This window comes from Taurulus bubalis (assembly GCF_910589615.1).
Source record: "Taurulus bubalis genome assembly, chromosome: 16".
In the NCBI taxonomy this organism is placed as follows: Eukaryota; Metazoa; Chordata; class Actinopteri; order Perciformes; family Cottidae; genus Taurulus; species Taurulus bubalis.
In genome coordinates this window covers 10,871,463-10,943,551 of record NC_136604.1, presented here as the reverse complement: position 1 = coordinate 10,943,551, position 72,089 = coordinate 10,871,463, and the positions used below count along the sequence as shown (strand labels likewise).

Genomic DNA, 72,089 nt, shown 5'->3' with positions numbered 1-72,089 from the left:
AGGAGGTTATTATCGGTCACTGTGCTCCTGAGCAAGTCATTTAACATCTTAAAAAGCTTCCTTCAGGACAAGCCTGGGCCTGTTGGTTTGGGGTTCTGACAGAAGATGTAACATGACTGGGTTCAACCCCAGCGATGTCTCACTAAACTAAACCAACCATCCGGAACTAGGCAGAGTATTTGGCCACTGAGCAAGACTCCTACATCCTGAGTGAGTGCCCACATGTGTAATAAGGTGTGCGTTTAGACGCAAACAACAAGGTGTACAGAAGAACAGGTAAACAGGTCCTGCAACAGAGGTAACTATAGTTCAACAATAGCCGTTCCTGCATGACTGAATGATCTGCACTTTGCCAAACACCACAAACACATGACTAAAACCCACAACACACACACAGCTGCTTCACAAGCAGAAGGTAACAATTTCTCCCACTGAGGCTCCTGTGAAGCTATACTGCTACTGTATCTGCTCCAAATACCAGCTTGGTGTGGCAGTGAAAACTCACTGCATAGCTTGTGTTATGATAACAAGGGGAAACGTTTTGTACAGATTACCCTCCTGCCTTCCTTGGCCTCCACAGCCAGTAGATAGCTTCTCAGAAAACCGTACCAGCATCAGTGTGCTCAGGCGGTGCCGTGCTGCCTCAGCACCTGTCAAAGTCCCTGTATAGGACCATCCAACACTTTAGACATGGGCGAGACTACGGTCCAAAAATTCATCGTGTCACATGGTGTTTGAGGCTAGTTGGTTAGAGCTCAAAAATACTTTTTGAAACGTGTCCTCAGTGGGCATACCATTCGAGACCTAATGAAAACAAGATGCATAAAATAGGTTATTCTTGTACAAATCCCTTTAAGCTTGCACAGACCCGTAACCAAGGTGACGAGATGAGACAGAACAGATAAAAGCTCAAGCACACGGCCATGTAAATAAGGTTGACTGTCTTGAGCCTGACTTGGCCAGACAAGAGTCACAGGAATCTTGTCTCTTGTTGGGACGCGAGGATGCCATGCTTGCATCAGCGGTTTAAAAGCAGCGAACTCCCTCTGTGAGCCTCAGCCCGTTTGAGTCACCATGTCAGTGACTACCACACATTACTATTCAGACACATTTGCACGTGCATTATGACTGGAGTCATCACAGCACTGCCACCTTCTTTAGACCTCTCCAACGCACCAGACAGAGAGTCTCCTGGCCTACTTTTAGTGCATTACAGTGTGTACATCTCATCATTGCCTTGTCCTTCATGGGCAATAACCACACTCAAAGTCTTAAGAGGCCTTCTGGTTTTCAGTCTTCAGACCCCTGTGAATGGCAACAGCATATAGGAAAGTAAACGCTTTTCAAAATCCTATTGTGGGGGAGGGAGAGGTCATGTTGAATGCTGCACCAGTGTTTGAACACCACTGCCTGGCTGCAATAATTAAATTAAAGCAGGCCAGAACCCTGAGACAGAAGATTTGGAAATGGGTCACTGGCTGGCTACAGAGCTGAGCTCGTCCATGTTTTTCAGCAGATTTATGCCCAGTCTTTGACCCATTCAAATTTAGAACACCAAAATATCAGAAAATGCAGCTTTTTAGACAAGAATTTGGGAAATCTTGATACGTCCTCTGGTGCCAGAGAATGGGGAGGAATTTATTAAAGTAACTGGACACTCATTACAAAGTCAACTAAACCCTCTCTCGTCTGTTCCGCCCATCTATAAAACCATTGTCTCATTCTAATGTTTTCTGCCCCAACCCAAGGTCCATTCTCCCACTAGGCAGAATGTCAGCCGCTTCACTTCACAGAAGAACAAAACGTCCCCACAAACTGAAACCCAACACCTCTGCCTGGAGACTGCACCTCATCCAGCCAATCACCAGTGGAGTTTCAGAGCTCATCGGTTGGGCTCTCAACAATGTGGTTTGTAAGCTAGTCAAATGACACGCTGCCAGGGGCTGCGTGCCGTGAGGTTACTAGCAGTCAATGAACTATAGTAAACCCTGCTCTTCTCCCCAAGGTGCAGGTTTAATGGAAAGTCAGACTGAAACACTTGTTGAAGTTTTAACCAGAAAGTTGCAAAACAGTCATTTCAAGCACTAAATGTAAAACACATGGGCCTTCGCTCATGCCGAGTTGAACAGAAAGTTGCACAGCAGTAAAACAAAGAAGCGGTTTGTATGCTAAATGCCTTGTGCTCTGTACTGGATATTAAAACACTGATTAAAGCTCAGCATCAATCCTAAATTCAGGCGCCAAAGAAATAAAACAATTCCGTGATTCTTGGACAAGGGCTAATGTTGTGGCTTCAAACGATACAGAGCAGGGCTAGGTTACTTGAGTGCACAACAAACGAAGGAGGAAAGAAACTCTGAGCTAAAAGCTACCGACGATGGAGCGTGCTGATAAATAATTTGGGTGATGCTTTTGAACACTTGAAGACCCACAGGCATCTTGTGTGATCTTTGGCTTAATCGTGTCCGTAGCCTCCCACAGTGAGCTAAAACATTGCAACATCGGTGTGACCGGAATAAATTACCTCAAATTGTTCTTGACAGAGCATTCAGTTGAACATGCAGAGTAGAGACATAATGCCCTTGTCTCAGTTTTCATGGGTGAACTAATGTATGCTAAAACTGCAATTTAATGTTGTAAAACAAAGCTCAATCATGCAGAATATTAAGTGGAGTCAAGTCCAGCTGCACAAGGATTGCAGGGCTTCTGCGATTTATCAATGATGCTTAATGTAAATGTTGGTAAAGCCATGCAAAGTCATGCCTTTTATTGTAAAATGTTTCTCAGTTGATCCATTCTGAAAAACGCTAAATAGAGTTGGAACCTATGCTACCATGCACTGGGGGAAAGGCGAGGGAACACCCGGCGCAGATCAATCGTCTGTCGCAAGGTTAACGCACACATTCACCTCTGTAGATTGAGTCTCCTGTTCCCCTGACCAGAATGTCTTTGAACTGCATGGGATTATGCAAGCAGGGAGGCACACAGTACGGTGAGCGCAATGACCGCAATTGAGCACAGACCTTAAAGTTGGATTTAAATATGAAATATTTTGTTTTAAGTTAAACTTAACACCCGGGGCGGTAAACGTGTTTAGCAATCAGGACCTCTGATAAAGCGTGTACTAATAGCTGTGCCCTTTCAGGATATCCAATGTTTGCCTGATCAGAATGCTAAATACGAGCACTAATGAAGGGAAAACATTCACACATCAGAAGCACCCCCAAGCAAGTAGTGCTTAATGATGCAGATAACGCAGGCTGCTGTTGAGGCCCTTGGGTCAGTGTCCCTTAACCAATGAAAAGTGTCATGTCCTTCTGTTGATGCATCATGGGAATGCAGATTAAGTTGAACCTGATTTTTTTTAAGCATCTATAATTTTAGAGAACTGTTTTTGTTTTCCACTGGCATGGAATAAAAATGATTACGGCAGGAAAATGTTTCAGTGCAACTCCATCTCAAACCACTGGAAGATTTGCATGGCCCAGTTTTCAGTCTTTATTCAGCCGTCCAAAATAGAAGCTAAAGGCCAATTTTACACATTTACAAAAAGTGTCTTATTAGCAAAGCCAGCAGGAAAATAAGATTTAGAAAGTTTGCTCGTGCACCTCTTTTGTAGCTAGGTGCTCCTCACGAGCGCTCTGAGCTTTTTAGAGATGGCGGTCATAAATAATTCACTGCTAAAAGTATTTTTAACGTGTCTGATGATTTTACAAAGACAGCCAATTAGTTGTAAATGCTTTAGAACACAGGAGGTCTTAAAAAAACAACAAAAAAAAACATACATAAGTATATATTTTGCCAGCCAAATTCAATAGTTTACAATAATACGAGATCCCCCATTGGCATGGTGGAGGTTGGTTTATGGAGTTTGTTATCTTCTTGCTTCTTCACAGTACATTTTTTTGTACGGCCTCCAGCACGTCGGAGAATACTGCATGAGGAACACAATAAGCATAATGCCTATGTGCATGCTCGCAACTCACACTCACACCACGTGCGGGTATGAACAGCGCTTAAGCCTTGCAACTAAAATAGATAGCCTGCACTTGTTGTTGCTCAGTAGTAGTACCTAAAGGTTATATAGGGATTACAGATTTTAGGAAATTGGTTTAGATACTATAAAAATAAATTGGGTTTGATTCTGTATAGTACTTTTCTAGCAGTGGTGGACTCTCCAAAAAGAGCCTGAATTACCACAGAGAATCCAAATAGTTAGCTGCATGTGAGCAAGAACATGCGAGTGAGCTGCTTGGCTTTTACATGGCAGCAGAGTACACAGCAGCTTATGTAACCAGCTCTGCGCAGTCAGTCCAGTGAAGGTTACGTAATAAGGCCTATAAGAATGGCGTTGAAAAAGAGGCCCACCCCTCAGCTCAACTGAGTTGTGTCACCAAACAGTCCCTTTTGCTTTGTCCATAAGCTGCTGAGAACATTTACTCCGGCTCACATACACTCGTGGAACTAGTGAAACGTGCTGTGTGGTTACAAAGTGGGTGTGTCCACAGTCTCATGTTTGGTTGCCGCTTCTGAAACTTGTTCACGGACTGACAGTCCGTGAACAAGTTTCCCTGCAAGTTCCCTGCAAGTTGAGCAAGACATTTTAAATGCAAGTTTAGAAAATTAATAATTCACAGAAATGCCACGTATTATTGTATGACCCTTTTAAAATGGTGCATAGCAGTTTCCCCAGACCCGTGTTATTGCCCAAAATGCCACTGCTGTGCACTGTCAACATCTCGCCCTCATCTCTAAAATTCATGCCAGTGTTTGCTTAACTACCACTTAAAAAATATCACACGAGCAGATGGTTGGCATGAAGGCTGCGCCAAAATTTAACACATAGCTTGACAGCATGTTGGCATGTGAACGTAACCATTAGCAGCAACTCCACATATCCTTGCCTGCCATCTCACATCTTAATCTCACCTTTTTTTTTTTTTTTTTTTTAACAACCCATAACCCCCACCGACGCCAGCCATCTGTTGATAACCCCTGCTAATCTAGTGGAGGTCAGAGCGCAGGCAGCCAAGTGTCTTTCAAGCTCACTCTCCCCCACCCCGCTGCCTTTCACTTTTTGTTTCAAACAGTTGCCAAATATGGGACAAAGTGTGGGTTTGGCGCGTAGAATGAACAGGGAGGAGGGCATGCGAGTGGGGACAGATTATATTCGATAGCGATAGAAATATGGCAAAATAATAAAGTTGATATCTTTATGTTTGATAGCGTGCTGTGAATGAAGGTAAAAGGAGTGGGGAAACGCCAGAAGACGGGGGCAGAGGGTGAACTGGGGAGCAACTGAGAGCGGACTGGAATGTCAACCAAATCCTAGCCAAGGCAGATAAATGTCAGTTTAATTAACAGTTCTAGTGGCATGCTGTGTTTGAGAGCGAGAGAGAGGACAAGAGCAGCGTGGCGGAGTTTAAAAAGAGCACCAAACAGTCTGCCCTCCCTCCACATCATGGGTCCAACTCTGCAGTATGAAAACACCCGTGGCACCGCCGGAGGTGAATAGAACATCCATGGCATCACACAGTGTGTAAAACAAGTCTTTTGGACAGGTTCTGAGGACTGTGAATGCAAATGCTATTTATAACTTCAAACGAAACTGGGGCTGGGGAATACCGAATCAAGCCTGGACACGATTTGTTACTTTGTTCTGAATAATGCATTTTTTTGTTCATTCATCAAACTGACCTGGTACTGAGGAGATATGCAATTCCAATGCGTTATCTGCTTTAGCACGTTTTATGCAGGCTATTAAGTTTCTCAAATAAAAAAAGGGAACTGTAGCTTTCAAAAACGATTATAAATATCACTATGAAAACCGGCTGCACACAATGACACATTTCTATGAGAACAAAACCGCCGGAGAAAAACAACCTACACACAGTCACAGTTTCCAAACAGCATATGCACAAAACCCAAATATAGGAGCGTGCTTTTGTTCAGACAAAAATGGCCACAAAAAAAAAAGCACAACAAAAGTTATTTCGAGTTGAATGGGGGCAGTGACAGAGGTCCTGGCTGTCGCTCAGAGCGTCCCTCGGGGCAGGCAGAGAGCGACACATAGCCCCAGGGCTGCTGGATCACATTTCCTGCCTGGATTTCCACCAAGTCAACCTTTAGTAACCCCGGGAGGGCTCGGGGAAGAGGTTACTAGAGGGCATTCTACTGTATTGTGCACAACATGATCAGATTATGAGCTGGCAACTCACTAATGATGGCTTGTTTTTTTCCCACCATGACAGTCAGTCATAATTATATTGTGTCAAAGAACAACACAGCCCAGATTCAATTCTTACTCGGCTCTGTCAGAGGAAGCGATGAGCTAATTTGCAGGTGCTTGGCCACAAAGGAAATGGCTACTCATGCATTTATATACCCATAGACAATTGTGATGAGTTTCAAGAGGCACATTTGCAAACAATGTCTACGCAAGCATATGAGTTGGTAAACATACCTTGTCTGTTCCTGCAGAATGAGATGGGGCTCCACAAAGAACTTGACTCGCAGCCTCAGTCGACAGGGTGTCACATTGTCCATCTGCTGGCAGATGCGGTTCCTCAGATTCAGCCACAGGTTCTCTCCTTTGCTGCCGGTAAACTGCAGCCCAAAGTAGTCTACTTCAATTATGCCCAACTTTCTGCAAACCTGGAAAGCGATGAAAGATATGGGTCACAAAAGGTGGATTTGGAACAAAGAAATTCAAATAGGATCCAGTAACTGTGAGGGAAGGAGCATAATGGGACAGCATTTTCACAGCAAGATTGTACCACAAGGAGACAGGAGTTTTGAGTTGTGACAGCCTGCTGAATGTCCTTGAACAAGACAAGAATCTATAGTGGCTCTGGTCTGCCAGGGGAGAGTTCAAGAATCAACTCCCCAAAAGGAATCAATAAAGTGTCCAAGATTTAAGAGGATAGAATATAAGGGTGCTTTTATCACTTCCTCCATTTGGATTTCTGCTACCCCATTATCACTACACAGATAAAAACCCATCAATAGTGGACGTAAAGTTGGAGGCTCTCCCGGGGTAAAGGGGCTCATCAAACCCACAATCCCACGCCCTCTGAAGCGGCGGCGGCCATGGGGTTATTACATAACTGCTGCTGAACGTCTGCAGGGAGCCCGGAGGCTGAGGTGAAACTCATTCATACCCACGGAAAGCTGGGGATACACCGTGCATTTAAAGTAGCGTTACACTTCATTAGCGGACAAAAACAACACAACTGGAGGCGGCCGATGAACAGGGTAGCATAAGATGAGTCTTCTCTCATGTCCACTTTGGAGGGGAAAGAGATGAATACCCGAACAACTTAGTTCACACTGAAGTTTCAGTGTGAGTGGAGCGAGAACGTTGAGTGGCTGCAAAAGCAGAATGAACTCAAGTAACCTCGAGAAAACCACCCGCCTCCGACTAAGTCATGCAGGTAGAGGCGACCAGTTTCACGCCGACGTGTAAACTGTGTAAACGGCGTAAACACGCCGCTGTGAAAACTTTGCTACAGTTGTATTAAGCCATAAGTCTACATTTAAAAAAAAGTTTTCATTGTAACAAACAGATGTTTTTTTCTGCGCGTTGCGCGCAGCAGAACATTTTGTTTCCGCAGTCTCCATGTGCAACCACAAAGCAGATGCATCGACAGTGCTGTTAACAGAATAGTAACGTGACACAGTGGATGTTAAGTCAAGCAGCGATTGCATATTAAGCATATCCCTCTTTATGCAGAAGCTGGAGTCGCAAATAAGCGAACGTGCTGAAGTTTAGGAAAATGGGAAATCTAAAGTTTCGGAAGATGAGTAAGAGCACTGCTGCACTGCCCGACCATGACAAGGCGTTTAAAAAAAAGGTATAATGACAAAACGTGAGGTGTATCCCAGCACAGCCTACCTTATTCAGACAGTCTTCACCGTTTGCCTTCGCATCAACTTCCACTTCCATCACCACCGAATCCGGCCGAGTAACGTGGCAAAGCATTTTGGCTGTGTATTGTATGAATCTTTGGTGTGCCACCCTTCAAAATAATAAAACACTTCTCGAGCCTTCTTGAAAACCCCCACAACATCAAGCCCTCGTCACTTTCATAGCCCTTCCAGTCCTTGTGGCGAATCTATAGCCACCAGCTGTAGGCTATATCAATGAAATGCCAAGCACGGCTCCGCCCACTCACAGCCGGCCAATGGTGGCCCGTTTGAGAAAAACCGGCCGGAGAAGTCCAACCAATCAGAAGTCGCGTTACATCCGCATGCTGCTCTGGCTTCCAGCTCGCCTCCTCGTGCCTGGAAGTGTGACGAGTCCGCTGCGCCCTCCTCTGGCTCGCCTGTTGCATGCCGCCAAATCCGCTTTTCAACTCACCTGCTCTTAAAATGAATTAGACATTTTCGCGAACTTCAGCATACCTTGGGGTGAGTTTAATGGCTTGTATACGGGATATGAATAATGTATGGGAATGCAGTCCAGAAATAGCTGTAATAACGGGGGGGGAAATGCCCTGCCTTGCTAGTCTGCAGCTGTCCAAAGCAATGATTAATATTTCATAGTTTGGTAAAGTTGCAAAGATATTCATAATGGTGCTGGTCCACCTTTCCCACAGTATCCCTGCTTGTGTAACACCCGCTTTGTGTCCTTGAATCGATGAAAATGACTTTTTAATTGGAGTTATAGGCTACAACGTGGGCCTGTTTTATCAAGGTGACGAACAAAGGTCTGAGAGAACGATTTACTGATACTGAACTCATAATAAGATTGCGGTGAAAGCGGTTTGGCCTCGCGCCACGTGTGTCGAACCTCTGACCTGATATAACATACTTTTTGGTTTCCTTGCCTTGGTGACTCCTTCAATGGTTTATAGAGATCTATTCAGTAGTTCAATGTTTATTCAGCCTCATCTCTTACACAATACCCACTCTTTGCTGATATATTATTCATAAACACAGCTTTTTTCCCTGTGGGAGAGACAGTGTCGGCCAAGAGACACTACAGAAAACTGCAGCCCCATGCTTATATACACTAGGGAGGTATGTGGTGTGGAGCCAAACCCTGAGTCTGTCTGCCAGGGGACATTTTAGGGTATGGGCAGTGTGCCTCTCCATATCTTTGTGTTCTCCCACCATTGCATTTCTGACGTACCATCAGGGACATGGACAGGAGGGACCCAGAAGGAGCTCCTAAAAAAGTCACTTCAAAGAAAACAGAGTGCTGATAATGATGGCAGGCAGTCTTGTTTTTATGTGTAATAGGTTGTATTAGCCTCTTAAATGCTACTCAGGTTTGAGAGTCTAAGCAAATTAGATTGGTCGAAGGGTGGAGGAGGAGGAAGAGGAGGAGAAAATTAATAGCAAATGTTTGCGTCAAGATTTCAGGGCATGCAATCCATAGCATAAGTGTTTATTAGGGTTAAGGAAAATCATGCCACAGTGGTTTGCATCTGATATTGTTGATCACCCTAAATGTTAGTATGCGAAATGTACCTAAACAGTAACCAGTGTAACTGTCAAGGTGTTCTGAGACAGACTCACTCTCTGTGTCAAAGATAAGCCTCCCCCTTCTACACACACATTCACTGGCCAGATTTATCAGCTGTAACATGTGTGTCTTTCTGTGTGCGATAAGGTCAGCCAGTCTGGTGTCCTTTTGCCCCGAGGTGATGCAAGAAGGTGTACGTACGCTGAGCAAATAGGACGTGCAGTCTGAACAGCCGTCCTATCACCATAAATGGAGAAGCAAGGAAGATAGCGGTTGACCTAACATCCACTGTCGACGTGTGACGGGAGGTATTTTCTGAGCAGGGAACAGACACACATACTCACATACCCTATTACTACTACTGCACATCGAGCACCTTCAGGGACACAGACCCATGTGTAACTGCAAGTGACTGAGATCTTGGTCCCGCAGCCCTCTAAAATACAACAGACATGCATGACAAAGTTAATTGATAAATGCATTTATAAATTAATTGTTATCTGTGGTGCCATTGAACACATCTGTTGTGAATAACAATTTTAGTGGTTGCTATATTTAGTTTATCCTTTATATTTATATCTCTGTTGGTGAACACTAACAGATTATAGAAAAGATAGATACTCTCAACCAGATCTTACACATTAATATTTACTATAATAATAACTACATTATTTACTAGATTATTTGGAAAAGGATACTAATACAACAATAGCTGTAGAAGAAGTAGAGTAAGATGAATATTCGAGGGGGAATCAACATTTATTTATCAAGATTCCCCTTTTGCACATCTAGGTCAATTTTGGGGGTAGGGCATTTTTTATACCATCTGGGCTCTGGCACAGAAACAGACCGGAGCTGACTCCTGGTTTGCGGCTAGGTATGACATCATGCAATGTGACATCACTTCCCTCTGAGGCAAGTCACCTCTCACTCGACTGGAGCGTGAACACATAGCCATGCATGGGTTTCTGTGTGTGTGCATGTGAGCACATGACACCACAGCGTCATCACTGCCCATCTCCAAAGCCAAAGCTGTGCCTCTTGAAGCAGAGATTATGTCAGAAAGTGCCATGCTAGCAGAGCTGCTGCGGCTGTTGTTGTTGTTATTGTGGTAACCTTGATTACAATCCTTTTCAATTCATCTCCTGTAAGCCTAAAGAAAAGCAGCAAAAGGCAGCTGACATTAGGCAAAAAAGGAAGGACCTGTTTGCTCAATTATGAGGAAAGGCCAGAGGACACGCAGCTCCTCTGAGTCAGAAGAGAATCAACAGCCACGGTCAACGGATCATAAAGATCAGTCGTCAACACGTGGACGCTCACCAGATAAAGACTCGTCGTCAGATTCCGATGTGGAGGCAGAAAGTGCGATGAAGAGGAGCCAGAGGTTCAGCAGCTCCTTCAGCTTTGGAGAAGATCATCAGCTACAGCCAACGAAAGAGGGCAGAGAAGAAGAAGTGTCGCCAAAGAACTCTGACGGAGTAACAAAGCTGGTGGAGGCAGAATTATCAGCAGAATGCATGCAGGATGCTTTTTGTGACACAAGTCAACCTCCGAGGTCAGGTGTTTTCAGGCCTCAGGCATTATGGCTGGCCATGACGAGATGTCTCTCCCTTCGATGGCCTCCTTGTCTGTCCATCAACAGGCAAAGTAACAGGAAATTAGCCTACCAAGTGGACCTTGACCAATCGGAGGACACGCAGTCTTCTGTCAGCGCCGAATCAACCAATGAGAGCTCTTCAAGTACGTCTACCTCGGATGATAGAGACATGACATTGGTGAAACACAAGGAAGAGGAAATTCGAAGCAGAGGGGTCAAAAGTGGTCCACCCCCTTGTCGCGGGATTTCTCGTTCCTCCCCCACTCTGCCAAGAGCCAGACAAGCTACAGACTCTGCGCTAGCTTCATTGATCTTGGAGAAAGAAATGTTCCTGAGGATTGAGCTGGTAGATTCAGGCGCTGAGAGAGATGATTTACGCTACCGGGCAGAGTGGAAGCTGTCGGAGAGAACAAAGAAACTGGCAGAGGGAGTCTGGCTCTCTAGAAGTCAACAAAACGACAGGATGACCTATTAAGTTAGATGTTTGGTTGCCTTGATGGGGTCATCTTTATATTATTCATTTACATTGGTTATTGCAACCATCAGTACATTGGTTATTACAATCTTCTAATCTTAGTTGATCTGACTGCTGATGAGAAGTGGCCCAGATTTCAATGAATAATCAGTAAGATTGGTTTGGCATGATGGCCGTGTAAACTGCTGTGTGCTGATACAAATGCTGTGACTGTAGCTAACTAATTAGAAATGCTATTTTCAGAAACACAGCATGGTTGGTGTTAATGTTTATTTTTCCGCCTTTCTGGGTCTCTCAGAGAACATTTTACACATGGCTGGCTCCATGCGTTGGGGGAGAGAGAGCTTTAATAGAAATATGTCATGTATTTATAAATAAAAGCCTTTTTGTGATATGGGTTTTACTTTTTTAACGAGAATTTCTATCGAAGTTTATAGTGGTGTTGGATGGGGCATCCTCATTGCCGGATCTTGCTAAAATTTTCCACAAAAATCATTGTATGTGAGGAAAATTTGGTGCATTGTTATTGTTTCTCATAGTGTGTCTGCATGCTTAGGACAATTTCATGAACATTTTTGAATTTTCCAGTAAATTATGATTTATAGTCTTTGTGCATTGGAACAATAACCGAAAAGCAATGTGTTTTCAATACACACAGCACACATATTCGATACAGATTAGAGTCCAAACCCAAATTAAAGTGTCATGGTCAGTGTGTGCCAGCAGTCTTTAGCAAATCCCACCAACTTTTCTATTTATTCATCTCAGATGGCATGTTTAATGCCTTGAGGGTTGTGTGAGTAAGAACATGATTGGAATTATTTAAATGTATTTCATGTCTGTCAGAGTAACTACATTTCCAAAGTGTTTCAACAGTCTCTCAGCTGAGGAGAATTATAAGTAGGTTTTTCCTTCTTAAAAAAAAAAATCAAAGCTCAAATCTTACAGCCTTTCATTTCCACAGTTTGAGACAAAAATAAATGGAAATATAATACCAGTAAATTACTCAAATTCTGACAGTCAACCTTTTGAAGCAATTACATGCAATAAGACATATGTGGCTGCAGAATTATGATTTTTACACTACTAGTGATATTTTTATTGCAGCCCCTCCATTTTTGTTTACTTGAGCAGTCACACACCGTAGCATTCTCACTATCATATACTTTGCATTTGATGGCTTGCTTGTCACTTTCTCATTTCAAGTTAACCCGCTTCCTGTTTGTGCATGTGCATGCATGGCTGGCGGTAGATCATGCAAATTGTTTCTTGTAACAAAACACATGCAACAAATTGCTCCATCACTGGAATTTTCTTTCTATTTTCTCAGCCATGTGACTGATTATTGTAACTCGATGGAGCATATTTGCACTGAGGTGTCGGCATGAAACGCGTCGGCATAGAGAGTTGCTTGGCTTGACTGCCAGTTACCCTCATCACTGTAATGAGTAGCACTGGGGAAATAGGAAGGAGAGATGGGAGGGAGGGGGGTTTTAGAAATGCATGATGAGTCGTGTATGCATGCTTTTTGTATGCACATTTAAACTGTATATCTGGCACGTATTAACATCCAGAAGATGAAAAAACAGGAGGAGAGAGAGAAGAAGTGTCTGGTAAGGCAATGTGTGCATTTGTAAAAATGATGAGCAAAAGGAACGAAATGAGTCTCATCTGTTGTGAGCCAGGAGTTTCATCCCTAAAGCCACAACACTGGCGACCCATCGTCCCTAATGATTGCCTCATTAGGCAAATGATACATGTACCACAGACGATGACACAGTCTTGTAGCAAGAATTCAATGATTCCTCAATTCCTCTTGGGTAAATTATGATTAAATACTGAATGTATAACTCAGTATGGAAACGAGTAATTAAATGGCAACGAGACGACGAATAAGTAAATATTGCTTTTTAAAACTAGTTTACGAACTTTAGGTGATTTATCCATGGGGTGTATGCTAATATATTTGACGTTCATTCAGGATTCATTGTGACTAGGTAATTTACTTTATATATATATATATATAAAGTAAATTATATTTATATATATATATATACAGTTTAAGTGATACTTTTTCAACCCCTGTGGAGAAATGCAGCTGCTGAATATCTGCATTCCTAAAACGTAGGAAGAAACTGGCTTCGATCCTAGTTTTAGTTTTGTTATGAAACACCAGCAAGCGAGCCAAGCTCCTAAACATTTAACAACTTAAAATAATCTAATCTTCTTGGTGTAGGAAATTGTGTTGGACAGCAACCCTAGATGAAAAAGTTAATGAAATTATATTGTTTATTTAAAGTTCTATTCCTTTATGGTTTGGCAGGGTTGCAAAGGTCAAAGTCGCATGGATACAGTATGTGTATTTTACATTTTTTGGGATCGATTGTTAGTTGTTGCAATATGTTGTGACACTGAAGTATGAAACAAGTGAAATTGATGCACAAAAACAAGACTCAGGAGTTTTTACTGCGTCAAATCTTTTCCTCTGCACTCATGGACTGTTTCTGACCAGTTTTACTTCTGAACATAAAGTCTTTCATGACTTTGTCTTTGGCTGGCTGTTCCAGAAACTATCAACAGCCTGACCTCCTCTGACAGGAAGCACTCACAAGATTGTTCTGACACCATCATACTCTGGCAATCGTCAAGAGTGAAAGAGGGAAAGGGGGAAGTGTTTCTCATTTGTCATCAAGAGCGGGACAAAGCATAGAACGGCATGTTCCTCCTTCCCGGTTTATCCTCAGTCATACAAGTCTGTTTGTAAACTGTGCTGGAAGGAACCGTCCCCAAAGATAGTTACATAACGTGGTTATGGGCTGCAAATCCCAGCAGAGGACACACATTCCAGTTGTCAAAGGACAAATGTGCCTTAGGAGGATCACCAGACTGTAATTGCTTTGTCTACTTGGCCTTTTAGTTATATTCTATTAGATTTTAATGTTAAAAAAACAACTACAAATGCATTTTCCACACCTCATATCCTCTCTTAGATTATATGATGACCAAAGTCTTAAAATATTCAGGAAAATAAGTCTTACCAACTTAATAATAATAACATAATGTCAATATTTGTCTGGCCCTCTGCTAAAATCTTAGGAATGTATTAGAACTGAGGGTCTCTGTTCCTTCTGACAGGCTTTAAATAAATCAGATAGGATTACAGTATATTGATTCTTTACTCACTGCAAATAGGTCCCAAGTTCAATTCCCAGCAAAAGTATTGCCAATCACAGGCAATGTGTGAAAATATTTCCTTCCAAGTGCCTTTATCACATTTATCATATCCACAATGTTAACAGCAAGAAAGATGGAAACAAAACATTAACTTGGTGCTTAATGGAAGGATGTAGAGAAGATATTGTTCAAATGTTTTAATTGGGGAAACCACACACACATATGTATAAAGACATAGCCTATGCTATACGTTTTTTTCTCCCACTTGTGAAGTATAAACCAAGGTATCATATGTGTGTGTATTCTGCAGATTGGTTTGTATACATTTACTTTGGCACATAGTCAGCAGAAATGTCTCTATTTGCATCTTTGTATACATTTTTGTGTGTTTTTGTGGTACATAGCAGGCAGATAGGACTCTTGCAGTTTTGAAGTCTTACTTTTTGAAGTAAAATGATACCACCAAGGGGCAAATGGGGCACTTTGCAAGTTGTGTGTGTGACAAAGAATGTGATGGATGATTCCAGCGGGGCATTTGTGGTGACGGCCAAGATTAGTCAGCCCTGGACGGACGGACGGACGGACGGACGGACGGACGGACGGACGGACACACACACACACACACACACACACACACACACACACACACACACACACACACACACACACACACACACACACACACACACACACACACACACACACACACACAGAGTTTCTCACCAAGAGGTTTGCAGATGGCTAGGAGTACTGTGGTGGCTGTTTGGGATTCTTATGAGATGTGTTCGTCCTTGTGGGTTCACAGTCTGCTGCTTACATGTGCTTGGAATACCAAGGTGGTAATATACAATAGGGCTGGTTGACTGATAGATTACTATCATAAGACTCTTCAATATTCCCGCCTGTAGTCACCTACACACACGCACACACATACACTCTCCTGCGACACGATGCAAGTAGCGTAGAGCGCACAATGGTACGGCTTACAGTGGGTAGAGGTAGAGTTTCCATTTAGTACCTGGAAGTATTGGCTGGTTAAACATTATCGAGCTGCAGTCGTCATAATCTGAACTTCACTCACATTGTCGGAGAAAGCTTCGGCTGGGGATTATGTGCCTCAAAGCCATACGAGGCTAGAGCTGCTGAGGGATGGGCATGCCTGATTCTCACTAATAATTTCCATTAATAATGCCCTTCTTCAATCCTCACCCATAAAATCCAGTAAACCCAAAGCAACTGGATTTGCTGTGTAGCAGAAATTGAATTTCTCCTCATCCTCATCCCCCCCCCCCCACACACACACATCACAACTAACGAGTATGTATGTGGAATATACATGTCAAAGACCCTTTTAATTTTAAAAGGCTTAAATGGAACTTGCCTATAGCCTTTCTCCTTGTCTGGTTGGCCAAATATAGTTATAGGATGCCCAAAATAAACTTTTTCCTTTTTAACTCTGAACAAAAAAGAGTGTTTCAAATTGATTTATGGCATGTTGCTGACATTGTTGGCATCCATCAGAGTAAAACGTTATGTGTTTCAGTGAAACATCTTTAAAAACACATTGTACCCATTATACAGAAAAAAACTGTGATGTAATGGGAACAGTGAGCACAGGAATTTCCTTAGTTGAGGGCAAAAAAATAAATAATCTGAAATCCTATTTTACAGTTGGGTTTGACACGAGTCGAGCCACGAAGATCGATTCTGTTTGGTGGCTCAAAGAAAGCCTTTTTGCAAGATACTGAGTACCATCATGATGTGCTTGGGTGATCGTTTACAGAGGTTTCCAACAGGTTTCCAACAGGTTTCTTAGAAATGCCCTGACAGGGTTTCCACTTTCTCAAGTGGAAAATTAGTCACGTTACACAGTGATGTTACACTGTGATGTTACACATGTTAGAGGGGACACGCATCGCTAGGCACTGCTGAACCGTTTGAAAAATGGTCCAAAATGCATGAAACGCAATAAGCACCTCGTTTTAAAGGTTTAACTAATCTCTGTTTAATTTGTTTGGACATAATTGTAATAACATGAGCAATGGAGAGGTTTTTACAGTGAGAACTACTCAGATATAATTGTGCTGTCAAAGAAACCCTTGAGGTGAGTTTCGGCGTCTGTCATGTTCTTTGATGCAACATCTCACACCGCGTTGAGCTGACAGCAGTCTGTCCTTTGGCATGTGTCTATATTTCTCTCTCAACCCTCCCCACATGTGATCCTTCCATGAAATACTGTCATGTTTTGTCTGGTCAAGACGAGAACATCACATGGTTACAGCATGTCCCAGATAGAATCTATCTCCTTGAATGTCAACAGTGTTTTTGTAATTACTCTCACTGCCAGAAGGGGTAGACACAGATTCACACTGCATGTTTAACCCTGGAGTATCAAAAACTAATAATTTAAATCCTAAACTAGTATTTATACATTTTAACTCTCCTTTGTCTAAAATTGGCAGTGCAAAAAATGATGAATATCTTATCAATTGTCTTCTATTAATTAGAGTTTGCCTTCTTAAGCCCTTAATTGTCTGCTTATATGGAGTTACACAAGTACTCTTTATGCCGCATGGCTAACCGCTCATACTGGAGGCGACAGTAGATTATGTGTGCGAGGAATCACAAGGTCTAGTTCTGAGCTGCAGACCAGGTTCATCTTAACCCAGCCTGTTCTGAAAAAGATGTTCACAGAGGTCCATAGGTTCCCAAATACTCCCTGCATGTCTGTGCTTTCACTTGCCTCTTCGTGCTCATGCTCGCTCGTGTGTGCCTCCATCCCGATTGAATTCAGCTGTGGCTTGTTCAGACACACTCACAGCTGCCCCACTGTACCGTTCCTCACGCCTCGGTGAACAGAGCAGAGTTCAACGTAACTTGCATGCAACTGCCCGAGGGAGATTCTGGCATCCAATCTGAACACTTTCAATACAACCATAAATATATTTGTTCAGCGATATGCACACACTAATGAATGAACGTTCACGTCAATTCACCCAATACCACCTTATGTAAGAATAATTATTCTGCTTACAAGCGTAAAAAAAACACGTTTTATCTGATTACATAAGGAGATGCATGACTGTTACTTTAGAATTTTTCCGTACGAAGTGGATATTATTTCTAGGCAGAGTAGTGTAATGTCTTATCTTTGTCATTAGGACACTGAGAATCAAATAGCAGAGGAGGGCTTCAGTGATGGAGCATGTAAATGTCAGAAGTGAAGAGAGGAAAAAGACCAGATGGGGCCAAATGGCCGAGCAGGACATGGTCGACAGAGTTGTGGTCTTCAGAGAAGCAGACAGGACTAGACGAGTAGGTTTAACTGGCACCTTACAGTACGTCCCACATGAGGCACCAAGAAGACAAACGCAGGCCTTTTGTCTGAAGTTGTGTGATACCAAATGTTTCACTTCAAGCAGCCTGTAAACAATTGACTTAATGACACATTGACATTGTAGCATTGTTTCTTTTGAACAATTTTAAACCCGTTATAAAGTTATCAGACCAAGAAAGTTGGTGAGTTAAGATGCATACCATTTACCAGTAATGGTTGTAGTTATATACAACATATAACTCTATTACAGCTTCACTGAAACTGTAATAGAGTTACAGTTGGTCATCCTGAAATGAATGTACCGGTTCTGTGCATTTTGATCCATTTGAGGAAAGTTTCCCTGTGAACAAGGAGGTCCTGGGCTTTGGTCAAACTGACCTTTTTGCAATTATTTGAGTAAAGAAACTGGATGTTTTGTGTTGCCTTTATATTCTGGGTCAGCATGTAGCAAAAGAGAGACTCATTCAGAAGACTATAGAACCATGAAAACATTCATACACGACACAATTGCTCAACGTATATGTTAATTCTCTGAAAAATACCTGTATGCCACCAGAATAGATGGGCTTTCACCACACCAGGTTGGACCCTGTCAACTAAGCAGCGTTATGTGTAAGGCTGAGAAATGCAGGAGCGAGGCGAATCAATCCATATTTTGTGTTGCAATTGTATTGTCCACGTGCAACACATTTCAAATCTACACATGTACGGTAATAGAAAAACGTTCCTAAAAAAGCAGCCATCTGGTTGTTACAGAAGGTAAGAACTAACTATGAGAACTACAAAGATATATTTAAACATCCAAGCAAAAGCAAGGCACACTTTATGCTGACTTCAAGAAACGCATGGAAAAGCTTTCATGGAACTTATAAGAAAGTGAAATCTCCAACAGATAGCAGTGTGGTTTATCTCCAAAGGCAGCCGCAGTCCAGGCCCGGAGGCTCTGGGAGAAATCCGTCACTATGTGTGTGTATGTGTGTGTCACAAAGTCCTTCTCAGAAGTTTTAGTTCTTTTATCTCTCCCAGTCTGACGTGCTCTTCCTTTCTGCCTCTCTGCCTCTTTCTTCAATCAGACTAATCATTCTCCTTGTTAATTGCTTCTGTACCCCGCGGAGCTGTCACGTCTCAGGCAGACTGTGCGGAGAATTGTGAGTCCTGTGCTACACCTGCTCCAATATACCAATGTGTATCCGGATGTATTGTTCACGTTTAACAGTGATAATCTAGAACAGAGGCTCATATTTTGGTGGGGTCCTTGACATGAAAAAGTATCTTTCAAGTTTAGGTTTATATCAGTTTGGTCACCGGTAAAGTAATCAATGTAAATCCTTTTGTTATGTAACCTGTGTGTGTATAGTCCAAGTGCAGTCACCCTGGATAGATAATAATTTAAGGGCGGCTGTAGCTCAGGGGGATGAGTGGCCGTCCCGCAACCACAAGGTAGCCGGCTTGATCCCCAGTCCCCCCATAGCTCACATGTCGAAGTGTCCCTGAGCAAGACACCCAACCCCCAACTGCCCCCCGGGCGCCCCACAGGGCCGCCCACTGCCCCCCATCCAGGGATGGGCCAAACGCAGAGAAGAATTTCCCCAAGGGGATTAATAAAAGGATACTTTCTTTCTTTCTAATGACACATTTACAGCCTCCATGTCATCACTGATTTATGTAAGAAAATCTGGAGTCCAGCCATCGTCTCTGATATTTGTTAAATCCTGCTAACATGATATGTTAAGGAGCTTGCATGTGCATCTCCATTTCCTGATAATACACATGTGACCTATATACCTAAACTAGCCGCTTGAGCAAGAGACTGCCCATTATCTGGCATGCAATACATAATCATGATGTCGAATGTCTTCCTTCAATGCAGGCAGTTCACCAGCCAACAGTGAAACAATGTTTCCTTTAATAGTTCAGATGATGCATCATTCTCTGTGTTGGTGGCTGTTTTAGCACCAGTATTATCTCTTTCCATCTCCAGACAGAAATCCCTTTTAAACTGCTTTTCAAAAGAGGTTTTTTGATCCAAAAAATCCATAGAAGCACATTAGCTAAAGCAGGGATAGCATGAACCAAATGTGGATTATAGCGACGGGTTGAACAGTTTTAACAAATGTATCACTGCCAAAATAGATCATTGCTAAAATCTAGGGACAACCGCAGTGGCCAACGTTTCAGCTCTGGCTCTGTGTGTGTTAGACATTCCTCCTTTTCACTGCTATCAAGGACAGCCAGCATGTAGCACAATCCATTCAGACCAATGCTGGGACTATAAAAATAAGATGAACATAGACGTTGACAGTTCTGAAAAACAGAGGTGTTGCATTTGTCCATAAATAGTCTATGAGTCGGTTGCTGAAGTACACTTTTGTCAAATCAAGAAACTTTTTAATTTCACATTGATGTTTGTATCCTTGTAGCTGACACTGTGAGTTCAGTCTGAGCAGGTGACAGGTCAGCGTATTGCCCAGGGACCCTGTCATATCACATTAGTGGATGTCGGGTTAAAGGAGACCTCTCAGTCGCAGCTCTCAAACCAAAGCAGAATCAGCACTTGCTTCTCCAGCAGCAGGATCAGGGGGCGGTCACACATCTGCATAAGCACTGCCTTGACAGCGGGTAAGGTGCAAAGTCACATGGTAAAAATCTATGATGTGAACCTCTGCCCTGCAACCAAACAAGACATCACTGCCATATCTCACCCATTTTATCTATCACCCCTCTCTTGCCTCTGTTCGCATGCCCTAAGTACTTCTCAAGTCTGCTGTCAGGCCTTGCTTTGTTGTCTACGCCCTTCTTTTAAAGATCTTTGGTGTGCAGAATCAATTTAGTACAAGAGTTCTGGCTGATGGGCATATAAAAGATGGTCAGACAAGCATAGTTCAAAGCTGACAAGCTGCGTCTGGATACACATTAAAGCTTATTCAGTGCTTTCTACGTCACCTTGCCTTAGGACACAGTGATAAAGAGAGAGAGAGAGAGAGTGAGGGAGAGCTATTCATGACTGGGTGAGCATCAGAGAGAAATAGAGCAGGAATTGGAAATGGGTAATAGAGGCAGTACATAGACTCCACACTCCTGTAAGACATCTTTTTTTAAAATCTATGAATAATAAGCATTAATGTAATTCTGTTACACTTAGACGCCTTCATTTTATGTTTTTCAACCAGGAAACCATATCAATTTGGATCCGCTACTATACATGTACTTTTGGTAGTTATATGTGGTTAAAACAACTATCATATTTTGATTGTAAGCACTGCAAGAAAAGTAAGATTTGAGCTGCAATACTTAGACAACGACTTTACACAGTTAATTCAAGGAAGCATTTTGTATCCACTCCTTTCTGAAAACTGACTAAACAACACAGCTGAGTGTATAATATATATATCTATATCTATATAGATATAGATATAGATATCTATATCTATATATATATCTATATATATATATAGATATATATATCTATATATATGAATGCTTCCTCCATTTTGGACGCTTTGGTTCTAATTGGTCCACGGTGCAAATTTGTGTCAAATGTCACCAAAATTGAACTATCTGCAAAATCACTGTGCAAATTTGCTCACCTCAGCATGACAATCCATTGTAATCTATTGTTTACAGTCCAAATGTGACTGTTGACTCTGCTTCTGAGGAAGTCCATTTCAGATTTTCTTTTTAGAATATACATGTTCAAGGAATCGGGCTGTTTCACTGTGCTAAACACTGTACATTAATAAAACAGATTGACACATAATAATCATAATAACAATCATAATCATGAACAAAAAATGCTGGATAAATACTCATCTTATGAAGTGTGAGTTGACAGCAGTTAAATAACAAAATATCTTATTGTCGACAACAAGGACAACATAAAGCCCAGATCAGTTGCAGCTTTACTAGCTCCCCAGAAGGAGAGACAGCTCCTGATATTACTGATGATGCACTCGCAGCATGCATTATGCTACTGGATAGAGAAACGATGGACTTCAAGAAAGCCCAAAGCCACATATTATTAATGTTACATTGTGTTGAAGTTTACAAAAACTGGCCACTGTTGTTTAGAATATATCAGCTACACATTTTTAGAGGAAAGGCTGTGCTAATTGCTGGATATAAGGCAACTGGTTGATTGACTGACTGATATATTTTTATGTTAGCTAATATTTTAGTAAATGTTTAGATTAAACTAACATTTATGAGCCCTGAAATGAACTGGTGACCTGTATGTATTTGACACCCCCAAGCGAAAGCTGGAATAGGCCTGGTGATCCTGGTTAGTTATAGAAAACTGATGGATGTATAGACCATGGAATATATAATACAAGATCAAGAGTGTGTGATGAAGACAGGAGTGCACTTGCTAACCAGAGTGATAGCTGTTGTATCCTGAAAAGGAATCCTCCTCGCCAGGATATTCCTCGAGTGTTCAAGAATTGACAGAACAGGTTATATTACAGTTAAGGTTATTTATTTAGCAATTACACACATACATGAAATGCATACCTACAAGGCCTTGGACTCAGCTCCCCTGATGGTCTGCTCTGCATACAGTCTGCACACAGCCAGCACACCCCCAGAATGAGAGTGGGCCTCGTTCTCTAAGAACAATGGATATTTATCACATTTCTGTGAGACTCCCCCTTATCTGACTTTCATATTTGTCTCAGTCTTAGTAGCGAAAAAGGGAGCTGAGTCCGTCTGTAATTCAGACATCTAGCTGACATCAGCAGCAAAGACAGTCTGTCTGTATCTAATCTGTTTAGCCAAGGTCAAGAGCGACTGAGAACTTGACCAGTTGCGATTTCTCAGCTTCGCTCAGCTTTCGAGACACATTCTTTAGTATAAGTGGGACATGAAACTTTAGTCAAAGTAAGGCAGTACAACATATAAATCATTAAATTCTCTTCAATCCACAGTATATGCAATTGCAGTTTATTAGTATCAATCTGCTAAACTGCGTCTTATCTGTAAGTTAATGAACTACTCATGCGTCTATCTAATGCTTGGCCACGTTTTTTAGAAATATGGCGTGGAAAGCGTGTTCCCTGCCTGTGATTCTTCTCAAGAGTTACTGGAGCCTGCAGTCTGTCCGGAAATGCTCTGGCACTTCTTCATAGGTCAGAGCAAACAGAAACACAGCTCATTGTAAATTCCCTCTATGAATAATTTCAACAAGTCACCAGGAGTCCATTATATTTTTTTTTTAGTTCACAATATATAGTTGTTTTTATAATAAAATCTATCACCAGTCAATGTCCAGCTTGTTCTTTCATACTTGAGATAATATTTAATTTAGTGTCTCCAGCTGGGAGGGGCAAATTCAGTGTAACAATTATCACAGATTTACAAAGCTTCTTAGTTTTCTCTCAACCTTTTAACATCAAATAATAAATAAATTAGCATCTCAACATCGCTGTTTGGAGAATGGGTGTATCCATTATATCAGTGCATGAAAGTGAATTATGTCTCCTCCTTAATTTTCAAGTAATTATACATAATTACCACCTAACTTGGCAGCAAAGCGACCAGCGGTTGTAAACTTTGTATCCACATTGTTTGCAACATTTATGCCACACAAGTTGAAACCTTTCACATTTTCAGACTGCACTGAACCAACCAAATTAGTCTCATTCTCGCAATGATGCATAACTTAATAGAACAAATATAAATTCTAATCAAACCTCCGTCCATCTTGCTGCGAGTCAACCGTGTTTACCAAACAGTGCTGCCGTGGGAAATTATCATGGCTGACGTGTCGAACCATGACAAGTAATTCATGCATGTGATGTATAACTAGGAAAGTAAATTAAAATTCTACTTGGTGAAGCAGTTACATTTTTTTGACATGAAGAACTTACCAAAAATTAATTAAGAGGCAACTTCTTACATTAACGCTTCACTAAATAAGTAGCCACAACTGGAATTTAGGTCGCTCCATCTCATGATGAATGATTTTAACCGTATAAATTGAATGTATTAAGGGGACACTCTGTCTCACCGTCTCTGTTTCCACGTTCTGAGAGTACGGAGTTCAGACAGCAGACAGAAGCAGCAGTTCAGTTGTTGTCACCATGAAGTCACGTCTACTGGGCCTCTCGACTCGCATCTTCACTATGCAAAAAAGTTTTGCTTTTTAAACGTTAGTCTTTGCAGTAAGTGTAGATGCACCCGCCCCACATTCCCCAGACTGAACACTAAACTAAAAAGTCCTTTCCGAAAGATATGGAGGACACTTCACTTTGGATCTGAGTTCACTGAGTCAGGAGGATATTCCTAGGTCAGTGAAACGGACAAGTATTAGTATACATTTCATATGTACTGTAGATTTCACCCATTTCTCGGAGGCAGAGGGAGTGTGTAATGCTTTATTTAGCCTGGTTGTCTGTTTGCTCATTGGAGCAATCCATGTTACATGTCTTATTCATGACTGAACCAACATGCCAGTGGTAAATGTTTAATTCTACAAATGAGGACTTCTATTTTTAGCCAGGATGAAACAGTCAAACAGAAGAAAGACTGTTCTTCAAAGTTGTATGTAGTAAGAAGAGTATTTTTTGTGGATGTTTTTAAACATTTCAGAATTCAAATACGTATCAGAGTAGTACCTGCAAAGAAAGTGGTTTCGGAAATGTATCTGGGCTAAAGCACTGCACCCATCAGCCTATTGCTATGGACTTCTGTCCGCTGTTAACTAAGCAAAATCTATTCAGAGGCATGGTTATTCAGATTAATTGAGCTGAGTTTATGGTGTGATTAAGAAGTTGAAGCTATTTGGCCCTCATCAGGGATTCTGAGCGAGGACCCGATGCTCTCGTGTGTTTGCAGGTGGCTCTTCAGCCTGCAGACCAGACGGACTGAACGGTATTTAAAAGGTTTGACTGGCTGAGCCTGTTGGACATCTCTGAAGCTCTGCCTGTACTGAGGGGGAGGGGCAATAAGTGGGCATGTTTCTTGAATATCTGATCTATGGAGAGTGAGAGAGTCACCCTCTGCTGGTGCAGTTGTTACCTCAGAGAGGAATATCAAAATTCATGAGGCTTTGCAAAATGCTTTTTTTTTTTTTATTGAACATTTTGACTCCCACCAATTCAATTGGAACTTGTATCCCCAGTTTCAGCAGGTACAGCATTTTCCTTAGCAGTGTCAGTGTACAGTATGTGAATGATACATGTGGCTGCAATTTCATTTGCTGAGAGCATTGTTTCTTGATGCATGTTTATTTGATAGAAGTCTTTACTGGAGCATTGCTGCAGCCCTTGGTGCCGTACCACCATGTGTAGATCAGTGGAATATTGTGGAACCATTGTGTAACATGTAATTGTCAAAATGGAAACACACTCATAATAACATAGCAGCACTGGTTATCATGAACTCACAACATTTAAGCCAACCTTTGATGAATCTGAATAGTTTTGTGCACCAAAAGATAAAACTAAACAAGTGAATGTTTGTACTTGGTAATTAATTTCTAAGAAGGGCAACACAGCAAGCTACAGTAGACCTGCTGCCTGTAAATGTCCTGTAAATTCCTCTGTCTTTAGATTCTGTTGTACCCCTTTTGAATAACTCAATATTTATTGGGTTTTGTCATCCTGTATTTCTTTGTTTATTTTGTTTTACATTTGGATTGTGCCGAGACAGATCAACTGTCTATTTTTCTCTAAATTGTCGTGTATGCATAAAAGACACAGCTTATTTTCTGTATGTTTTAGTGTGACCACATGCAGATAAGATTTATAAGACAAGATTGCTGCTAAAAGCCTACACTGATAAAACCACCTTCTAGTACAGAGACAAACCACTAGATGGAGACATTGATCTATTTAAATTCAGTTAACCAACATCATCTCTTTTGTCAGTATGACCTTTTTTAATTTAAGAGGTAGTTCAGAGAGGGTTTGTCACAAATTATCCCATGTGCTTCCTTGTTTTATTTTCCCTGTCAGCAGTTGAAATACATATAAATTATGTCAAGAATTGTAAAATGTCTGTGTTTCTAAGTTAAATGCAAATCTTCAAACTTAAGCAGAAACAATTAATGCCTCTCTCTTAATCGTGTTTTAAGTTCAGGCAGAGACATTTGAACAACATAGTATACGTTTAATCCTTAGTTTAATAAAGATAAGGAAACTAATGGCTTAATGAAGAACATGAGCGGTGACGGGAATCAAGCCTGACATGAAAGGTTATTAGACCACATCAGAATATGAGAATATAATCAACTTTCTATCATTGTATCCAATAGGGATATTACATTTGGCCAATTAAAATGTCAACATTGAAATATACAGTATCTTTTAGGAGCGATGTCTGAATTATGGATGTTTTAACTCTCTTTCACTGCTGTCAAAATCCCATTTGGTATAATTTGAGACGGGATGTCTAATGCAGAAAAGGTAAATGGGGAAAACGAATGAAAGGAGATCATCATAACTCTGTATGTCCACCCTTCCTCATCTGTACGTCACAGATGTGCTATGTGTGGTTATGACTCCCGCTTCCTTTTATCTTCCCCTCTGGAACATAAACATGCAGGGCTTTTGATTCTGGCTGTGGCGGGCCAGTCTCAGTGGAGATAACTGTGACAGATCCTCTCTGGCTGAAGAAAAGATGGAGTTTCACACAGAAAGCCCTTGGGACACATTTTTTCCACTAACTCCCCTTTCTTTCTCCTGCTTTCTTTTTTGCTTTGTCATATTCCTCACACACTCAGCTGTAGTCTGCTGAATAGCAATGTTCTCTCATCTCCTAATAAGAGAGCATGCACAGAAACGTGTGTGTGTGTGTGTGTGTGTGTGTGTGTGTGTGAAGGCGGACAAAGACACACACTCCTTTATGCTAATCTCGCCTGCTTTGAACGCTGAATTTATCCCGTCTGACTGAGTTGATCTGCACACAATCTATGGAGGGAAAGAGTTGACTTCCAGTAGGAGGAGAGATTGGGGAATATGTTGCCGGTGGGTGAAAAGCTTCAATAATCCAAAGACATGAATACCCAAATCTGATTCTATTCCTCTTACATCTTACATCATTCCTATTTCCCTGCTCCCTTTTTCAGCTTGCTTACGTTTTGATTTTGCTTACTGTGTTCCCATTTATCCAAGAGGAAGTGTGTCTCAGTCAGGTTATATTAACATGCAAGATATTTTCCTAAATTTCCACAGTGAGATTTAACCTGCCAATCTTTGAACGTATTCCAGTAGTTTTCAGGCTAAACCTGTCCGAACTACAACTCTACAGTATAGTCTCAAGGGCTGCTTACTTTAAAAAACAAAACTAAAAAACATTCAGTCGAAAGAGATGTCATTGATATGTCAGGAAAGAGAGAAATGAAACGTTGTTATATTTCATCAGCAGACAGGAATAAAACATGTTTTTATTAATTTTAGAGCCTCTGCAGTCTGGTTTGCTACGATTGAGCTTGTGGAGAATTTTAATTTAGAAATTATTATATATGTATGTTCTTATGTCAGTCAATGTGACATTACCTCTTATATTGATAGACACTATTTTGGCCTGAAATACTACATTTTAGATTTACAACATGATATATATATATATATATATATATATATATATATATATATATATATATATATATATATATATATATATATATATATATATGCATACTATGAATATCGTAGCATATAGGATACAATAGGATACAGAGAAATTGCACCTTACCCTTCATAAATATTGGAGTATTTTTTTATTCCCACAAAAGGTGGCAGGGGATACAGGCAACATGCAGGTTTTTTCTCACTATTTTTTAATTGTATTATGGTTTTATAATCGGCTCCCATGATCGCAAGAACAGATTGAGGCTATCAGCTTCCTTATTAGATGTGTGCTGGAGGTCAGAGTATTGTTTTGGTTGCATCATGTAGAACAAGTGACAAGACTAATCAAGTGAGATAATCCTCACTTTTGTGTTTTTTGTGGAAACCTGGAAATCTTCAGGAGACCTCAAGGCCTCATTTTTGCACAGTGCAGTCAGCTGTGTAATTACCAAATCCCTTTTTTCTCTTTTGCTCATTTTTTCAAGGAGACCTGTGTTAAAGGGCAATTTCTGTGGTACCAAAATCATTGTTTGATGTCCTATTGATTTAATTTGCCTATTCAGGTATAATCAGCAGCCGAGATAAATAATGAAATGGAGCTCATGCATTTTACATTAGCTTTTATATTTTTTCACATTTCATGGAGTCACATTTTTTACTACTTTCTGTATATATAGGGGAACTAAAAAAGGTAATATATTACTTTCAGATGAGGCTCTGGACTCAGTTGCATCTCTGTGTTGAAAGTCACCTTTCTGGACAATTTTGTTAATGATGTGATCAATTGTTTGTCCCTGTTGACCCTATTTGGAATAAAAAAGAATAAGTGTTTTTATTTCTAATTGGTTCTTTTGATATTAATACATTTGTTTATGAAACTTGTAATGTCACACCATGTTGTAAACCTTCAGGGTCATCCAAGCCTTTCCATGATAACTGCGCTGCTTTCACACTGATTTGATAACATTTGTGAATTGTATGTTCGTACAGTAGATACTTCCCCGTGGTGGCAGCACTCTGCCATCCAACATTATGCCCACCAAAATAGAAGAGTATAGTCTAGGGGGAGGAGCCATTAACCATGGCAGCTCCTGGGCCACTTTTAAGGGGAGGCAACATGAGGGGGAGGGAAATCATGTCAATTCTAAAAGGCTGTCTTTTTATGGTCTAATGTAGTCTATCAAAAAAAACTCCCTGTGGCATGAAACGGGGGAAATTCAAAGTGATGAAAAGGATAGTGGCACAGGTCAGTCATTGCCTGTAGCAGAACAGAGAGATGGGAGGTGTACTCTAAAAACATGAGAGGAAGAACTTGGATGCGTAAGATGGAGTTTAGGATGTGGTTTTGCAGGCTTGTGTAGGGAGGTGTTGAGTGGGAGCAACAAGACACTTGCACATATCATGTTCATAGGTCAACAAAACACAACATTTCTTCTACAATTATGTGATCTCTCCATGATCTCCCGGATTCCATAACCGTGAGTGCATGCCAAGTTTTTACCAGAGCTTTTTTCCAGACATACAATGTGAATGTTATTGAATGAGCTCAAATCCATCAATCAATATTTCAGGCAGGTATTGCTTAAACTGAAGGCCAAGACAATAGACCTTTTTATTGTCATTATGTTACTCAGTCCAAGTTTACCTCCTGTCAGCTACTGTATTAACATTGCAAAAGAAATGACAAAGGGGCCCATTTAGAATGTTTATGTTGAAAAGGTCTTTATCAAAGGCAAAGGAAATGATGAATATGCAAGAGTGTCGGATAACCAAATTTCATTTTTATATTCTATTAATATCCGAAAACGTCTAAAAGCCTGCACACGGTCTCTCCTACCGCCCTGTAAATAGCCTTTAAAACGATGCTTTCTTGAACAGATTGTGAATAACAAACTGTCCCTTCTTCCTCGTTGCCCAGTGGCTCATTTTCAGTAGAAATGACGAAGGCTTGTGATTAACATGGGAGCCGTATTGCTTCCTTAATGATTCCTGAGTTTATGTCTCCTTGAATTGGCCAAAGCAAGAACAGATGGCCCCACGGGTGGAATCCAGACACACTCACTGTGCCTGTGACAACTTTGGAAACTGTGTGTGTGTGTGTGTGTGTGTGTGTGTGTGTGTGTGTGTGTGTGTGTGTGTGTGTGTGTGTGTGTGTGTGTGTGTGTGTGTGTGTGTTTGTGTGTGTGTGTAAGAGAGTCAGTGAGTGTATGTCTGAACATTTGTATTTATGTGTGTTAACGGTGTGTGATATATTTATTTTTCAACATTTACTCTAGGCTCTTGCTCTCAATAAGAACATGGTCTGAGTCAGCCATCGTAGTTACATAAGAATAATGAAAACACATTTATTTGTATGCCTGTGTGCCTTGGCACTGTTAAAGCATGTCTGAGTTTACATTGAAGCCTATTGAGGATGTGTTTCCTGTCAGTAGGTTAGCTTTTTTCGCTCCATCTACAGGAAACAGGTACAGGGGTCTCTATCTATACCACTTCCTCTGGTTGTTTGCTTGCAGTCTGCTCGCCAACCTCCTGTGTTTGACAGAACTGTAATTACAAGAAGAGTTACAGGTGTTGTACAATGTGTCTTTCTAGCCGCTCGCTCATACACCCAACCCTGAGATGAAAGACTTGTTGACATGAGAGACGCCAGATAAGATTATGACAGAAGCTAAAATGTTGACATCTGAAGACAGCATATGTTGCCTTTTGCACTTATTTTCAAATATCTGTCAAACACACAAGTATGTGCTGGCATTTATACACACACACACACACACACACACACACACACACACACACACACACACCACACACGTATATGTATGTATCACTCTCACTGGAATATGAAATGAACCAAAGAATTTTAAACAAAATAATTGCCTTGACATGTTTGTTTGAAGTTGAGGCAACTCCTGTAACTCTACAATATATAATTATGTAATCTATATAATTGGAAGAAAAAAAAAACTCATCCAGAAGTGTAGGTACGTTTTTAAATGTAAATTGAAGCCAAAAAGACTAAAAAGTGCAAACCTGAGGTATATCAACAACAGTGTGATAAGAAAATAGATGCAAATATGAATAACGGAGACCTTTCAGACAAGGAGAGAAGACTTGCATTGCTTGGAGAGAAAAAACAGTAGACTTGTGTTATGATAGAATAGGATTAGTGTTAACAAATAGTAGCTAACTGACTCTTTACCCACAAAGTGAAACTCAAGAAAGTTGTTAAAATTAGAAAAATATGACCTTGTTTCACTGTTTTTATCACGTCTTTGGTTTTCTCAGGCAGTACTGTTAAAATGGATTTGTAATATTTTGTAACCCAAATGTGATCTGATTGTTAATGCATAGGTACATTCTCACATATTTTTTATTTGAACACTTTTTAAAAGAGTCTTTAGATTCACTTCTTGACTTTTCCATCTATCGTTCACTCTTCTGTCTCGTCTCTGATCTGCTGTATCCTGAGTCCTTGTCTTCTGTCCCTCGTTCCAATCCTCCAAATGTCCTTTTAACCTTCCAAGCATCTCCCCTGTAGGGCCTCTGTCTTTTTTTAATGTCTGATTTCACAGGCAATAGTATTCTCTGGGATTATGGGTCATCTTAAAACTGCTCTTATTTTGTGGTGATGTCAAAGAAAGTGTGATCCAACAGGGGAAAAAATAAAGAGAAGTGCCGGAGGTGTAGAGTTGCCTGGCAACAACTTCCTGTCTTTGTGTGAGTTGGCCTTCATCAGATTGCAGGATAGACATTTAGAAACATTCCAGCATAACAGTTGGTTTGCACACCACACCGGTGAGACAGGGACAAGAGAAAGAGAGACTGTGTAGGTGATAAGGAACTGCTGAAGAATATCGTGTTTCCATATTGGGTGACGCACTTTGTCAGTTTGATTTGGGCATACAGCACAAAGCTGGCAATCGCCTTTGTGTCTATATCTTCTTGCCATTTTTCATTCATCTGACTGGACCCCAACCTCTGTGGTCTGCCCATCTCTGGAGTTGAGTAGTTTGAACCGATCCAGAACTCAGCTGCACCAGTTCTGACCTGGACAAAAAGATCAGACCGTATAACTCTAGTCCTCCAAAACCATCATTGATTACCTCTTGCTTTCAGTTAAGTGATCTCTGTTTGTTGAACAAATGCATTTTTGGTTATATATCTCAATGCGGAGAGCAATTGTGTACATTCATACATTGTGGTCATTCATCCAAACGTTTAAAGGTATTGCATATATGGGAGATTTTTAATAATGAAAACAAATCACTGGCTGGTACCTACACACTGTCAGCCAACAAGAAGTGTGTGAGTCCAACCATCTGATTTCAAGTCCCATATGCAGGTCAGTGTCCTGGTGGCAACAGATCAAGCTGAGCAGCCTGTGTAGTTTTCCACAGTGACGTCCCTCAGCTCCGTTCTGACATCCTGAGGGGGGCAGGGAGATGTAATCCCTCCGGCTCTGCTCAAGGGGCTCTTCTAGTTTAGTCATGCCAGAAAGGAAGCACCTGGGGAGAGACCGGGTGGTTGAACCGCATCAATCTGCTCCCCTCAGTTTGAAAAAGCAGTGGCTTGACACAAAAGTCCTCCCAGATTGCTTTACATCTCTCTGTGGAAAAACATGAGGACAGCTACTCTGTGGAGGATCAGCATCTTGCATCAGTGGTCTCAAATAATGGCCTCTTACATTCAGTGATCAATGGTACTACATCTGAAGATGCTCTGATGCTGACAGCTGCTGAATGCCAACATTAATGTAACACTGTAATAGTAACAGTGTTTTCTGCCCATCCCCGTGCACTTAACAGTAGAGATGCAGGTAGGGAGCTCATTCGTGGATTATAAAGCTGGATACTGCCATCAGCTGCCATCAAGTAACACATTGTCGTCAATACTCGGCTTGTAACGTTAGTCTAGAATCTGGATTGATATGATTTGATGCAGCATAATCTAGACTCTAGGTTATGCTGCATCAAGTCATATCATTCAGATTGTACTACAAGCAACTGAAGGGAAACAACTGTTCAGAATCAGAATTATCTTTAATCAGCTTTATTGGCCATGTGTGTTTACACATATACATGGAATTTGCCTCTGGTTTCACGTAGCTCTCATTGTACATGTTATATACAATAAACAAGATAAATATAAAAAAGACATTAAAGACAACAGAGTAGTGCAAGTAGTGCAGATGGAGGTGTCTGATGAACTGTCCATCAGAGTGACGGCTTGTTCAGCTCCAGGTTGTTCTGACCACACCAGAGGACCAGCTGTTCAACCTCCCATCTGTACGCAGACTCATCACCGTTCCTGAAGAGGCCGATGATTGTTGTGTCGTCTGCGAACAGGAGTTTAACAGACGAGTCTCCTGAGGTGCAGTCGTTGGTAGAGGGAGAAGAGCAGAGGGGAGAGCACACATCCCTGGGCGGCGCCAGTGCTTATGGTCCGGGTGCTGGATGTGATTTTACCTAGGCTCACCTTTGTGATCCACTGACAAGTGGGGGCTGGCACGGTGAGGTTGAAGAACCTCCGGGATGATAGTGTTGAATGCCGAGCTGAAGTCCACGAACAGAACCCTTGCATATGTCCCTGGGGAGTCAAGGTGTTGCAGCATATGAACGTATTGAACCTGCAATAGAAGACATTCAGGTCGTCAGCCAGTTGGTGATTGTCCTCAGAGATCATCTTCATGTCAGAGATATGAGGAATATTTTACATCTTTAATATCTCCCACTTGGTGAGAAAAAATGTAAATGGCTCAACAGACAGTTGGCGAAAGAACTGCAAAGCCACCATCACTGGCAGTCATTACAAAATATAATTCAATATCAACACTTGATACAAACAATGTGGCTAATATAAAAGAAGCTATTCACTGCTTCTTGTCTTTCCTGACCACAACCAGCTCCAGTTCCCTTTGAGCACGTACTCTCCACTCTGTTAGTACTCATATTCACACACACACACACATTCATGCTGGGTGTCCAGTGTAGTTTCAATTTCTGAGCATATCCACAGGGACAAGTAAAAGTGGTTAGGTAACTTGTTCAAGCGCACCTAAGGGGTGTTGTTCATTCACATTTCCCAGTAATCTAGAAAATCAAAGCAGTGGCTTTCTGGTCATAAACTCACCGTTGGCTTTCAAGCTGCCACGGCTGAGTTACAGTTATTATATTATTTAAAGCCAGGACCTCTAGCTGTGCCATTAGCCGATTGTATTTAGATCATGTTGAGATTGCAGTTCCCGTAATGTGGATCTGGGGCCATATTCACAAAACCTTCTGAGGATAAAAGTTTCTCCTAACTGGCTGAATAAGGAATGTGTCATTTCTAACTTCCAAGTCTTGGGGTTGATAGTAGTTCTCAAGTTCTCAAAGCATTTTGTGAAGTCTGGGAACAGTTTGAGGTAGAGGATTTTTAATTCACTAAGACCTGTTCACAACCAGTCAGTTGCTGTAAGTAATGCACCATGTCACGTTGGCGTATTGTAGAAATAACATTTTAGTGGTGGTAAAACTATCCAGTCAAATCACCAACAGATTTTGACAATCCATTAACACCAGAAATTATGTTTGCACACCTCTACAACATTTGGACGCGGCTACATTTCTGTTTTCAGCACTGATGAACATGAAATGTCTCAGCTTGTCAGAGGTGTTCACCAAACCAAAGCTGTGCCTTTCAGATTATTGGACGGTTTATTAAATGTAAAATAACACCTACAACATTAAATTAATAAATATGGCCATTGCTGAATTAAGATATTCATCCCGCCCCCTATTCTTTTGTATTAGTTTAATTTCACATTCATTGACAAATTAATTAAACGGTTCTGAGTAAGTTCCTTTAAACTTTGTCATTCATAGCAACCTGGGTCCCTGATCTTAGCTTAGTTTTAGCCTGTCTTTGTTCCTTAGTAAAGGGTTTTGTGAAAATGTCTTAAGAGGAAACTCTTCTCACCATTTAGCAGGAATGCATTAGTGAATACGGCCCCTGATCACCAAGGGAAGGTATTGATAGAAAGTGAATCAGCCTTATACCTCTTTCTAACATGAGCGAGCAAACTCCAGCGAATGGGGTGCAAAATGTTTTCCAAATATACTACGAGCGACTACAATCATTGATCAACTGTCATGCATAGTTTCTTTTCAAACTAAGCTTCCTCTTCCACAGGACGCTAGGGTTTAGGCAACAAAACCACTTGGTTAGATTTAGGAATTTTAGAAAGTTGAAAAGTTAAATGGTGGCTGAGAGAATTTGGCATGTCTCCGCTTAGATTACATAAAACTGGATTGCTGTTTCCAAGGCAACTGTAATTTTGTGTTTTTGCTCTCATTCCTATCAGTACACACTGCAGTGTTTTTTTATCAATTGAGTCCTCAGTGTTTTTGTAAACTCAAGTAATAGCTGGTTAAGTGTAGAAAATGTGTTTAGCGAGGTCTGTGATTGCACGTCCGTTATAACCGTCACGCTCTGAATTATAGAGACTATTGTTCCGTGACCTTATACAATGTTTACTGTATGAAATGTTTATTGCTGAAAACTGGTCAATAATGGTTGCTGTTGTACTTTAGCCATGGAGTTAATGATTTAACATTCTGGTACATACATTTGTGGTTAATGTTTTTGCACTTTAAACACAATTTAGAACAAATCCGAGTTTACGATGCAGCGACGTTTACTTTCTCTGAACACTTAGTGTTCACACCACTTAGTGTGCCGTCTAGTTGAAAACATTTAATACAGTTCCCTTAACCTTTCAGATGAAGGTGAAAAAGATGAACGATTGAGAAATGTTTGCACCTAGTAAAGCAACTGAACCTTTTTGATGTGAAAATAACCAAACCATTGTGTATGACCTTTACTGGTAACAACTTTAAATGACTCCTATATAATGTATGAACCCTTCACCTCTGATGATTAGTCTAGTCATATCTTTTATCATTTCTTCTCTGTGATTGAAGTTTGGATTTGGATTACTCAATTAGTGTTTTGAGAAATACAAATGTTTGATAAATAATTGTGTTAGACTGTTCGACTTTAGAAAGTGCTTTAGGGTCCCATCCCATTGCCAATGAAATATACATTTGCCACACATTTTCTCACTGGATGATCGCGGTAATGTACTGGTTAACATTTTCATTCTTGTTTAGCCCAAAGCATTATCATTAGTCAATGGTAAGAAGCGCTGGCTATCAAGGGACTTGAATGTATGCTGCCATCTTCCACATGCCAGTGTCTGTAAAGCGGTAAAAGGAGTGCAATATTTTCTGAGATTCAGACAGCGAATTTGTCATGGTCAGAAGTGGCCTGCTTTGTGTGAGAGATACGTTCCCATGTTTCCATATGTTTGCAACAACAGCTGCTAGTGTTTTTCAAAATCTCTACAAACTTTGCTATTGTCAAGGATCAGGATATTTAGGATTGTCAGAAACTGTTTTAGAACACGTGATGTTTGTGGACTCATGCTTTTCTCAACATTTTCAAGGCTTCAAGTTTCAATACATTTAAATTTTAAATTATAGAATTTCTTCTTGGACAGCAGCTAAACAAAGTAACTGCTGATCAACACAAAACTTGTGGAAGTATTGTTTGATTAGTGCAGTTATTTCTGAATGAACTACTGTTACGTGTTATTTCTAATGAACTGCTTAAGTATTTTTCTCATGTTCTTAATAAGAACTGAGGGCCCATTACCTTTTTAATGATTTGTATTCTTGCACTGCATAATGTCATGTTCCAAGAGTTCATCCTAAAGTCTAGCCAATGTACCCCACCAGCTCATTCAGTGGTGATGTTATAATCACCCCTAGCTATGATATTTCCGTCGGGTTCCCTGCAGAGTGACGTGTGCAGCTGTATCCAAATGCTATTGATTGTGGCTGCTGGTGCTTGCTTCTTATTTTTCTTGCTCAACGGCCCCTCAGACATTGAGGGCTATGATGTGTCATAAAGATGAAGCTGTGTGTGCGTGTGCGTGTGCGTGTGCGTGTGTGTGTGCTTGTGTGTCTGTGTGTGTGCTTAAGCTTGAGGGTTTGATATCTTGTCAGAGTGACTCACTTGCCTTTTTTGACTCTTAAGGCCTATGTTGTTTGATTGTAGATATCCATTATTCAGGCCTATTTGCAGTGGATGTTTCTCAACTGTGCTGGTTCTAACATTTACAACATTGATACATCAACAATGTGTTTTTAGTGGTTGCACTTGACACGTACTGGAAAAGAGCATGGCATCTCTGAGGAGGAAAGAGGGGGGAGTAGTTAGTGAAGGACATGAGAGAAGGAGACGGAGCAAGGTGAAACTCTAATGCTCTTCACAGCATCATGCTAATGAGGAGGATTATTATTTCCCCCCCTCAGGCAGTGGAGGCAGACAGAGTGGGTGTGGGCGCAAGTGTGTTTTACTTTTGATCGTGTGATCTGTGTATGCTTGTGTGCGTGCACATGATAAAGCAGAAAAGAGGAACTTCACCTTTAAGGAATGATTCTGTTTAGTTGCTTTGACATCTTTACTCTGTTCTCACTTTATTAGGTACTCATCCTTATTTATGAGAAACGCTTGCTCCTCCAGCCACTGAGTCATATAAACAAAGAAGGTGCACAAAGCATGCAGACTGGGTTAAGAGACATTAGTGTGTGTTTAAAGGCCAAAGGCTCATGGGTTATAGAAACATGGGCTGCTCACAAACTCCTAATCATGTGCTCCTTATTCCCCCTCCTCCCTAAGAACCTCCCACCCCCCCTTCATCCTCTCTCCTCCGGTTCCCCTCCTCCCTCTCTCAGTAGCAGCCAGTGGTATGCTCCACTTGTCTTTGCTCCTCTCTCTCTCTCTCTCTCTCTCTCTCTCTCTCTCTCTCTCTCTCTCTCTCCACTGCCTCAGCAGTCTCCACACCGGAGCTAGACACTGGTACAGCGTCGATCTGTACGTACATGCACATGTGTGTGGGTTTCGTGGGTTTCGTGGGTGCCGGGTTCTTAACAACGCTCAGCGTTGGAGTGTGCAAGCTGATCTGCAAGAGAATGTGCGTGTGAAACCTTTCTGGAGCATCTTTTGTATGGAGGAGCATGTGTGTGGAGTGAGAGAGACAGCGTGAGGATGTGTGGTGGGAAGGTGTTGTTGTGATCGGTGGAGTTTTCGGTGTACTATCGTCGTGCTGTCTGCCTCCACCTCCCTCCCATTTGGTTATCTTGTGAGGGCAAAACGCATCCTGCTGGGATGTCCACCTCGCCTGGTGCAACAGACGGGAGCCAAAGGAACTCTTGTAAGTGACTTTTTTTCTTGTTTTGTCATTGGGATTGCTGATCTCAGTGTGTGTGTCCCAGTGTGCCAGATGTCTTCGTGGCAATGGTTTTGTTTGATGCCAACCTTTTACATTCAAATAGTGGTCGCTATTTTGAAAGGAGACCTAGCCAAGCCAGAAGGAGGACATGTAGTAAAGGCAATGTGACACAAATATTTTTTATAATTGTTTATGTTACAAGTGAAACCAAGAATGCACTTTATATTGACAGTAGGAATGTGATGTATGTGTGACAGCAGATAGATAGTGAGGGAGTGCAGATGCCAAAAGTTTGGTTGTGGAACCCATTATGTGTAAGGGAAGATGATATCTACAGTCGTCAAAGTAAAGGAGGAATAACACCTGCACGTGTGTGCATACTTGTACATGTTTACATGTTGGAAGGAGAGCTTGGCGTGGTGTGTAACGTGGGAGTGTGTAGGAGCATGCGTGACTGTGTTTACATATTCCCTGGAGCGCCTCCAGCTGTCGATCTATTGGAGAGGAGCTGCGCATCGATCGACAACCAGTTCACTAAGAGGAGAAGACCAGATGACTTGCTGATGTTATTCACTAATTTAGAGTATGGCTGAGTATTTAATTTGTATCCTGGAAAGACCACATAGCTTGTGTGTGGTTTAACCATAACCATAAAAACAGAGGGTATGTTATTATTATTACTATTATTATTAATGTTAATATTATTATTGAACCTTTAGTGCTTCAATAATAACTGAAATACTGCACTGGCTTCCTTTGTAAGTCTAAGTGAGCAGAGCCTATAGCAGTAACTTTGCAGGGCAGTGAAGGAATGACAGTAAAGGAATAATGATATAGTGTGTAGTGCACCAGTTATTCAGTGGACCAAAGTGTGTGGGACTGAGTTTGAATGTTTGACTTTATTCTGCCCTCGAGCAGCACACACACACACACACACACACACACACGCACACGCACACGCACACGCACAGACACACACACAAAACCAAAGGATTGCTGTACTGTAAGTGGGTGATTGATAAAATGATGTGACTCATTTTGGCTCATCTGAGAGCTCAGTGGGCTCAGAAAATATCTCTCTCACACACACACACCCACACACCCACCCCCCCCCCCCCACACACACACACCCACACACACACACACACACACACACACACACGCACACACACACACACACACACACACACACACACACACACACTGCCTTGACTGAGGCACAGATCACATCTGGGAAAATGAGTCTCCTTTTATTGCTTTCATTATTATTGCACCATCCCCCCTCTTCTCGCTGACATTCCTCTTCTCCCCTCTTGTTATTTATTTTCAAGATGTTATTTACTGCCCAACCTTATTATATAACTCACGTGGAAACCTGTTGTGTGTCTGGGGTGATGAGTTAATGATCACACACCGACTCACCCGCCCACAATAGATACCTATTGTGATTGTGTTTATGAATGTGGGCTTTTTGAAAATAATGACATCATTGTGAGTCCAATTATTTGGCTGAGTTATATGCTAGTTTATTGTTGTATAACATGTATTTCACTCTCATGTTTAGCTCTAATTCTTGGCTGCTTTGCTTTGATTGTCAAGACACATCCATCACATTACCTTCTTATAGAGCAGTGCTTTCAAACGAAATGTCAAGTGGCCGCAGGCTACTATCACTGATTTACTAACCGAAATGTTACATAACCAAATGCAGCATCTGAGGCAACAAGTCAATAGTCTCTGCTGAACACTAGCTTTTAAGAAAATGAAAAATTGGAGACTGAACAAATGAAGATATGTTGGATTTAATTAGACAGAAGAACATTTGTTTGTCACATTTCCATTTAATGAGTAGTGGTTAATACTTTGGTGTCGATTTCAAAGGCACATGCCCAAACAATGCCAGATAAGCAATAATAATGTATGATATAAACTCATTAAAACATCAAATAAAAAGGCTTACGGGGATCATTTTGTTGATTTAAAAATTGCAACAAATAATTGTAATTACGCAATGACATAATACTACACCGATTGATACAAAAATAAAGCACAGTTACGGACAATTTATCTATTTGTGTTTTAAGCCCTTTCACTTGTAAGGCTGTAATATTGTTAGATAAGACAATCAGTAGCACTTTTTAATCTCTGTTCCTGCAGCTTGACTCCGCGTGGTATTATCACAGAGTAATGTGCTCTCTCTCGCTGTTAGTTTGTGTCCTCTGTGAAGAAGCAACAGCAGGCGCCTGCCTCTGAGATGGATGTGCTGTGTCATCACTTCTGCCAAATGATGGCTTGCTCTCTCGGCTCTTCTCCTTGTCTACTCTCCCCTTCCCCTTGTGTCCCCACCTTTCTCTCTTTTTTGTACCTCTTTGCTGGACACAGCTGCTCTCTTCTGCTGGTGTCTCATCTGTGCCTTAATCTCCTCTCCTCTGTATTCTACAGCACTCTTCATCTCTCCTCCTCCTTTCCTCCGTTCTCCTCCTGTCTGGTTTATCTGGGTTCACATGAAACTTTAATTGCATGTAAATCAAAGCGCTGCAGATGTGATTAGTCTTTTGTGCTGCTTTAATGAGTGGGGTCTGGACTATTGAAATATGGTACAAGTAGCTGGCTCCTAAACTGTCTCTGATGGTTTAAGCCACCTTTTAATACTGCCAGAAGATACTTCTTTTTTTCTCGAAGAAGTTTTCAGGGCTAAATTAAAAAAAAAGACATATTGCTGAGAGGATCTTGAAGAAAGAAAGAAAAAAGAAGCTTATTCTTAAAGATTCATTAATTTGCCTTGCAGTTCTACTCCTGCCATAAAATATGGAGGAATATTCAGCTCTATTCATACAATAGTATTTAATGGGTTTTAAAAGTGTTCATTAGAATATCAACTCTAAATAGTACAGCTATATATATATATATATATATATATATATATAAATATGTATATGTTTGCAGACTAATGACAAGATAATTGTGTATGGCGGACATTTTAAATCGGTAATTGGTTTGCAGTATACTCATTCTGATAAGAAATTGGTGATGGAGTAATGGAAAAGGTAGCGGTTGCTGAGGTGTGACATTTAGCAGGTGGCAGCACAGAGGGTGCTCTGTTATGTTTTAGGTTCAACTAAATATTTGCTTTTGCTGAAAGGTTTACCGTAAGTGACACGGTTGCTGCCAAGTGACAATGTTTGAATCCTGTGTTGACTTTTTATCCATTGTCTCCTGTGACTGAGAGACTTGTTATGTGCGTGTGTGTGTGCATACTCAAATGATTTCTTCTGTGTATGCATATTTCTCAATGCATACATAACCAAAATGCACTTAGCTTGCTAATTAGCCTATTCAAACATCGCTCCCACCGCATGTAAACATAGATGCTGTGTAAACAGGCAGGCAAAGCTTAATTTGTCTGTTCATTTCCACGGAGGTCACGCTCCCTTTGAAGCCACCAAAGGAGGGTTAAAAGACTGGGATTTATGGCATTAATTGTCTTTTTCAAGAGATGAAAGAATCTGTGCTGTCAAAGGACAAAGTCAAGGACAGAGCACAGCTGTTCTTGAGACATAATAATAATTACATTTTAACTCCACGTGTTTCATTCTTTTTGTTGCACATGACATAAAATTGTAATTCGATCTGTATCAATATTTCAGTTCCATGTGGAAATCTTTGTATAACTGTTGCATAACTGATGTGTGCAGTTGCATACATGTTGAGTCTGGTTTCATGCACCAGTTCATACCCACTTATCCTTCAGGGTTGCAGGAACCCCTGCCATGAATCAGGCTTTTTTATATGTATTTTTTGGATGGACGACAGAGTATCTCTCTCCACTTCTCCCACGATGCTATCTGTGTTGCAAGCAGTGTCCACCTGGCTTAACAGGTGTTGTTAGAAACCCCTGGGTATGTTGTTTCCCCTCTCAACATGCATATTATTTACTCAACTGTACAACTGCAGAGTTTCTCAGCAGTCTCCACACTAAGATCATCCTTGTTCAGTCAGATCAGGAGGAACAGTCTCACAGCAAAGCTGCTTTTGGGATTCAACTCGTTTCAAAGAGTGCCACAAAAGGAGAGAGAGAGAGAGAGAGAGTGGAGACAAGGAGAGGAAGAGGAGTGATAAAGAGGGGAGAGACAGAGAAGGGGGGCGGTTAGTGGTTGGGTGGAAGAGAGAAGAGAGAGAAGTAAAGGAGCACTAAAAAATTAGGAGATGAGATGAACAATGAACAGGGAGAGAGGATGACGAGAGAGTGAAAAAATACAGCAGAGGGAGAAGAGAGCAGTGTAGAGAAGGAAAAGATAGTAGGTGGAGGATGAAGGAGAGTGGGTGAAGAGACCAAGAATGAGAATGACTCGATAATAATAGAAAGTGAATATTGGTAAAGAGGAAAAATTAAAAGACTGAGCCAAACCAAAAAGCACATTAGAGATAATGAAAAGGAATTATAAAGAGAAGGAGGAGAGTCAGACGGGCCTCCACACTACCTGGGAGTTTGCTAATTGATGGTGGTTGATACAGTTGTACAGAGTTCACTCACTGCAGGAATGGAGAATCTCTAGCCTCCCTCATCCAGAGGACAGGACGTTTCATTCTTTAAAAAAAACTGGAAAAAACTAGGACCTTTATTTCAATATATTGTTCGACAAAGTTAATTTAGTGGGATTTTCAGTACCACAAACCCCATGTTTACTAAATATTACTCACTTATTGTTTGAATAATATTGGTGCTATATTTCTAATCTAGTATCATGTACCAGACATCTAGATGCAGTTGAATCGAGTCAGATAGGTGAAGCTACCTGAACACAAATGATAAGAGGAGATATTACATATATTGGAACTGACGGTTCGCTAAACCCCTCCTCCGAACAGCTTATCGTCCAATCATAGCTCAGCAACCATACAGGTTCTACAGGCCTGTGAAAATGTGAAAAAAAGTATGAACAGCATTGGGGAGGATGCAAGACAACATAGCCATCAAGTAGATATTTGTGCCACCTTTTTCAGGGGTTTTGTATTATTAAAAAAGTCAGAGACAGTGTTTTCAACCAATTTAGCTTAATTGGCTAACAGTTCAGCTGGTGAAATTGATTGTTGGGACTAATGAGAAGCCTGATTGTGTCCACCATTGTCTGAAATCAAGCATCCATTGTTTGAAAAGGTATTAAGAATCATGATCTGCAAACCCACTGTCCTTGTAAACTGAGTCTGTGCGACAACAGAAAGCTGATCAGACAAAACAACAGTAAAGGGGGTGAGCTTGGTGAGCTTGGCAAACTGTGTTTTTCCTGATTATCCTCATCAGAATGAGGTCATAAAAACGCAAAACTTGGAGCACCAGGATTCCTGCTCAGTCGTCATTAGAATCATTGATGCATCTAAACACCTGAGTGAGATTTATCCCATCATCCAGCTATACATACATCAATTAATCTCACCGTAATGGTGAAGAGCCAGTCAGTATCACAGCTTCAAATAGGCTCCCACTGCTCATCATGCTGAGAAATTATGCTGCGAGCTGTGCGGCATGACAGGAGAAGAATAAAAAGACAGACCCACAAGGAGCATAATGATTGTAATTGAAGGGACAATAGTGACTGGTATATAATTTCATACACAGAGTTATGGCAGTTGTTTTGTGTTAAGGGTGTGCTCCAGTTACTTCTGTGGTGAAGTAAGAGTGAGAGGGATGAATCTGAATTTAATTCTGTCAGATGATTTCAAACACCCCCTCAAATGTGCCTGGGGATGAACTGGAGGACCAAGATGACAGACAGACAGTCTTCAATTATACTGCACACGAAGACATACAATAATACGCTCGCAAATGCTTGCACAGATACACACACACACACACACACACACACACACACACACACACACACACACACACACACACACACAGATGAACAAAGACCACCATGCATTCTTATACAGACCTGTATCTATCGTAAAGCATAATATTTTTTCAAGTTGAAAAGTGTTGGTTTAAAATCCTGCTCAAAGATGGTTTAGAAATTGCCTTTTCCAAAAGGGTGAGATGTACCTCAGCAGGTGGGTTATCGCTTCTTTCTCTCCTCTCCTCCCACTCCTCTGGGAAATGGAGAAACAAGTAATAGTGTGGTCAGACAGCCAGAGAGTTTCTCTAATTAGGTCCATGGTTGAACAGACAGTATTTATAGACTCGGACAGACAGGCAGTCAGTTACAGAGTGTATGGCGGGTTTTAACATGTACACAGTTATTTTCATTTGCGTTTCTGTCAGCTTCATACTGAAGCAAGTCTTAAGTCTTGTCTGTAAAGTGAGTTTTTCTTGGCTTGACTACATGCTGAGGCCATCAGTACTTCTGTGCCTGCTGCTCAGGCTCCTATAGCATTTCCAAGGATTTCTTCTGCCTGTTTCCTCTCCCTCTGTCCTCCAGCCCCCCCGCCTGCAGCCTTATGTAAGGGTAAATAACTCGGGTCAGCCAGAGACGGATAAACCCCTCAAGGACTTCTCATTTGGACTCTCCCTCCCTATTAGTCTCTGTGACATGTACCTTACTCTGCAGAGAACAAAGTGTTATACATGTGAGAGAGTGAATATGTTTCTGCATGTTATGGATGTGCATGAGAATATCAGTCCATGTACCTGTTTGTGGTTTTGGTGCATATTTACAGATTTGTGTGTAAAAAAAAAAAAAAGAGCAAACAAGACAAGGTTGCTGTAGGGGTAGGAAGACTTTCCCGCTGTGTACCAGGTGTGTGTGTGTGTGGCCCAAATAGAAGTCAGATACAACGGAAAACAACAGATGGATTTACAATACAGCATCATCACTGAGCTACTCATCAAGGGTTTCATCCCAAAGTGTGATGCAATTGCTAAAATCTTACCTATTCGCCTTGAGGAGAAAAACACACCCACTACCTCATATTGACCGTTAAATTAAGAGAGAGATATATTGTACAAAGATTGCAGTATTTGAATGATAACTCAAATAATGGCTCCAAGGTTTTAACGGCAGTATGTGCAGTAAAACAAATAAGTGATTTCAATGTCAGAATGTACGTCACATGGAGCCACAAGGGCATAGGTATATCCGGACAGGAGTATTGTACTGCGATCATGATGCAGTACAACTCTAATACCTCGGGCCATTGAGTAATGAGTATGGCCGATGGCATTAGAGACGGACAAATAAAGAAATAATACAGGGAAGATTAGATAATATGAAAGAAAGGAGTACAGTATGGAGTAACACATGGCCAGGGGTGTGTGTGTGTGTGTGTGTGTGTGTGTGTGTGTGTGTGTGTGTGTGTCTCTTCTCTGTGTGAATGCTCTTTGCAACGTTCTCTCCCCGGGCCAAGATCAGGGCTTTTTCACAATTCATGCTGGGGCGAGCAAGAGGGCACGCTTTGACTGCAGATAAATGAGAGAGAGAGAGACGCTGCAAAAGAGGGATGAGGAGAATGTGTGAGAAATGCGCAGTGACAGAGAAGAGAAGTGGAGCTTGACAAAACAAAGAGATGTTGCTTGTCAGGGTTTCATAAAAACACCCTTAAAATATTTAGTGAAATACTTGAAGAACAAGCTCTCTGCTCGAAAGTTCACCCACATAGCTGGAAGTGATGAGCTTACGGAGAAAGAGGCATCTTGGCATTTTAACTGCTTTTTATTTTCACATCATTACCATGACACCTACAAATCAATAACAGAGTATCTATTTCACGATAACCCTATACTGAACAAGGAATGATTTGTGTAAGAACATAGCGCTTGCTTTTTTGCTCATGGGCCTGTTTGCAGTGGTATGATTGAAATGTCATTGAAATGGAAATTGCAGTTAAGTGCATAAGAGGCGCATCAATATGTTCTCTACGGTATAGACTGGAGTATAGCACTTAACCATGACAACCTCAACGTGGAGAGCAACACAACTCCACTACTTGAATCCTCCACAGCATGTTTTAGTTTATCATGGCAACCTTTGTTTTTTGATTTTCCTGTCGGGAAAATTCCGCCAAATGGATAATGTTGTGAGCATCCTGTCAGCCTGAGCTGAAGGTGATCTGTTTAGTTAATGCTCAATGCTCAATGTTGAGTTAATGCATTGGAGTAACAATTACGGAACATCAAACTCCATCGTGTCTGGGTTCATAATATTATCCGTAGTCCCACAACAGCGTCTGAATGACGGCCGCTACCAGCGCTACTTCAGCAGCAGACTAGCAGCAGTTTGATTCAGCAACGGCAAGACGGTGGTGATGACGGTCGGAACTTCTCAACGCTGATTCTCAACACTGATTGGCTGACACAACTTTGCGTCACACGATATTTTCGCCCGAGTTGGAAAATTTCAACCCGCGCAAATTCGCCCCGCGTCAAACGCGCCGCCTCAAATGCGTTTGGTGTGAACGCAGCATAAGGACGCTGGTGGCTGCATCAATGCTGTGTAACGTTAAGCCCCTACCAATGCAAAAAAAAACATGTCGTTAATGCATGATAAAATAATTGTTGGCGTTAATGGATTGCTGCGTTAACGCATTTATAACGAGTTAACGTGCCCAGCCCTACTTATAATATCTCAACATTTATGAAAAAGAATTGCATTTTCCTACTGGAGGTAGCAATTTGAAAAGAATAGTCTAAACCCATGAAGGGATCACCTGGTTAACTGTGGCTCTGAAATTATGCTGTGCTTTTGACGTTATTTATACCAATTTTCTGCCTTTAGTTTGTTTTGTTTCCAAATTGATCTGGGAAATTATTGAGGGGAAAAACATTTTCTTTCGTTTTGATAATCATGCGCCCACTGTAGCCTCATCCTTGACTGTTGAGTTGAACCTTTTCTGTACTTATCTTCAGCGGCTCTATTTAGTATCCTTTATTTCCTAAATTAGACATGTTCCCCCACCAGACGGCAACAGCTGTTTCTTCTTAATTTTTGGGAAAGTGTCATATTTTAATATGCTTAAGGTATAAAAAGAAGCTTAAAGTATGAAGCAGGACCTGTCATGTTTCTGGAAGGAGGAGCAAGAATGAAGGCTGCATTAACTCACATTTATAAACTATTTAATATAGTGGCTTTATCGAGGTCACAAACTGGAGGAATAAATACGAGTTGTAACTTGTAACCACGTTGCTGCGGCCTCACTTACACACACAGACCCAGAATATCTCTCCCTTCTCTCCTTCCTTACACATTCACCACAGGATGACTGCAGCCCGGCTCTTGCGGGAGCGAAGGAATCACATTTATAGATTCATACAATAGTTCCATTATCCTCCTTGGCTGCCTCTTAACCACACACACACATACACACACACACACACACACACACACACACACACACACACACACACACACACACACACACACACACACACACACACACACACACACACACACATACATACTCTATCTCACTGCAGGCAAGCACAGTCTGAAGGTTAGGGATGGCATGGATCCAGGAAGGAGACATTGTATATGTCTTTCCTGTGAGAGCAGAGCAGACACGAAGATGCCTCGACATTGCGTATCACAATTATCTGTTTTACATTCAACTCTTTGTCACATATTCTTCACTGTGTACTTTATGTATCATAACATGACAGTATCATAGCTATCATAGCAGTATCATAGCTATAGAGGTGTCACTCACTAACATCTGTTTGGATTTTCGCTCCACTAGATGGCAACTCTACCAGGTACCCAGGATTTGCTCAGAACTTAGTAGAATAGCATTTGCATCTATTGCATCGTAGTCGTGGAATAACCCTCAAAGCACACTACAGCTTAATGATTTCATGAGTTCAAAGCTCTGATAAAAAACTGTGTACCTGAAGAATGTAAACGCGATTCCTACAGTGGACTCGTTGACACTTGACTGTTTGTAACATGCTCTATTCTTTATATACCCCGTGTCTGGTTTGTAACATTGTACTAGTTTGCCTTCTTGGCCAAAAAATGGATTTTAACCTCAAAGGACTTCCTGGTTAAATAAAGGTTAGATACAAAATAAATAGGGTAGTAAAAGAGTTATTAGGTTATTTATTTGTTCAAGAGGGACAATGTACTTTGATGAACACTTTAAATTAAAATGTAAATGCACCCAATTACAGCCGCAAGACTGATTTCCATTGTCTGTCCCCCTGCCAGAATGTACAGGCTGAGTGTCCTAGAGGAAAAGGTCATGCCAAAGTGTAGTAATAAACTACAATCAATTATAGTGTGTAGTCTGTACAGTTCGATAATAAAAAGTTGGATAAAAAGGAATCGCATATACTGTATATATAAAAGAAACAAGAGAAAATATCACAGTGAAAGGAAGACATTTCACATTCATCTTATTGCACACAGATATATTGCACATAAGGGCATTAATTCATTTGCACATTTGAAGTTTCATTCATTCATATAACATTAGTACATCACATATCCATGACGGCACTAATACTGCTAACCCAATAATGCTAAACTATCTATGTGCACAGGTTTGGGTGGACAACAGCCATCCCTTCATGTGCTTTTTAAAAGTGCTGAAGGTTGGGCACTCCCTAACAGAGGATGGTAATGTGTTCCACAGGGTGCCGCCTTTGACAGACAGAACCGTCTGACCAAAGGTGGTGCGCCTGTGTGGGATGACACAGTCGCCTCTATCGGAGGCTCTGGTGACTCTAGTCGCAGGGCCGCAGACAGATCTCTGTTTGATGTACTCGTTCAGTGGAGGAGGTGCCAGACAATTTAGGGCTTTGTAAATGATGCTGGCTTCTTTAAAGCTGATAAGGTTGTTAAAACTTTAAAACTTATGTTTGTTCAGGATGTGGCAGTGATGATGGGGTCGCGGTTTCTTGTCAAAGACTTTGAGTGCTCTCTTATACAGAGATTACAGGAGAGGAGAAGAGCTTGGCTATCTCATCCACTGACTCCAAAAAAAAGTGGTTTAGACTAGTAGCCAGAGTGATGGGATCCCTCACTAGAGAGTTATTTATAGAGAGCTCTAGTTCCTTGTCCTGTTTGCATTCACGGCCAACCAATTTGTTAATGTTTTGCCAGATAATTTTTCCGTTACCTTGAGCATTTGCGATGATTTCCAGAAAAAAGTTGGCTTTAGCCTATCGTAACGTCTGAGTAACTTTATTTCTGCTTGATAATTATTTGATAAGATAGCAAGCCAGAGAGATCAAAAGTGATCTATAGAAATAAAAGCAACAATATCAGTCATTCTTTAAACTAAATGGGAGAATGAAGAGATATAATGTAGGCTTTTAGTTTGAAAAAAACGGCTGAGGATTTTGATAGAAATTGTTTACTTGCTAGAATAGAGTGCCTTGAAAATGAACTCCCAGACAAGAAATCTCTTGTTCTTTAGCTCCTTTCAAAACTTACCAAAGACAAACTTCTGAGTCTCCACTCCTTTGAGACTGTTGTCAAACCCAAATAAGTCTTTTAAAAATGTTGTACAGAAAAAAATACATTAAAATGTTCACATACTGACACTTCACAGAAATATGATTCTTATATCAGCAGTAAGTATGATTTAACATGTGTCTCCAGTTGTGTGTTCCATCGACCATGTCCATCTACCTGTAAAAGCCTTCCAGGTTAGAACAGTTGGGTTAGAAAGTGTATTATATAAAGAAATGCCACAGAAAAACAAATATCAGAAAGCACCATTGTGTAACTGCAGAGTGCAGCGTATCTTCCCACTTGTCCTCAAAAGGCACTTTAACTCATTCTCGGCGATTCATTATCCATTATCAGCCGCTTATCCGGGGTCGGGTCGCGGTGGCAGCAGGTTCAGCAGGCCGACCCAGGCTTCCCTCTCACCCGCAACACTTTCCAGCTCATTCTGGGGGATCCCGAGGCGTTCCAAGGCCAGCCGGGAGATACAATCCCTCCAGCGTGTCCTCGGTCTTCCCCGGGGTCTCCTACCAGTTGGGCGTGCCTGGAAAACCTCTAATGGGAGGCGTCCAGGAGGAATCCTGACCAGATGCCCGAACCACCTCAGCTGACTCCTTTCGACACGAAGGAGCAGCGACTCGACTCCAAGCTCCCCCCTGATGTCCGAGCTCCTTATCCTATCTCTAAGGGTGAGCCCGGCCACCCTGCGGAGGAAGCTCATTTCGGCCGCTTGTATCCGAGATCTCGTTCTTTCGGTCACGACCCAGAGTTCGTGACCATAGGTGAGGGTTGGAACATAGACCGACCAGTAAATGGAGAGCTTCGCCTTCCGGCTCAGCTGCCTCTTCACCAAGACGGACCGGTACAGCGCCTGTTTTACAGCTGCAGCCGCACCGATCCGTCTGTCGATCTCCCGCTCCACCTTACCCTCACTCGTGAACAAGACCCCGAGATACTTGAACTCCTTCGCTTGGGGTAGGCAGTTTGTCCCCACCTGGAGGGAGCAATCCACCGGTTTCCGGCAGAGCACCATGGCCTCAGATTTGGAGGCGCTAACTCTCATCCGTGCCGCTTCACACTCGGCTGCAAAACGCCCCAGTTAATGCTGGAGGTCACAGTCCGAGGAGGCAAACAGGACCACATCATCCGCGAACAGCAGAGAGGCGATCCCGAGACTCCCGAACCGGATCCTCAGATATCCTGTCCATGAAGGTCACGAACAGGACCGGTGATAAAGGGCAGCCCTGGCGGAGGCCAACACCCACCAGGAACGTGTCTGACTTACTACCGAGGATACGGACACAGCTCCTACTGCAGGCGTACAGAGACCGGATAGCCCGTGCCAACGGGTCCGGCACCCCATACTCCCGCAGCACCCTCCACAAAAACCCCTGAGGGACCCGGTCGAAAGCCTTCTCCAAGTCCACAAAGCACATGTAGACTGGTTGGGCAAACTCCCAGGACCCCTCCAGTAGTCTTGCAAGGGTAAAGAGCTGGTCCACTGTTCCACGACCGGGACGGAATCCGCACTGCTCGTCTTGAATCTGAGGTTCGACAAGCGGTCGGAGCCTCCTTTCCAGCACCCTGGCATAAGCTTTTCCCGTGAGGCTGAGCAGTGTGATGCCACGATAGTTTGAGCACACTCTCCGGTCCCCCTTCTTGAAGATGGGAACCACCACCCCGGTCTGCCAGTCCATGGGCACTGTTCCCGACCCCCATGCGACACTGAAAAGGCGTGTCAACCAAGACAGCCCAACAATGTCCAGCGCTTTCAGCATCTCAGGGTGGATCTCGTCCACCCCTGGCGCCTTGCCACCAAGGAGCTTTTTGACTACCTTAGCGACCTCTGCCAGGGATATGGGAGAAACCACCCCAAAGTCTTCCGGCGCTGCCCCCTCTCCGGGGGACATGTTGGCCGGGTTTAGGAGTTCCTCAAAGTGCTCTTTCCACCGCCCGACGATGTCCCCAGTCCGGGTCAGCAGTCCCCCCCCCCCCCCCCCCCCTGCTGAGAACAGCCTGGGGTAGCCCCTGCTTTCCCTTCCTGAGCTGTCGGATGGTTTGCCAGAACTTCCTTGAGGCCAACCGAAAGTCTTCTCCATGGCCTCCCCGAACTCCTCCCATGCCCGAGTTTTAGCATCCGCGACCATCGCAGCTGCAGCCCTTCTGGCCTGCCGGTACCCGTCAGCTGCTTCAGGAGACCCCTGGACCAGCCAGGCCCGAAAGCCCTCCTTCTTCAGTTTGACGGCTTCCCTCACCCCCGGTGTCCACCACCGGGTTCTCGGGTTGCCGCCACGACAGGCACCGATGACCTTCCGGCCACAGCTCCGAGCAGCCGCGTCCACAATAGAGGCTTTGAACATGGTCCACTCGGGTTCCATGTCCCCAGCCTCCCTCGGGATTTGTGAGAAATTCTTCCGGAGGTGGGAGTTGAAGACCTCCCAGACAGGATCCTCCGCCAGACGTTCCCAGTTCACCCTCACTACACGTTTGGGCTTGCCAGGTCTTTCTAGCCGACTCCCCCGCCATCTGATCCAACTCACCACCAGGTGGTGATCAGTTGACAGCTCTGCTCCTCTCTTCACCCGAGTGTCCAAGACATACGGCCGCAGATCAGATGATACGACTACAAAGTCGATCATTGATCTCCGGCCTAAGGTGTTCTGGTACCAGGTACACTTATGAGCCACCTTATGCTCGAACATGGTGTTTGTTATGGACAAACTGTGGCTAGCACAGAAGTCCAACAACAAAACACCATTCGGGTTCAGATCGGGCAAGCCGTTCCTCCCAATCACACCCCGCCAGGTTTCTCTGTCATTGCCCACGTGAGCGTTGAAGTCTCCCAGGAGAACTATGGAGTCGGCAGGCGGCGCCCTTTCCAGGACCCCTCCCACCGACTCCAAGAAGGCCGGATACTCTGAACTGCTGTTCGGTGCATAAGCACAAACAACAGTCAGAGCTTTACTCCCTGCAACCCGTAGGCGCAGGGAGGCGACCCTCTCGTTCTCCGGGGAAAACTCCAACATAGCGGCGCTCAGCCGGGGGCTCGTGAGTATCCCCACTCCCGCCCGGCACCTCTCACCCTGGGCAACTCCAGAAAAGGACAAAGTCCAACCCTTCTCCAGGAGTTTGGTTCCAGAGCCCATGCTGTGCGTGGAGGTGAGCCCAACTATATCTAGCTGGTACCGCTCCACCTCCTGCACCAGCTCCGGCTCTTTCCCCGCTAGCGAGGTGACGTTCCACGTCCCTAGAGCTAGTCTATGCTGCCGGCGATCGGCTCGCCCAGGTCTCCTGCCTGGCCCGCCGCCCGGTCTGCATAGCACCCGACCCCGATAATTCTCCCCGCGGGTTGTGGGTCCACGGGGTGACTGCTGCTCCATGTTGTTTATTCGGGCTGAGCCCAACCGGGCCCCATGGGCGAAAGCCCGGCCACCAGACGCTCGCCGACGAGCTCCCCTTCTGAGTCTGGCTCCGGGAGGGTGCCCCGGTTTCCCTTGTCCGGGCGAGGTAACTTCAGACCGTGGGCTGCTATTCATCAGGGTTTTTTTTTTTCATTCTCGGCGATTCAAAAAAACAAAAACCCATTTGTTGCCGACTAAACGTGATTAAATTAAACTTTAAATAATAAAATAACGTTGTACGTTGCACATATGTTGCACATATGCCCGAACACCCACTTGAGACTTTCACTTCAGCAATACAACAAATCAACAAATCTATCATTTATCAGCTTCCCGAAATAACAAGCCCTGCGTACTGCACATATGTGCACTCATTCCTGCTCTCGCTCCAACATACAACAAGTACTGATGAAAAATGTATCACAGGGAATGTGTTATGCACAGCGGGGTTGCTGTATGTATAAACACATATGTTCTTAGTTGAGATGATGGGATTCTCATGCACAAGAGACTCGAAACGTTTTCAGTAATGTTTCATACATAAATACCAATATTATTAAATGAAGTACTTCCTGTCAAGTTATATTAGCTGACATTTGTTTAAAGAAAGGAGATTTGTAACCTCGTCAAGGTTATTCAAACATGAACTGGCTCCACTTGAGATTTTGTTCAGCTCTTTCTGAGGAGATTTTTACATTTGGATGCTTTTTGTCATTCCACAATGTGCATCCGCCTCACTGGACTCGGTTTTGTGCTGTCTTAGCTGTGCATTTGTAACCCCGCTGTTCTCCACTGTCTCTGACTTGATTTTTATAAAACCTAATAGGCTACACTAACTCTGGGTCTAAGAAAAAGTACCCCCTAACCAGCGCAAAATCACTTTTGGTTGAAAAATAGATGTAATACACAGCGCTGTGCCATCAGTGTCTGATTTTAATATAGGATATATAAAATTCAGTTTATGAACACATACTTATATTTTATTGAATATTTATTAAATAGCTTCTTTTAAATGATTTTTGAATGGACACTAATTTTAAATGGATTAAAAAAAAATCTTACGTACCCCCATTTGAGAACCAATGCGCTACAGTATCACAATATTGTTTTATGACAGTATTGAAACAAAATACTATTGATTTTGAATGAATAGTTTACATAGTTTTACAAGGTTCGTGGCAGACAGTGGCTCAGATTGCACAAAACGTAGTTCAAGGGACTGTGATGAATCTCAGATTTTTTTAATATGGCGGGACATTGTTTATGCTATAACAGTTTTCCTAAAATTAAATGAATAAAAATGTGAAATATATTGGAATTGAATTGTAACCCTTGTGCCGTGCTTGGTACTGTATTGCCAGATTCTTGCCAATGTAAGACCCTGATACTAATGAGGTGATGTGCAAGGCCTTCAAACCTGATCTTTAATAATTTGTTGTATAGAGAGTACTACAGAGCTCAGTTATTATTTATCACATACAGCACACTGTATACAGATCCTTTTGGGTCTACTCGAGTCAGTGTTGAAGTGAGACAGCTGAGTTTCAAGTTCAAGTTTTGGCTCAAAGCCTCAGATGCATGTCAGCCCACGTCTCTGTCTTCTGTATCTCTCTCTCTCTCTCTCTCTCTCTCTCTCTCTCTCTCTCTCTCTCTTCACTCTCTTATGCTTAGTAAAATAAAAAATATATAGGAAAGAGTGAATAAGTCATTCTTGAGAGGCGTCTTCACGGCGGACTTGCGGTGGGTTTAGCTGAAGACTGTATTTGTTACAGTAGGAGAAAAGAGGAGATTCCTGCAAAATGCATTAAGGCCTGTGTGAATGTTGCAGAGATCTCATACATTTGTATCCCCGATAATAAACCTAGTGTGTACATGTTGGATGGTAATATGCACATGCATGCAGCTCACATCTGCAAACAGCACATGCACTTACAAATGCTGTACCTGTTTGAAGCTGACCATTGTAGAGAGATGTTGCCCGTCCAGAATATCCCCGCTGCTCAGGTTAGATTGCTCAAAACACCTGAGGGCATGTGTGCACTCTGGTTTCCTGTTTTTCTGATTGTTTCTGTTGTGTTTTTCAGTCACTGGAGCCTTGTAGAGATGTTCCCTGCCTTCTTGTTGTGAGGATCAGATTGGCAGGTTTCCTCATTAAGAGGCTAATATGCAGTCATTCCGTATCATTAAACAAGACATCACCCTTATCGGTGTGAGTAAAGCTCCCTTAAAGGCAAGCAATTAACCTGTTAGAGAATGCCTATCATCCTCACTTTTCTTCTCCTCCTCCTTTCACCTCCTCATTCAGCCTCTATTAACGGTTCACAGAGGTAAGCATTTAAAATGGTCTCCTGCGTTTAAATCTGTTTCCAGCTGTACAGCTTGATGTATCTGTGCTACACGTGCATATGGGTGAAGACTTACTGAAGGCAATAAACTGCATCAGCCACAGTTCAATTCCTCGTTGTCAGGTGCTTAGAGCCCATTGGCTGAAAGCTGATTTATTTGGCAGCCCGAGGATTCTTTTTCTCTCCTGTTTATCTCTGAGCACAGGGAAAAGTATTGGAAATTACATTTTTCATTATTCTTTAAGACGTATTTAATCCCCGTTTGAAAGGATGGGTTTAGCAGCATTTGAATGGCAAATGAAGCAGGACTGGAACTGCAAAATTTTGATTAGCACGAGAATTCAATTTCCACCTATTAGGTAACATCATTTATCACCCATGCCTCAAACATTAGTTACAGTGGGTTGTCAGCGTAAACGTGTGTGTTGTGTTCAGTATCCTTATAAGAATCACAGAGTGCAGTCAGCCAAAACGGCGCCAGTGAAAACACGAAGAGGGTTTACGTGGGCAGCACATTTTGTTGGCAAAACGTTTCTGAGCAGATTGTGTCAGGTGGGCAGTTTGACCGGCTAGTGATGAGCCGGAAGACCTCTGACAACACGGAGACTTTCTCCTTGATGGACGGATCCTGTGTTTGACAATGTACTGTCAGGAGCTGTCAGATTAAACAACCTACTCGCCATCTTTTTCGCTTTCTCTGTCGCTTCTTATCAAGATATCTTTTCAAGGCCTCAGATACATATCAGGCATAAAGCTTTATGTTGAATGTGCATAAAGTTAGCATGTGCTAAGTGTTTACTTACATTTCATCATTGAGACCATTCTGTCATCAAATCAATAATTAAAAAAATGTTACACACATTTTATAGTCGCCTATTTATATTACTTACATGAAGATATGAGGTGTATTCTCATACAGGTTTCCCTGGAATTTATTTATTGACATTCATTTGGTAAAACCACCAAGAGCTTTGGTTTGCATACACGTGAATTTTCAGGAAGACTTCAGAACTACTTCCTAAACTAAAAGTTTAGCAGCACTGATGAAAATGCACAAAACTCTTAAAGCTCCATCTGCTTGAAGTTGTTTTGCTTGTACAAAGCCATCAACTAGTCACTCTGATTAAAGTTGCTTTTTGTTAAGCATAAATATCTATATATATACTTTCCTATCCTGAGTTACCTGGTTGGTGTGAGCAACTACAGTGTAGTCTGGATATGTTCCATACCTTTTATCTCCTGACCTTTCTCACCATCTGGCCCCTGCTGGTGTAAGTGTGTTTTTTTTTCAGGCCTGTCAGTTGTGTGACTGCATGCTGCAACATTCACATGTGTACTGTGCACTTGATTATACAGATCTAAAAAGGCCAGATGCCTTGTAGCGGTGGAAATGTTTTGAGGTAAATGTCAGCTGGCAGTGGGAAGAAGGAAGCTATATGTTTTCTATGATTTATATTCACATTGCCAGTACATTTATTTAAACATTTACCTCCGTCGCTGTTATTTCAGGCTTTTCTACCCGATATTTAGATTCATTTCAGAATAAAACAAACAGGCAGACATGGCCGCCACACGTGCCAGAGCTAGGAGCTGCTCACTGTGTGCCTCTGCAGCCTCAAGACAGTTTTGTATCTCGCATCATTTGAAATCATGAGACAGTTTCCCTTGTTTCACTTCAAAGATCAGATCAAAAATAATAAATGCACCTTGAAATCCATGATGCAGTCATCATAATGTGTCATATTATGTAACCATGTCTGTGTGTGGTTGGTAGCATGGGTGTTTGATGTACATCTTGTTAAGAGCACTTGCAACATTTACATCAGTGAATTTGTTTTTAAACAACATTATTGAATTGATCTGTCCGGCATGTCACAGAAGATATATTTGGTTTGATTATATGATTGATTATATGATATGATTTATATATATATATATATATATATATATATATATATATATATATATATATATATATATATATATATATATATATATATATATATATATATAAATGGTAATTTAAAACTCAGGTCATGACTTTATTTTTTCCTCACTTAAGCTGTATTTATTTTCTACCCAATAAAGCTCAAACAGATGATACTGCTGCTTTGATTACTTTAGAAGCCGAAATGCTCCGTTAGCTGCCTGGGTTTTATCAAATCTGGCTCTAAGCTCTTTGGATGATACACACTGAGGCTGCATTTAAATTCCCTACAGTACATTAACTGTAAAATTGTCAGAATCTATCCGGTATTCAAGCATCAGCAATAATATAGCTGAGGAGAGGTCAGGGCAACATAGAGAAGCATAGATGTTTTATTACTGGGCTAATAAATGAGGGTCTGATATGATCTTTGCACTTTGGGGAATTATTAATGTTATTCACCAGAAAACATAATAGACTCACACAAAGTTTTACGTTGTATAATAACACATAAAAACATTTCCGAAAGACATTTTCCTTCACCCCTCTCACATCTAAATGGTACATTCCTAATCCTACCATACAGCCTTCTACTGTGAATTGTGCTGCTAGCTGACACCTCTGATTTGCAGCTAGGCCTTGTCGTGACCATCTCATCTATCTTTTAGAGTGTGTGTGTGTGTGTGTGTGTGTGTGTGTGTGTGTGTGTGTGTGTGTCTGCACACATCTCGCTCTGTCTAAACTATTTCTTTCAGTCCTTCTATTCTTTTTCTGTGTCTAATTGGCAGACAGTAATCCAGGTAAATGAGAGTGGCAGCTTGTTGTTTTGATGCATTAGTTTATTGTGTTCAATCAGTCACAAGGAATACATCACGTCATTTAGAGCCATTGCATTTAGTTTGGGTTCTGAAGCTGAATGGTATCTTTTAAGATATAATAAGTCATAATGTGTAATGATGAATGTTCTGTCCTCTGGTGGTGTTCAGGCTGGGATTTAGCAGAGAGAAGCCCTCCCACTAAGCGTTGCCTTACATGTTAGAGAGCCGTTGCCTGGTTACATGTGTAGTTGACAAAACAATTTTAATGTGCGTTTTCACGCCTACTCAAACTAGATGATGGTTACTAACAGAGGAAGAGAGCAAAACTTGGATGCATGCGGTCATAAATCATGTGGACCAAGCAAATATTTAACAGACTACTGACTGTCGACGCCACATCTTTATCTTCAAAACACAGCTTCAAGCGTGAAGTGTGTTTGTGTTTGAAGTGTAACTAAACTCGGCCATGCACCCTTTCTAACATAACTCACGAGTCCAGTCAGATGTATGACTCCATAATATTTTATGGTCTGTCGTATAGATCAGCAGCAGTCACAGTAGGTCTAGATTCAACATGCTTCTGCAGCATTCTCAGTATGTTTTATTGTATTCATTTCAACAGGCTCCTCATTAGATACCCATCATTGACTGTCGCATCACTGCAAACACACTCATTTGATTACAAACCAGTGAAAACTAGTTTCTGGCATCCTTGCCAGCTGTGAATGCTGGCACATAAAGCAGCACTCACGTTACTGCGCCACAACAATGCCACATTAGAAGGCGGGAAGTGTTTGAAACTAATGCTTGTAATGTCTGTCCTGGATACTTGTATTCTAGTACAGAAAAGAGATAACTGGAGCAAAATCTGTGTGGTGAACTCTGTTGGACACCCACACTGCGTCTAGTATACAGAGTAGCCCACGCTGAGACTGCAGCATTTAGGATACAACACACTGTTGAACGCAACGGTCATATTTGCATATCTAAATAATCATACGATGGCAGCCATATTTCTCTGCCTTTGCTCAGTCTCCTGGCACCTTCAGTTTCCAGAAATAGCTCATTCAATTCACACATAGTTTTAGTTTGAACATGAATTTGACAAGAAAGTGTGTCGAGGTTTCCTGTTTCCCTGTAAATTAGAACAAAGTAAAGCCTGCAGCTAGTGTGGAGCATTTTGAATACTATTTTGTGCAATATTGCAGAATGTCACTGCCGTATGGGTTTTGCGTTTGGAAATGTCACCATATCCAACAAAGAGAAAGAATTGTAGTTGCCGTTTCAATCTTGGATCCCCAAGGAAAGAGTTCTGAAGAAAAACAACGTTCACTACAAAGTATAACAATAACACGTAACTGCTGGAAGGTTGTTGGAGGCTTGAAATTAGATTCAATATGAGCTAGTGATGTGCAAGACAGCTAATACATACCTAATGATGTTGTCTTCCATGAGCTATATATTCATTCAGATGACAGCATGTTATTTCTTTTTTAAATAAACCGCACAAAATGCCAAAACCTCTGTGAGCGATTGTGTGAGTGCATGAACTCAGCAGCTGATGTTTTGCAGCTTGCAAAGACTGGACAGAAACCTCATGAAGCTGCCACTGCTGTTCAACAGGCAGAGTGACAGCAGACAGGTGTTATCGGCAGGAAAGAAGTGATAGACCGTGAAACAAGGACAGTGGAAACTGCTAGGTATATGTGGAGGCTGTAGAGGCTGTGTGTGCGTGTGCGTGTGTGTGTTAGTGAGCAACAGAGCATGGGGGATGACTGGTTTGATGATGAGTGTGAAGGCATTGTAAGGCCAGCAGGTTGTGTATGTATGTGTTTGAGTAGCTACATGCACATTTTCTTAATTCTGCCAGTCATTACAAATTAGTACTCGCTGTAATCTGTAGCATAAAGCATCCAGACATTGTTCTGTTTACCCGTCAAGTCAGACTTCAATCAAAAGAATGACTCACTCTCTATTCTCTGTTGTTGTGTGTAAAGTCCTCTGGTAACTTGTGCATGCTTAAATATGTTTCATTTGCACACACAAAATGTTCGTCCAGTCCCTCTGACAAAAAAACATAGTTCCTGTATCATGCACATTTCGTCACTTTACATGCAAGTAATTTTGAAGGGTGCGAAAGGAGTGATTGTGTGTGTGTGTTATTTACAGCACGGGGGCTGCCTTTGGCGGAAACCTGAGCACTTGAGAGATATAGCGAGGCGGACAGAATCTAAAAATACCACGGCTGAGTGAGCAGGACTTAAGAAGAAGAAGCAGTGGCTGTCTCCACTGTCAGGCCTGCCTCTTGGTCTTCAGGCTGCGCGCTGCTGTCTCAGAATGAAATATTAGACCTTTATAAGCAAACGGAAACAAATCCATTTGAGACCAGACAGCTAATTTAAAATGACAGGTAGAACAAGAGGGTTTTATATCAGATATTGAACGCTTGATCTGTTTGGTCAGTGTGATGTAAAGTGTATGAAACGGCTATAATGAGATTGTGGATGGATTGTTTGCGCGTTAATCAAAATATGGGGGAAAGAAAGGTAACTGGAGCTCTTGAGGAATGGGTATCAGAGTTTCCTCCATGGTCGACAGATGCCACAGTTTTTTAAATGAAAGCAGCTGGCATTCAAGGCAACATTGACAGCAACGTTGACCAATAAGTGTTCTGCATTTCAGTGTTTTGTGACCCTTTCAGCCTCAACTTCAAGGTCACGTCCTGTGTGCCTTTCCTCTTGTAATCAATTTCTAAAAGTATGACACTGCATGAAAACATTTACCCCCTACATACACATCCTGCGTCTCACCGCCCATCCCTCTGTTTGTCTCTGTGTGTCTTTCTAGCCGATACACAAACTACCTCAGAGGACCATTACACGTCTAATACTGTCTGCACACACAGGCACACAACAGCTGGCTCTAGTCCCGGGCCTTTGGCTGGCATTAAAGACAAACTGACACTTTCATCCGTCCGTCCATCCCTTTGTTTGTCCAGCAAGGCTTCAAACACAACCGTCTCTCCATTGGCACAGCTCCCTCAGCACCTGATATGTGAAGTACACTACAAAGTGTAAATGGCTGTGGACCGGCTCAGCGGGGACTTGAATTGGCTGTTGATGACTCCCTAAGAGCTATATTTCCATTTGAAAAGGCGGCTGTTAGTGTTGCTTGTTATTTACGGTCACTTAAATTGGAGCCGGTCGGTGCTCTAACTTAAAATTCTGTCTACATAAGAAATCTTACAAAACAAAATTCTGAAAGAGCTCTAATTAAGATTAGTGCTTCCGAAATCATGTTGAAAAGAGTCCTCAATGAAATAAGATTAGTTCCTGTTGCAAGTGAGCCCACATTAGCATTTCCTGTTCAAAAGAGAAGTGGTGACCAAGCTTATGATGAACGCTTAAACCTAAGATTTGCATTTTTGCTTTGTAAACCAAGCTGTGAGAAAATTACTCATTTAGTCAATCTAAAGCTTGAGTTGAAGCCTAAAGATTTGAATTGCCCTAATGGTGTGTACTTTTCAGCTGGGGTTCTTAGCTGCTTCTCTCACGATACAATGGCTGCAAATAAAAGGCAAAAGCTAGTGAGTTATGGTCTCTGCATTTCTATCCATGGACACATATTTACATGACATATAAAAGAAAATTCCCAGTTCTAATTTTGACACAAGCAGACTGCGTCTTTATGAGAGCGACTAAATCGAAAAGATGATCAGGAGGTGGATGGATTTCTGCTTGTTCATTATGTCTGTATACGAATATATCAAATGATGCACACACAGGTGCATGCTCACCCACACATCCACGTAAGCAAGCAAACACACACACACACACACACACACACACACACACACACACACACACACACACACACACACACACATTCATGTAGACACACGTACACACCCTAACATACCAGGCTTTTTCCTGAGGCTTTTGCATTTGTAGAGCATATAACTCTTCTCCACTGCACAAAACAGATATGAGTGTAATTACATTAAAAGCCTCATTTCAAATCGACCCATCTGCACAAATAGCCATCTGAACAGGCAGAGCAAGATTATTTAATGTTATTTATGTTCTTTTTTATTTCCCCTGGGTTCTGGTTCACGCGGTGTAGAGGTGAGAAGGAGGGCAGCTTTGCAAAGTACATGGTGTGTACGGCCGTCTGCTGAGCTTCTGCTTAAAAGAAACAGCCTGTGAGGCGGATAGTATCTCTTTTTTTGTTTTTGTTTGGCCTGTATGATGATTGCAGAAAGAGACGCACCAAGAAACACAGCGAGTACAAACTCAGGTAGTACAACAGGGTTTTCATTTTTCATGTATTTCTTGTTAAAGAGTTTCAGTTGAAAATATTTAGTTTTCATTTTGAGATCAAAACTGATAAAGAAAATGTATTGCTAGAGGCGTTGTGACCCTCCTTCAGATATGGATTATTTTTTATTTTCTCTTGAAGAAAAAAATTTTTTGTGCTAATTTCTGAAGAGGTTTAGATTGTAGCAGCTATTCCATACGAGTGCCGAAACATTTGTCTTTGTAATTGAATGAAATGATGTCATTTCATTTGACATCATCTGCTGTGGCTTCCAAAATGCAATTGCTTTAGCTCCTATGAATCACCACCAGATGTGTATGTCTGTGTCAGCGCTCATTCACCACTGTATATTTGAATTATGTCCCATAAGTGTGTAATAGATGGTTTTGTGAGGCTTGCTTGAGAATTTGTATTGATGTAGTGCTTCTATAATTATGCATGTGCATTCACTGCATTCAGTCTGTTCAACTGCATGTGCCGCTCAGCCCGTAAGGATAGAATGTGTTGGATTTAATGGCGTGTGCTCTAAAGTCACACTAAAGTCATCAGCGTAAACTTAATCCTGCGGGCTAAATATGAGCGAGGCTAAAAATAGCCGCCATAGCTACAGTAACATGTATAGCAGGATATGGTTGTCTGGTAGATGATGATGAAGAAAAGACGAGGAGGGAGGAGAGATTAGCAGGAAAAGGCGTAGCGTTAGGCGTAGCATTAGGAGAGAAATTTGTGATAGGTGGTTTTATATTCTAAAGAAGCCTGGAAAGATTTTTTCTTTTTTAAAAGCTCATCTTTAAATGTAGAAAGTGTCATAAACCATCACTATCTCCTCTTAATGTCTTGATTAAGTTAAGAAGCTCTTTGGTTTCATAGTATTGCAGCACTTGTGATACTGATTTCATCTTTAAATGTGAAATAGTAAGATTATATTTGATGGACAAAAGGACAGGTTTGGACATGGCAGACAGACGGATGGGCACACACACTCAGTAGGTATATAGATAGTCTCACTAAATAGACTGCTCAAGCTAATAATGGATTGATAATTTGATTAGAGACAGGGATAAGAAGACAGGATCTAGCTCCATCAGTTCTGCTGTCTGTCCGCAAACCTTAATTATACCTAAACGCCCTGGCCTTTTCCTCCCTCACTGCCTCACTATCCTCTTACTAACCCCACACAATGCTCGACAATCTGAACAAAGCTTCCCTGAGGCCCCTAATCTAATAGAGCAGTCTCTACAATGCACACACACAGCAGCCAACAGAGCGGGTAGGACACAGTCTGGAGGGAAGGATGAGGGAGTGATGGAGAAAGAAGACGGGTAGTCAGATAAAGGAGATAAATTGGACACTGATTGAGGATCAACATAGAGGAGAGAGCTTTTCTTCCCCAAGTCTCCAAGGCCTCTTGGTGTGGTGTTCATGATCGGGGAGCTCTGGTGGGACCTTATTGTTCCCTTCTTTGTGTGTGTGTGTGTGTGTGTGTGTGTGTGTGTGTGTGTGTGTGTGTGTGTGTGTGTGTGTGTGTGTGTGTGTGTGTGTGTGTGTGTGTGTGTGTGTGTGAATCTGCTGTGAGCCAGTTTACAGCCCAGCCTGTTTTGTTCCTGTCTGCGAGAAGGTGCCCAGTCTGATCCTGCAGGACACTTTCCACTGCTGAAGCAGTATATTGATTTTGGGGCCCGGTGTACACAGAGGAATGGCAGTTACCGTGTGAGACGGGCAGCTCAACATGACCTGTGATGTAAATGCAAATAGTCAGAAGGAGACAATGTTCAAAACGCATCAGACCACCAACCATTGACCTCTGTGCATGTGGCACATGTCACTGGTTTTGTTTGTACTGTGGGTAGCTGTCTGCATGCGTTCACCATTGTTTTTATTATCAAGTAAGGAAGTGTTGTTTAATTTTTGTATTTGTTATTGCCGCCAGACTTATGCAGGAGAGAATATGTTCAATGTTAGCATAATGAAGTTGTTGTCTTTTTCAATCTGGCTAGGCATCTTTTTAAACTCATCATTCCCTAAATTGTGATGTTTTTTTTGTCTATATTAACTCAGGATCCAAGATATGGGACACATGAGACATCGTATCTGCAGTGACCCGGCTCTTGCCACAGTTGTTAGTGTCAGCGAGTCATCTTATATAATGCTGCCATCTATCAGAGGGAGACAAGGGAACTAAAGAGACAGCCTTTTCTGAGACTGCAGGCTGCCGTGCACACACACAAACACACACACACACACACACACACACACACACACACACACACACACACACACACACACACACACACACACACACACACAGTGTTTCTCTATCTGCAGGGTCGTGCTTTCTGTCAACCCATCTCTTGAATCTGGTCCTCCCTCTTCACAGACATGTTCATCTGCCTGGACAGGGCCAAATGCACTGTTCAGGCCAATCACAGAGTCCTGCGTGGACCAATCAGAATCCAGTAAATACCTTGGGCTCTTTTAATTTCTCTATTTTGTGCCACCTCTTTTTCTTCCTCCTTCATCCTCCTGCCTCTGACCCGAAAAATTTATCTTACTTGAAGGATTTCTCAATTCTTAAAATGCATCTCGTGGAGAGAGGAACAAGGAGAGAGGAGGCTTGGTGGAGGAGCTATGAGCTATGGGCGAAGATGCACAGGTGCATCCTTTGCGGAAGTCTTTATAAAACAGGCGTGACAAAAGACAGCTGATGCAGCTGTGCCACACGTCATATTCAATTGAGTCACTTTAAAATACTGCTCTGAAGCATGGATGTCTCATTTCATTAGACGCCAGTTGTCTTGATTCTTCTCTCCTTATGTCACTTCCTTGCCTATCTAAGGTGGGAGGGACTAAGAAGAGGTTAGGCAAAGAATCGAGGATGTAAAAACTGAGAAATGAGAAGACGGGACAGTCAAACATTTAAGACTCTATTATTATTTTCTATGGTTGTCAAAATAATGTCATGTTTTAGCAGAAAATGCAAGGCCATTTAACAATGCAAAGACCCTTTCAGCCTAACTCCTAGTGCATGTCAAACTCTGTGACTAAACAGTAACTGAATGAATTGTAATATTTAAATCTAAGAAGGAATGCAGCAAACTCAGAAGTCAATTGTGACTGAGAGACAAGATAAGACAAGAGATAAGTGATACATGTTCACCCTGAACCTCTCTTGGTTTTACTCAGTGAGAGCACTGAGTCACTCGGGGTGAATTGCAGAATATGTGAATGCTGAATGCTCTACATTCTGCTTTAGTAAAGATTGATTTTGGCTTTTTTATATCTGTCATACAACGCATTCACTGCAGGCGAAAGGGCGAGAGAAATGTGTAAGATATGTTTTTCAGTAAAGGTTACGTTTTGACTATTTAAAAAGGAGGTGATGTTTTCCCCTTTCTGCTTTTCAGAAAAGAAAATGATGAATGGAAGGATCTTCATGAAATGTATGGGAGAGCCTAGACCTTGAGCCATTTAAAATTGTCTATATTTTGGTGGTTATTCAGGTTTGAGATATTAGTTATATTTTAGACATAAATCATAAGGACATGTTTGTAAGAATTGCCATTTTTGTGCTCTTCGGGTTCTTTCTAGTTTTCTATGATTAACTTTCATCGCTCTTTTTCCTAGTGGAGCTAGACGCGGAGCACACGCAGAGAGTCCCCGGGGCAGAACAGGGAGGGCCCCCGGCCCCCCAGGTCAAGCTGAAAGAAAGGCAGAAGTTCTTTGAGGAGGCCTTCCAGCAAGACATGGAGCAGTACTTGTCTACTGGCTACCTGCAGATCGCTGAGAGGAGAGGTGAGAGAGGAGGCGCTTCAGACTCCACAGCCCTGCACTTTGATTATTTTTTTACAGCTTGAAATTAAGCATTTCTTTTGTATGAGCCCTGTAAAGGAAGAAAGAAAATGTTGAGGAGTTTAAGGTTTAGGTTGTGGGGTCTGTTTCTTATTCAAGGGTGAATGCAATGCCACCCAACATTCAAATGACTTAATGCTATACGGTAGTTATTATACCATCAGCTGAATCCTTCAACTGCATATCACGAGACTGAGCCATAATAGCTTTCTGCAGACAAGCAAAGCCATTTTATTGAATAATGCCATAGTCCCCATATAAATGTAGTCTTCAACTTGGATTGTATTACAATCCTGCTGCATTTTACCCCGTGTATTACTGACAAATACTCGTGCTAAAATATACCCAAAGGATGTGCTTAAATGAGGGACTTCATGAAATATGCACCCTGCACTGAAATATGTGATGTGATGCTTATTCTTCTCTTACTCACCTATCCTGCTCTGTTAATCCTCTGGAAATGGCTTATTAGAGGGTATTGTGGAGCAGTCAGGAAGGAAGAGAGATGAAGTGAAAGGAAAGAGACTTAAGGAGAAAAGCAGAGAGACTCACATTTTTTCAGATCAATGCTGTGATTTCATAATATCCATGACAAAAACAATCACCAAAGGTTTGAGGTGCAGTGAGTGAAATATTCACAGCTCATTAGCTTATAGTCAGAATCTCGTGTCGCCTACATTCATTTACGTTAAAAAGAGAGGTTTACATTTAGGCGTGACACTTCAAATAATGTGATTCCCAGTACAAAGGCGAGCATGTGGGATGCTTAAAAAAATCCATGTCAGACCAATACGAATCAACCTGTCATAATTGCGATACGAATATTTATAATTAGTCACAGGAGGGGGCTTATTTATAATTCTGTTGAAATACATCTGGAAAAAAAAGCCTACGGTTCGAAACTCAATAGCACACAAAAACGCTGCAACTCATTATCTGGGGCAGCTACAAATCCTTACAGCAGGGCGGCGCCACTGGGGAGCAAAGATACAGCTGGAGACATTGAGGATGAGGGGAGAGAGATAAAAAGAATAAATTGAAAGAAGATAGTCAAGAAAAGGAGAGAAAGGGCTGCGGATGTCACAAGCCACTGAGCTGTCAAAAGCCAGTCTCAAGGGTCTTGTACACACACACACACACACACACACACACACACACACACACACACACACACACACACACACACACACACACACACACACACACACACACATATACATACTCTATCTCACTGCAGGCAAGCACAGTCTTTCCCAACAGGGGAGCCTTTTAGGCAAGGTCACAGTAAGGCTAAAAGAAGAACATGTTGGAGGCAGTCGCATGGAAGTGATGTTCTCAAAGCAGTGCTTTCTGTACCAAGATGTTCTCAACTGTGTGTGTGTGTGTGTGTGTGTGTGTGTGTGTGTGTGTGTGTGTGTGTGTGTGTGTGTGTGTGTGTGTGTGTGTGTGTGTGTCTGTGTGTGTGTGTGTGTGTGTGTGTGGCACACTTTTGTTTATTTGTATTCATGTGCTGGAAAGACAGCTCCATTTAGGGCTAATAAGTGAATCTACAGAATACTACATTGTTTTATGAGGCTGAATAGCTCCAGTATGTGATGGTAATTTCGTAGCTGACAAGCGGGATATGTAAATGCACATGAAAAGCGTCTGCATACTGAGACGTTAATAGCGAGCATTAGACCCTTATTCCTTTTAAGATAAACAGAAAACATCACTGCTGTCTCCACAAAGAAAGAGAGAGAATGAGAACATTTATTTCCATTTTATACACCAATCCAGTAATATGTGTGCAGGAGAGCGAGAGAGTGTGTGTGTAAGTTTAAATTAAACACAACATCCATCTGTGTGTGTGTGTGTGTGTGTGTGTGTGTGTGTGTGTGTGTGTGTGTGTGTGTGTGTGTGTGTGTGTGTGTGTATTTGCATTAAATCCATCTGGATTTGTGTGTTACTTTATGTACATTATAGTCAGTTGAATGTTTGTTATGTAGATTTGTGGACAATTAAATGAATTGCCGAAGTTGAGTGATCTGAAAATATGACACTAACGTGTGTGTGCGTTTTCGCGTGTGTGTGTGTGTGTGTGCGCGTGCGTGTGCGTGCGTGCGTGTGTGTGTGCGTGTGTGTGTGTGTGTGCGAGATCTTGTGTTGCTATTTCAAGGACGGAGAGACTTTTGGGGCAGTCTCCATGGGAAATAACATTCCCCTTCTTTCTCGTTCTTCACTCTTTCTTCTGCTCTCCCTCCCTGTGCCGCCCTCCTCTGCTCTCCTCATTTCCTTGAGGTACGGTAGCCAATGGCATCTTCTCTCACTGCTGTGCGCTGACCAATCATCTCCCTTCTTCCTCTTGCGCTCGCAATTCTGCCCACCCCCCCTTCACACCCCCCCCACCCACTTTCATCCCCACAGTGCACTGACTGGCTGTTTGTGATGCATGCAGCACGTCATGATGAACAGGGTGGCTGTACCCCTGCAAGGTGGTGAATCCAGGACTATAATTGTTGGTGTATCAGCTGGGCGTGGAGGAGGAGTTTCCAATAAATATGTTGTATACTGCTGATTAAACCACAAGCTAGTTTGCCGTCAACAAAGATCTCAAAATAAGACAGAAAGTAAAATACTTTTTGGTCAAGATGTATTGCTTCATTGCATGTCATAACAATTATGTGGAAAGTGTAGAATTTAACCACAATACAGTTACCATTATGCTAAATATGAATTAATTTAAGTTTGGTCTGTATATGGCGTAAACCTATGTTTTGTATTGTATGGTTTCCAGTTTGAATGAATGTTCTGTCAGTGGTGCGGGGTTTATTGTGTCATGTGGCCAGGTCGATCTCTCATCCCATTGAATGTGAACTCATTTTAAGCTGTTTTACACATCCCTGAAATATATGTGTGGGTACCATAAGGATTAGCATTATTCATTTCTTAAGCTTGATTCCAATCATTTTAACCGGTTAAAAGTGGATCGGTGCATTTGAATCGTCTGTCAGGAGAATTTTCACAGAAATTTGTCCATTTAAAGGATTTTTTTCAAGTCCATCTTAAAACACTTTCAAAGTTGAATTCCCTCCTTGTGTGTTTTGTACTAAACATTTGTACGTTTTGGAAGATACGTACTCCATTTGACTATTTCCGACAGCTGAAGCTTCATATTTGCTTCAGCTGAATTTAAGAATGTTGCGTCTGTTATATCGAGATTGCTGCTTCTCATGGCCACTAGGAGGCAGGATTACAGTGACAATTACTTTTTCAATTTACATATGGGCATATAAGAAGATTTGGAAAAATTTGAAAAAATTTGAACCTATCCCTAAATGTCACCTTCATATCCAGCTTCCTGCTTATAGTGACACCTGGCAATCCATTTGTTGTAATCGCTGGATTGTAAGGTAAACAAAATGTTATGTACACACGCTTACTCATTTCAAATACCATGCAGCCTGAATGTGCCCATTTGCTTCTTCATTGCAAATAAAAAACAACTTGAAGTGATTGTCTTCCTGGACTCGGCCCCTTGCTGCGGCCCTCCTCAGTCTTGTGCGGGTCTAATCTCTTGCTGTCTCCTGTTGTGTCCAGAGCCAATAGGAAGCATGTCGTCCATGGAGGTGAACGTGGACATGCTGGAGCAGATGGATCTGATGGACATGTCTGACCACGAAGCCCTGGATGTGTTTCTGCACTCTGGAGGGGAGGACAACAGTGCTGCCTCGCCCGTCGCAGGTAGGTGGCCACAGACACGCACACAGAGTATTTGTACCTAAATATTAAAAGTAAATTATACAGCTAATCCATCTCAAAGAAGTAGAAAGTAGATGAAGTAGAAACTTGTGACAGTTAAAGTGTTGAGGCAAAATAAACCAACACCATCTGTCCACATCTGCTTGGGAAGATTCTTGTCACGGTGAACAACCTCCAACATCTAACCGACAGCTCAGTCTTGGTTTAGACATGATCTGATGCAAGTAAACCACTTCAATGTTGTATACGCCTGTAGGTGACAAGGAAGTTTAAACAAAACCTATGAAGCAACTAGAACAGTGCCCACCTTATTTTACTTTATTGCAGTTTTATCCTCAGAGAAAAAGGTTAACTTTCCCAATGACTGGAGAAGCATAGCATTGCAAAATGACTTATCCACCTACCCACCACTCTCCCAACCTCTTCCAAAGATGACTTTGTTTTTAAAAGTTAAATGCCAGTATTTCATTTGAAAAACAAGGTTATACTACCCAGTCAGAGGTTCTCAATCTTTTTTCTCTGATTTAGCAGTGACATCAGGTCTATGTATCGTAGGCCATTAGATGTTTTTTATTTGCAAAATTAGAACATACCCTCCGTAGCCCAGTTGGTAGCTCTGGCATTTGTTACCGGACCCATTTAAAATTTAGTAAAAGTTTATACTACAGATATTATTTTGGTGTATAGATACATCTGTAGTCGTTCAATAGCTGTCTAATTTATGACCTATAGTTTGACCCCTACTACACTTTCACTGACAGCCCACATTTTGCTGTTTTAGCCAAGACTTTTAACGTAAAAACGCTTGCTGGGAGGGAAATATCTAAAAGGTTGACAGGCGCCCCGCCCACATATAAAGCTTTTCAATAAATGTATTAAATGATTGTTAATGATGATGAAACATCTCCAGGAAGAAACATGAACTTGATTAATTGAGTAAAATCAATTGGATAATTAAGCTTACTTTCTGTTTGTGAAGTTTGATTGGCTTCAAGGTCACAGGTAAATTGATATAGCAATAAGTATATTTGACAATACCTATACTATACTATAACAACACTTGAGCTATGTTTAGATGCATATTAAACTTTCACAGCCATTACCTAGTAGTTCTTTAGCCAAGTCAGATGACAGACAGCAATAAGACGTACATTAGACCAGCGGTTCCCCTTTCAGACAAGATAGAGAATATACCGGTCCCCCCTCATGTAGAAATGTATTAAAATGTATGTATTGTTATGAATATTAATTGAATATGCTAATTTAAATAAATGAGTCAAAAACTATTCACGGACCCCCTGAAAGAGTACTACGGACCCCAGGGGAACCCACTTTGAGAATCACTGATCTAAGGGACTCCTCTTTTTCCAGGTCCAGATGTTGAGTCCTTCACCACAGAGATCAGTCTCCAGGTTCCCACCCAGGCTGAGCTACGTCACAAGCTTTCTTCCCTTTCATCCACCTGCACCGACTCTGTCAGCCAAGACACAGAGGCCGGGGAAGAGGATGAGGACGAGGAGGAGGAAGAGGAGATTGAGCAAGGAGGAGGTGGAGGTGTTGGAGGATCGGGCGGAAGAGGGAGGAGGAGAAGGGCCCCCGTGGTGGTGACCCTGGATGAAGAGGAGGTGCACCCTGACACGGCGTTGGTGGACGGGGTGGAACGAGTGGACCAGACCAGCAAAGACCGTGAGGCGAGCAGGCCGAAGGTTTGAGGACACATGGGCTGGATTTAAACACAAACGCACAGAGCTGCAAAATCAAACTGAGATATGTAACAATATTGGCTTCCTTCTCAAATTGTCATCCTGAAGAAAAAGATGTGAAAGAAAACACACTGAGGTTGCACTAACTGCCACATGACCTTGCCTTAAAAGACCACTGATGTGAGTTTTCAATTCTAATTGAATCCTGTAAAATAGGTTTGAGTTACCTTTAGCATATTAGCATTGGGTGGCTTCACATTCACATAAATAGTTTGAAACTATTGAGAGAATGCTCTAATATTGTGTTTCCATGTTTGTGCATGTTGAGACCAGGAGAGACCTGTGACTGATACATACGAAGTGAGAGAAATGTACATTAAAATCATCCATGTGTTCCTCTTGCTGTTTTCATGCTTCATGCTGACACTTACTTATTTGCTAAACTGCAGCTGTTGACATTAATTTATGTGTTATAGACATATAAATACATATCCAAATACTTGCCAAACCTAAGTAACTTGTAAAAACTCCATCAGGTCTCCATTGCCTCTAGTATCTCGCCATGCAGATAGTTTTATATGCCCAGGTTTTATCAGATCTTTTTTAATGCATCAACAAATGACAATTAAAAAATTTAAAACAGCTCAAAACCTGGACCGATAAAGCTGCCCCCAAAAATTCCCCACGTTTTCTTTGAATGTTTAATT

General features: G+C 41.8%; 2 protein-coding genes across 2 annotated transcripts in view; one reads left to right on the top strand and one right to left on the bottom strand.

Annotated features, from left to right (window-relative positions):
* mylipa (myosin regulatory light chain interacting protein a) overlaps positions 1-7,981 on the bottom strand; it is a gene marked incomplete at both ends in the record, with an annotated part of 14,066 nt that extends 6,085 nt beyond the window's left edge. Inside the window, 2 exons of the mRNA XM_079232323.1 lie at positions 6,464-6,654; positions 7,895-7,981. Of these exons, the coding sequence (XP_079088449.1) occupies positions 6,464-6,654; positions 7,895-7,981 (278 nt within the window). The remainder of the gene's footprint in view (positions 1-6,463; positions 6,655-7,894) is intronic.
* Positions 7,982-37,775: 29,794 nt separating this feature from the next.
* On the top strand, positions 37,776-71,391 carry dtnbp1b (dystrobrevin binding protein 1b; the record flags this gene model as incomplete). Its single annotated transcript, XM_079231560.1, has 4 exons — positions 37,776-37,882; positions 65,714-65,881; positions 69,518-69,661; positions 71,051-71,391. Exons 1-4 carry the CDS (start codon positions 37,837-37,839, stop codon positions 71,389-71,391), a joined length of 699 nt encoding a protein of 232 aa, XP_079087686.1. The 5' UTR covers positions 37,776-37,836.
* Between the last annotated feature and the right edge of the window lie 698 nt (positions 71,392-72,089).